The sequence below is a fragment of the Daucus carota genome, chromosome 1 (assembly GCF_001625215.2).
Source record: "Daucus carota subsp. sativus chromosome 1, DH1 v3.0, whole genome shotgun sequence".
Classification (NCBI taxonomy): Eukaryota; Viridiplantae; Streptophyta; class Magnoliopsida; order Apiales; family Apiaceae; genus Daucus; species Daucus carota.
The window spans coordinates 20390134-20462222 of NC_030381.2; the positions used below are offsets into that span (position 1 = coordinate 20390134).

Consider the following 72089-nt stretch of genomic DNA (forward strand, 5'->3'; position numbering starts at 1 on the left):
GTCCAGCAAACTTAAAAAACTGATTTCTATCAGGTAATACAACAGAGCCTCTTGGACTAATACTTGGTTCTGATTTAACTGAACTTACTTCCTTAACAACAGCCTTATAAACCTTGGTTTTAGGCTTTGGAACATAATTCTCCTTCCTGACACGAGGAGGACTAGCAGTCTTTGATCTAGCATGCTTATTGTTTGTGTGTTGTCTAGAAGATGTGTTTTCATTTTTAGCATGCAAATTTCTAAAATAAGCAGACATCATATTGAAAGCACAAGTCATGCAATTATCAACACCACAACATTTATGACATGCATCAAAAGCAGGAACAACAGGAGTATCAGTCATAATAGTAGGAACATCAATAGATTTTACTCTAACCTTGTTATCAGATTTAAAGTTCTCAGTAGAATGACATCTATTGTTCTTGTTCTTACTATTCACAAAATTATTAGGCTTGTTGAATTTAGTTCTCTCAGAGTTGACACCTAAACCAGCTTTAGGCGATCTAACATTGCCTTTCACTTTGATTGGTTTCAGTGATGTCAGGATCTCATCTCTCTTCTCATTACTCTCTTTCAATTTAAGGTCTTCCTGTTTGAGTTCATATCTAATGACAACAGGAGTCTCTAAAAGAGGTTCAGCTTCTGAGGTTTTAAACATAGGTTTAAGGGAATCTTTCAAAACAAAAGGAATCCCTCTCTCCTCAGCACTCTTCTTAAAAGGAGTAATGTTACTAGCCTTACCTACAGATTTGTTATAGTCAAAACCTATTCCAACAGTTCTCTTGATCTCTTGTTTATCATTAAGTTCTTTGACTATCATGGAGGCATCCTTAAAGGCTTTACATTTCACTTTCTCTTCGTCTAGCTGAAGTCTTAAAGCAATCTCACCTTTCTCTAGAACTTTGACTTTAGCACATTGTAATCCTAAATCCATAGTCAACTGTTCTATTTTAGGTTTTAATACTTTCATCTCATTCATCTTATAAGCATGAATTTCTAAGACTAAAGTATCAATTTTAAGATTGGCAGCTTTCATCTTTTTAATAGCATCATCTCTTTCAAGTCCTAATTGCATAAACAGTTTAGGGCATGTAGGATCTACCTGAAAGCTTCCAGCAGGAGGAGGTGAAGATGATCCAGCATTAGCCATGAGAGCAACATTCTCAATCTGCTCTTCTTCATCACTATCTGTATCATCCCAGCTTTTCCCTTCTGCTAGATATGATTTGCTCTTGAAGCTTTGACCTCCAGAAGTACCCTGATGCTTTCTAACCAATGCATTATACTTCTGCTTCAGCTCATCGTACGAGTCTTTTCTCTTTCCTTGAACCTTGGGCTGTTTGTATTCAGTTGCAAAGTGTTCAGGTTCACCACAGTTGAAGCATTTGAATTTGTTTCTATCCACCATCCCAGTCTTGTATCCTCCTTTGCTTGTAGAAGATGAGTAACCTCCTTTTTGAAACCTATTGACAGTAGGTTTGTATTTGTAGGAAGGGTTCTTCCGGAATCTCATGTTTCCAAACTTCTTGGCAAACAGTGACAGAGATTGATCTTCTAACAGTTCTAGCTCTTCCATAGTATAGAACTCATCATCACCACTGGAAGAAGCAGTCTGACCCATCTCAGGTACAACAAACTCCTGAGTGGTTTTAGAAGGAACAACAACATCCTTCTTTTCTTCCGGTACAGGTGACTCAACAACTAGAGCTCTCGAATGGTTCAGTGTTTTACCCCAGCCATATCTCTGCTTGCTTTGAACTTGCTCGAGTTCATAAGTTTTCAAAACTCCGTAGAGTCTCTCCAGAGATATCTCATTCAGATCTCTGCTTTCCCTGATGGCAGTGATTCTGTGTTCCAAATGTTCAGGAAGTGTTAAGAGAAACTTCATGTTGACTTCTTTCTTGTCATAGAATTTCCCATTCAGATTTAAATTATTTATCAAATTATTAAGTCTGATAAACACTTCTGAAATCCCTTCTCCGGGATTGGAACCAAACTGTTCATACTGAGCCATCAGTATCTCTTTCTTGTTTTCCCTAACTTCCTATGAGCCTTCATTAATAATCTCTAATGTATCCCAGATTTGCTTGGCGTTCGTACAATTTACAACAGCATTGTACATCACTGGATTTAGAGATTCAACCAAAATTAGTTGAAGAGCGTCATCTAAGTTCATCTGTTCACTCTCTTCATCTGTGTACTCAGAAAGTTCTTTCGGAATGACCTGATGAGGTATTAACACACCATCCTCTTCGTGTGCTAATATGACATTCATCGGAGTAGTAACACCTTTGTCCAAAATCCCGATGTATTTTCTGTTCGCTGTTCGGAGGAATAGGAACATGTGCCTTTTCCATAGGCCAAAGTGTTCCTGACTAAACGGTGGGATTTTAATGCTACTGATCTTTTGCGTACTCATTTTTTAAGAATTTAAAGTGAATAGTGTTTGGAGAGATTTGGATTTTTGAAAGAAAAATATTTTAAATCAAAATTAATTTTTGGAATAAAATTAATTCGAATAAAAAATATTTGGACGTTACAGAGTGTGTATAGCATCTGATACGGAAAATGGTATCAACCGCTCTAATACCAATTGTTAGGTCCTGAAACGATTGTAGAAGGGGGGGTTGAATACAATCGTCACTAAAAATCGCGGCGGAATAATCTGATTTGAATTAAACTTTTAATCAGATTTTAATTAATTAATATAACAATGTTTTAAGTCGTTATATAATTAATAAGGTTCGTTTTAATGTCCACTAAAGTTCGTAGAATAAATTCGACAGGATGTATTTTAGTTTAGTGATTAAAACAACCGAGTGATCAAAGCACAGAAAACTGTGGATATAACAATTGCAAGTTACAAACAACTTGAAAGTTTACAATGCAATGAACAACTTGGAAATGAAGAAGTGAAGCCATATTTATAGGCAAATCACTTGGATCTCGGTATGACATTGAAAGGAATGACTTTCTAGCTTAGGAATGACATTACAATGGAAGATATGACATTATTACACAAAGCCATGCCATAAAACAAAGAAGGAATGACTTTTAAATGGAATGTCATACTGCCAGGGGCGGTATGACTTTATTCCTTGGTCACTACTCTTCATTTGGCATGACTTAACCAAAGAAAGCCATTCGGTTGAGCCTTATATGACATTTTAAGTCATTTATAAGCAAGTCATACACACAATCAGGGAATGCCTGAATCAGAGACACGGTATGACTTTTTAAAGTCATACCAGACAAAGTCTGGATTAAGCAAACGGTATGACTTATGAAACAAAGCCATACGAGTCCATTCGGTATGACTTTCCTAAGTCATACACACATAACGCGTGTGACAGAAGGAAAAGTCTGCCAAATGGACACGGTATAACTTTGTTGAATAAAGTCATACCGAAGTCATATGTCAACTGGAAGAGCACGGTATGACTTTCTTTGATAAAGTCATACCGAGCTATAAATGTATATAAAACAGATCTATTATATATATAAATATTCAATAATTACTCACTCAATTTATATTAATCATATAAATTCATAAATTAAATTAATTCGAATGTGAATCAATTTAATAAATAAATTATACAACTAATTTAATTATTTTGATAAGTGAAATAATTAAAGGAATATTTATAAAATAATATTTCTTCAGCAGCAGGGACTTCAGGCTTTGTAAAACTTTGTAGATCTCTGTCTTGATCGAACGGCCACTTGTAGTTGATGCAGAACACTTAATCTGAGTAGCTGACACACAAATGTACTGTCTGGTTCATCTGTATCTAGCTGAATTAAATATTCTTTATCAAATAAACATTTGAAAAGAGGCTTGTTCGTCGAGTCTATGTCTTCGTAGATCTTCTTCATAAGTAACAATAGTATGGAATCTTCTGAATAAATAAAGTATTAAAACTTTATATCTTCTGGACTTCTGGATGTGCTACAAAAGATTATTTGTACACTGAGGCTTGAACATATTAATGAACTTCTTCCAGTGGCTTGTAGTAGCATCCTGAAATTCTTCAGACATATAATTTCAATAAATCACTTGACGTTCTTCGTACGGATTCCTTCAACAGTACTTGCTATTTACCTTGCTTTCTTATCAGAGTTGAGTTGGTACCTCTTTAATTACAAATAGGCTAAACATATGCCTTTCAGGTGTGCCTCTCCTTAAAGCTCCGAAAACCCAAAACCCTAGCTGTCTCCTTGAGAAAAACGTCTGCCTCTCTCAAACTCTAGGATGAATTCGTTTTGGTGTGTCTTTCAGCTTTAGGAGAACGAGAATATATATAGGCTACAGTAGGGATCATGGACCATTAGGTCAGGCCTTCTAATGACATTCCGGGCCAGGCCCAATGTCATTAAATATTAATTCAATCCACTAAAGAATTAATATTTGCACTACCTTTCCTAATTCCGTAAATTAATTATTTAATTCGGCTCCCATATTAATTGCTTATAAATTCCCCATGTTTAAGATATTGTATGTCCATTAATTAAATTAATTTCTGACAATTAATTTAATCAATATCTTTTATCCTTGATCATCCACTCAACCTTATAATTATGCAAGAACAAATCTGCCTGCAGGACTAAAGCATAATTATCTTTATGAGTTTTCAAGAGGACATCATCACCCGAATATATTTTTCGGACACGGTTTCCTTCTATAGTCAATATCCCACTCTGTATATAATGTCATTGCTCAATACATAAATTCGTAATTTAAAATAAATTACTTAACTTATGAGTCAAGGCATGTGCATTAAATACAAGTGTCAATCACTATATCCGAGTAAAGAACTTAAGCATTAATAACATCATAGAATCTTAGTTCTTTATTGTCAGAATTAAAGAAACAATTATTCTACTATTTTGATCCCGTTCAATATACACAAAGTATATAAGTATTATTCAATAGTCAAGATAAACTATTTCCAAATAATACTTCAGTCGTTCCAATGGTTTGTCTAACACCATTTAGACTGTGAACCTTTATTATATTATATAAGGAACTCGACAATCTAATCTTCTGCTATCCCATTTGATACTAGATTGTCTACAATATATAATATACAGACATTGTGAAAACATGCATTCAAGATTCTCAAATAATTGTTATATACTTCAAACGAATATTTCAGTATAACCCTAACAGTATGAAGATCTGAAGCATGAGTATGATGGTCAGACTACTGGACTTATATCCATAACATGTTGGGCAATCTGGCGGGCCCGAATGAATTGGTATGGAGGCAACATAATCCGGTGACTACAAGAGTGGTAAATAATGCAATCACTTTTCCTGATACATGGAATCTTGCTCGGGTATATTATTCTAATCATCCGGATACTGCTACAAATCATGTTGAAGTAATAGAGTGGTGGTCTTAACCTGAAACTGGTAATATTAAGTTTAATTGTGATGGCTCTATCTTTGGCTCTGAGAACAAGTGTGGATTCGATTGGCTGGCTAGTGATCATGATGGTGTGTTGTTAGAGACTACTGCTAATGTTCTATTAGGGATAGTGAAATTGCAGCTTGCTGGGGTAATTAGTTTAAAGGGGTTGTGAGTTGAATCTAAGATCAAGATTAATACTTACAATACTTTGAAGTCTCCATTGGTGTACATACTGATTGTTATCTGCTGGTGCAAGCAGTAAATAGCACACATTCCTTGCTCTCTGCTCAGGTCTTGTTGCGGGATTGCAACGAATTGCTTCAAATATTGTCAAATGCTTCTAGATAGAATACTTCCCTAAAACAACTCGGGAACAGGGCAACCATTTGATCAGCCTATGTTTCCTTATTTCTGTATAATTACACCTGCCTTGTATCCACTGTACAATGTACATGACATATGGCCATTAATCTTGCATTTGCAGTTTGCACACAGTCGAAACTATTATATATGGCATTGATGATCTGAAAAATAAGGTTGGTCCATTTATAGTTTTCCCCAAAAGGAAAAAACTTATACTATTAATATTAAATTACCATATAAGCACATACCAACAAGTGAGAGCACACACCACGTCATCTAAACAAAAACTTTTATATAAATATAACATAAACCTTGGGTGTGTCTAATATCAAGGTGAACATTGATAGGAAAGGAGAAAGTTAAAAATAAAAATAAAAATGTCATTATCAGACACGTAACTTCAATCACTTCAAGTTCTTAGTAAATCCTTCATATACATTTTTTCCTTTTGAACATATTATGGTTGATTACAAAATGACCGGTTCTTGCTTGTCTAGCATCTTCTTATGTGGACATGGAGCATTGTTCTCTGCATATTTTCTTGTGCCTCTATTGAAACTGCAATGAAAAAAATGAGCATGAGATAAAATAATTAGAAGTAGTTTTTCTAGAATCCTACAGAAAGATAATTCATATTCTGCTGACAAAACTTGAATAATAATAACAAAGATGGGTTTAGGTGTTTTTATTGTCACTTGAAAGTTTGCTAAATAAACATGTTCATTGAATTTATAATATAATCATATATGTTTTTTTAAAAGTAATCAAAAAATCAAATAAAAATATAGTATAACAAATTAATATGAGTTTTAAACTTTTAATACGAGGCCCGTGCCTTCACGGGCACTAATGCTAGTTTAAAATCATTTTCGACCAAATATATTTTTGATTTAATTCAAAAATCTTGTTTGTATTAATAACTAACGAATCATCTTCATCCTTCAAACAAATAAACTTTTGATCTAATTTTAAAATCTTATTTATATTAATGACTAAAGTTTGTATTGCAAAATTGAAAGGCATATGTTCAGCCTATTTGTATTTAAAGAGGTACATCTCAACTCAGATAAGAAAGCTCAGTCAATAGCAAGTCATCGGAATCCGTACGACGAATGTCAAATGATTTATGGGAATTATATGTCAGATTAATTCCAGGATGCTGCTGCACACCACTGAAAGAAGTTCATTAATATGTTCAAGCCTCAGTGCACAAATAATCTTTTGTGGCACGTCCAGGAGTTCAGAAGATATAAAGTTTCTATACTTTATTTCATCAGAAGATTCCATTCAATGAAGAAGTATTTACAAGACGAAGACTCGACGAACAAACCTAATTCTTATTGTTAATTTGACGAAGAATATTTGATTTAACTAGATACAGATGAACCAGATAGTACATCTGTGTATCAGTTATTCAAATTAAATATTTGAAGTCAAGCAGAAGTGGTAGTTCGATCGATCGACAAATCAAGAAGAAATTATTAAAGTTTAAAGAAGACCGGAAGCAGTTCTACTGATGATTGGGTGTTTAAATAATTAATGGACTATTATTTCACTTCTTATATAATTATATTAATTATGTAATTTATTTATTAAATTAATTCACTCTCTAATTAATTTAATTTATTAATATATATAATTAACTTAATTAAGTGGATAATTTTCTATTTAATTTAAACTACAATTTACATTTATTTCACCTACACAAACGCAGCAAGACAATTGTAAATTGTCTTGCCGATTTGTTTAATGGAAAAGATGTGAACGCAGCAAGACAATTTAGGATTATCTGGCCGAATCATTGCTTAAAGGAGAATTGATGCTAAGCAAGACAATTCTGGTTTGTCTTACCGAGTGCTCAACAACCTGCCAAGACATTCCTGGATTGTCTGACCGAGTGTTTCATGTAAGCAACCAAGACAATCTTCATTTGTCTTACCGAAAGAAAATGGATGTTAGCAAGACAAAGTAGATTGTCTGACCGAATCATGGATTCCAGCAAGACAATTGATTGTCTGGCCGAATGATTTCTGCCAAGACAAATAATTGTCCTACCGAAATTCTTAATGGTGGACAAGACAATTTGATTGTCTTACTGCCGTATAAATGGCCTTGTAAGACATTTAAATTGTCTTCCCTTGCTTATGAATTGTCTTGCCCTTGCTAGATTGTCTTTTCTACTTGTATTTGTCTTGTCTTTCCTTTGTCTTACAAGTACAAAGTTTTGTCTATATATATGGCTTAGTTTCTTCATTTCTAAGTGTTCATCACTTTGTAATTCAAAGCATTTGTAAAGCTTTCAAGTTGTTCGTAACTTGCTTGATCGTTATATCCACAGTATTCTGTGCTTTGATAACCCGGTTGTTTTAATCACTAAATCTAGAATATACCTTGTCGAATTTATTCTACGAACTTTAGTGGACATTAAAACTGAACCATATTAATTATATAACGACTTAAAACATTGTTATATTAATTAATTATAATCTGATTAACAAGTCATATTCCAATCAGATTCACTTCCGCGATTATTTGGTATCGATTGTATTCAACCCCCCTTCTACAATCGTATCTGGACCTAACAAAAATATAAATATAGTACGTAATTGTAAAATTTTATTTAACTAAATAGTTTTAAACAGTTGTATGCAATATTGTCTATACTTTAGGAACATGATTTTTTTTTATAATATATAATATAAATCCTGTATTATTATTAATAATTTGTTGTATAAAATTTCAATGCATTATTTTTAAAAAATGCTTAAAAAATACAGTAGTTTAAGTGCAAATTGAAATTTCTTGTTTTCCTTGTATCTTCCATTGTAATGGGAACATTGTTATTATATTCTTAATTTGATAAAGTTTATATTTAAAATGAGTATAATATATTGAAATATATTATCTTCGTTCAAAATTATACAAACATGTAACTAATTAAGATATATTATTTTCATACCTGTATCATGGTACTAATTATTACCAAGCGACGGTAATTCAATTTGTATAGCAATTTTTAAAAGAAAATAATATACTTACAATTTCTTCCAAATTTCTAATTATTGTGAACTCACAATTTGATTATATGATTCCACTAATCTCAAACCCCTTATATTTGCTATATATAAAAAGATAAATAGGACATTAATTCAAAATTTATGGATTTCAAAAGAAATTAATTTGTTCAACCAACTTTGGTGCTAGTTCAAGAAATCTAAGTGCAGTGCAGTCACTAAAAATCTTATAAAAAATAGGCGGGATAAGCTCATTATCTGAGTTATAAAAACTATATTCATGATAACTAAGTTTTGAGAGTACATCTACAGGTAGTTACTTGTTGCAAACATAAATGACTTATCGATTTCTATAGAAGGCAGATGGAAGGCATCCTTTGGGTGTTAGTAAGAAGTGTCGAGCTGTCAACCAGTATCTCAAAGTTCCTTTCTTGCACGGTGATTCAAATTTTGCAGAGACAAAAAAAAAACTCATTTTTAGCAATTCTGTGAAATGCTAATTTATAATATTATCAAAAGAGCATTTATTACATGAATAAGATCAGACGAAAACTTCACACTAACTTCTGACAGTATCACTACCAAACCCCAAGCATATTACACCAATCATCCAGCTGTGACCTGACTTTTTGGACAGTTGCTCCAGACCGGCAGACTTGATTGTAGAACAGCACCTGAAGTTCCCTCTACTACAACTTATAATTTATGATACCTCCAATCCTAGCTTTGTTATTCAATCCCTCATCAAAATTAAAAGTAGGATCTGCAGTGCAAATTCAGTCGAAGGCCTCCTAATTCTTTTAGAATTCATCTTTAATACGATCGAATCACTTATTAATGCAGCTTTTAAGAGCAAGTCCAATGCAAGATGCAAAATAGCTATAGCTATTGTTATAATTTAGTACTAAAAAGTGTATTTTATTGCTAAAATAGAACTTCAACTCCAATGCTAGATGCATTTTGCATCCAAATAATTCCAAATTTAAGTAACTTTAGTCCCTCTCTCCTAAACTTTATTTAAAGTTCACCACTATACATACCAATTATAGTTAGTTGATGATGTGGCATGGATGCATAAATGTATCATTGGTTTCAAATTTAGAACCAATGATGCATATATACATATTTGCATCCAAATATAGAACCCCATTGGAGTTGAGATTTAAGCATTTGATTTCAAATTATAGAAATGGCACCACTTATAACATTACATTGGACATGCTCTAACCAAAAAAAGGGCCTATATATATATAAATATATAATCCCTTCCACCATACAATTTATTCCACTATTGTAGCTGTCATCTTGTTTTGAGACTCTGATGGAACACTTCCACAAAGCTATGACAAACAAAAGAAAAGTTGTTGTCTTGGGATTCAATCAAAACCCAGATACTAATTTGTCGTACTCTTTTCAGTTCATGGACATCAGCTATATGACCAATGTCAGTAGTAAAATGTAGCTGGACTATAGTCCTTTAGTTAATCAGAAATGTTTCGAGATGGCTATGTAGACATTTGAACATACACTCCTTTTCCGTACTCATAGAAGTTTCAGTTTATAGATAATTATAAGCTTCAACACATATCTTTCTCTACTTCTCCAGAATTTCTCTAGTCGGGCGATATGCAGCAGTCACACAAAATTCTGCAATACATGATTGATAATATAGTCAATCTTTGAATACAAATACCAGCATAATAATGGTTATTATATGCAAAAGAACAAAAAGACATTTCTACAATTACTGATGGTCATATCAGCCACTCTGCACACATGTCTTCTTTTATAATCATTCATAAGTCACAAATACAAATAGAGAGAATCAATATATGAAAAAGAGAGGATATGAGTAAAGAAAGGAGAGTGTTCATAACAAACCTGTGCAACACCTGTATCATTGAATTACATTGTAGCACTGTAGCAGCTTGATCATCTGTACTATGCCACACTTGCATCATTAAATTACATGGTAGAAAAAGCTTTGCAATATACCTGAAATGGCTTGTGGCTTATATTTCCTGGTTCACAATCAAATCTCTGAAGTTTATCAAACCAGAATTATGGGCTTCTAGGCCTATGGCCTATTTCAAAGATAGACTAGGGCTTTACGGACATGTCCAAGCCCTAACCCAGCTGTAAGTTGACTTGTTACCCAAAAGGCTCCGCGAGGCTTAATCTCTATAAATAGCGTACATAATCACCTTGTATGGGAGAGGATTGACTGCTTACCAGAATAGGAGAAGTGTGGATACATTCTGCATTTCTTTAGATGCATTTCTTCATGTCATTATACAAGTTCAGCCACCACGCAACCACCAATAACAACCATCTTTCACCACCTCAGATCTTTTTCTGGCAAGTTAGCCTGTGGATTACTATTAATCAATTTCTCATGTTAACATTTGGTGCTAGAATGAGGAGTTCAAGGCTGACATCTTAGGGAGAAGAATGTCTCATAATCGAAGTAGTGAAGATGGAAGTAGGGGAGCGAGCAGAGATAATGTGGGCTCGAATCAGGATACAGTCATGACGTACTTGCAAAATATCGAGGCTCAGATGACTCGAATGCAACGTAATTCTGCCTGCAATGCTAAGCGGGCTGCTAGAAGATCACAACTTGCTAAGCGAAGGTGGCCAAAAGTGAAGCCAAGACATCTTGCAAATAAATTTGATGATTGTCAGAACAATAAGGAAGACCAGAGAGAACCTCCAAAAGTTAGAAGAGGCAAGGCGGTCAGACATCTTCAGAGTTGCGACATACACCGGCCTATTGTAAGATAAGGTCGACTAATGTCTTTGATAGATTGGGAAAAAAATTTTCTAAACATGACCTGAGGCTAAAGTTAGAACCGAAAGGTATAAAGAACATTGAAAAAGAGCCTAATTTGAATAGGAGAAAAGTGAGCATATGAGACGCTCGCCCCGCCGGTTAGAAGACTAGATGAACAAGCTTCAAGCCATCCTGAAAGGAAAAGACCCCCTCGTAGGCAGAGGGAGAATAATGAGAGGAAAATGATACCCTGCCCAAATATCGTGTGAGGGACCATCACAGTAATGATAAAGATAATAAGCATGAAGAAGAATCTCAAGTACGAGGGAGAGCGAAGTTAGAGAAGAACCCATAGTTAGGCCCCGTCCCATGCTAGCAACATAAATAAAGGAGATGACAAGGTCGAAAAAATGGGCAATCTCAATCTTGAAGAGTTGATAAAGTTGTTGGAACAAATGGATGGAGAAAAATAAAGACTACGCCTCCCTCCAACACTGCCCTTCACCATTTTCACAACCCATAAAGGATGTATTATTGCCTGTGGCATATTGGCTAAATGCTAGCCTAATATTTATTGTTATACAAACCCGATCGATTATACTACCTATTCTAACACAAAAGTGGATGCTTATCAGGTTCCAAATTTGGCTAGATGCTAAGTTTTTACGGCCTCAATGAGAAGGACTGCTCGTAAAATATTTTCTTAGGTCACTAGGTCCTCTTGAAAGGCATATGTTCAGCCTATTTGTATTTAAAGAGGTACAACTCAACTCAGATAAGAAAGCTCAGTAAATAGCAAGTCATCAGAATCCGTACGAAGAACGTCAAATGATTTATGGGAAATATATGTCAGATAAATTCCAGGATGCTGCTGCACACCACTGAAAGAAGTTCATTAATATGTTCAAGCCTCAGTGCACAAATAATCCTTTGTGGCACGTCTAGGAGTTCAGAAGATATAAAGTTTCTATACTTTATTTTATCAGAAGATTCCATTTAATGAAGAAGTACTTACAAGACGAAGACTCGACGAACAAATCAAATTCTTAATGTTTATTTGACAAAGAATATTTGATTTAACTAGATATAGATGAACCAGACAGTACATCTGTGTATCAGTTATTCAAATTAATATTTGAAGTCAAGCAGATTTGGTGGTTCGTTCGTTCGACAGATCAAGACGAAGTTATTAATGTTTAAAGAAGACGGGAAGCAGTTCTACTGAAGAATGGGTGATTAAATATTTAATAGATTATTATTTCACTTCTCAAATAATTATATTAATTATGTAATTTATTTGTTAAATTAATTCACTCTCGAATTAATTTAATTTATGAATTTATATGATTAAATTAATTAAGTGGATAATTTTCTATTTAATATAATCAACAAATCATCTAAATCAGCTCAGCAAGACAATTTGTATTGTCTTATCGATTTTCTACTAAAGGAAATGAGTGGCAGCAAGACAATTAAAATTGTCTTACCGAAGTGTGTTGATCTTCTGCCAAGACAATTAGGGATTGTCTGACAGAGGTAATTGTCAACAAGACAATGTCTGTGGCTTCCCAGACAATCTTGGATTGTCTGACCGAATGAAGCTTCCAAGACAATCCTTGATTGTCTGGACAAATGGTTCCCGCAGACAATTCCAATTGTCCTACCGAAGGTGGATTGTCTTGCCCTTTCTGTGGATTGTCTTTCTGCTTTGTCTTGTGCTTTCAAGGCAATCTGCATTTGTCTTGCCCTTGCCAATTTGTCTTTGCTACTTATAATTGTCTTGTCTTTCAATTGTCTTACAAGTACAAATGCTTTGCCTATATATATGGCTTAGTATTCTTCATTTCAAGTGTTCATCACTTTGTAAATCAAAGCATTTGTAAAGCTTTCAAGTTGTTCGTAACTTGCTTGATCGTTATATCCACAGTTTTCTGTGCTTTGATAACTTAATCACTAAATCTAGAATATACCCTGTCGAATTTATTCTACGAACTTTAGTGGACATTAAAATTGAACCATTTTAATTATATAACGACTTCAAACATTGTTATATTAATTAATTATAAATCTGATTAACAAGTTATATTCAATCAGATTCACTTCCGCGATTATTTTGTATCGATTGTATTCAACCCCCCCCCCCCCCTTCTACAATCGTATCTGGACCTAACAATTGGCATCAGAGCGGTTGATACCATTTTTCCGTATCAGATCCTATACACGCTCTGTAACGTTCAAATATTTTTTATTCGAATTAATTTTATTCCAAAAATTAATTTTGATTAAAAATATTTTTCTTTCAGTAATCCAAATCTCATCCAAACACTATTCATTTTAAACCTTTAAAAAAAAATGAGTACACAAAAGATTAGTAGCATTAAAATCCCACCGTTCAGCAAAGAACACTTCGGCCTATGGAAGAGGCACATGTTACTATTCCTCCGCACAGCGAACAGGAAATACATCGGGATTTTGAACAAGGGTGTTTCAACTCCGATGAAGCTTATAATAGCACACGAAAAGGATGGTGTGTTAATGCCTCATAAAACTGTTCCGAAAGAACTTTCTGAGTACACGGATGAAGAGAGTGAACAGATGAACCTTGATGACACTCTCCATCTGATCTTAGTTGAATCCCTAGATCCTGTCATGTACAATGCTGTTGTTAATTATACGAATGCGAAGCAAATCTGGGATACGCTAGAAATCATCAATGAAGGCTCAGAAGAAGTAAGAGAGAACAAGAAAGAAATACTGATGGCTCAGTATGAACAGTTTGGTTCCAATTCCGGTGAAGGGATTTCAGATGTATTTATCAGACTTAATAATATGATTAACAACTTAAATCTGAATGGAAAATACTATGACAATAAAGAGGTCAACATGAAGTTTCTCTTAACCCTTCCTGAACATCTGGAACACAGGATCACTGCTATCAGGGAAAGCAGAGATCTGAATGAGATATCTCTGGAAAGACTCTACGGAGTACTGAAGACTTATGAACTGGAACAAGCTCAGACAAAGCAGAGATATGGATGGGGTAAAACACAGAACCACTCAAGAGCTCTAGTTGTTGAATCACCTACACCAGAAGAAAAGAAGGATATTGTTGTTCCTTCTAAAACCACTCAGGAGTTTGTTGTACCTGAGATGGGTCAGACTGCTTCTTCCAGTGGTGATGAAGAGTTCTATACAATGGAAGAGCTAGAACAGTTAGAAGATCAATCTCTATCACTGTTTGCCAAGAAGTTTGGAAACATGAGATTCCGGAAGAACCCTTCCTACAAATACAAACCTACTGTTAGTAAGTTCCAGAAGGGAGGTTATTCATCTTCTACAAGCAAAGGAGGATACAAGACTGGGATGGTGGATAGAAGTAAATTTAAATGTTTCAACTGTGGTGAACCTGGACACTTTGCAACTGAGTGCAAGCAGCCCAAGGTTCAAGGAAAGAGAAAGGATTCATATGACGAGCTGAAGCAGAAGTATGATGCCTTAGTGAGAAAGCATCAGGGAACTTCTGGAGGTCATAACTTCAAAAGCAAATCTTATCTGGCAGAAGGCAAAAGCTGGGATGATACAGATAGTGATGAAGAGGAGCAGCTAGGGAATGTTGCTTTCATGGCTAATACTGGATCATCTTCACCTCCTTCTGCTGGAAGCTTTCAGGTAGATCCTACATGCCCCAAACTGTTTATGCAATTAGGACTTGAAAGAGATGATGCTATTAAAAAGTTGAAAGCTGCCAATCTTAAAATTGATACGTTAGTCTTAGATATTCATGCTTATAAGATGAATGAGATGAATGTATTGAAACCTAAAATTGAACAACTGACTATGGATTTAGGATTACAAGTTGCTAAAGTCAGAGTTCTAGAAAAAGGTGAGATTGCTTTAAGACTTCAGCTAGACGAAGAGAAAGTGAAATGTAAAGCCTTTAAGGATGCCTCCATGATAGTCAAAGAACTTAATGATAAACAAGAGATCAAGAGAACTGTTGGAATAGGTTTTGACTATAACAAATCTGTAGGTAAGGCTAGTAACATTACTCCTTTTAAGAAGAGTGCTGAGGAAAGAGGGATTCCTTTTGTTTTAAAAGATTCCCCTAAACCTTTGTTTAAAACCTCAGAGGTTGAACCTCTTTTAGAGACTCCTGTTGTCATTAGATATGAACTCAAACAGGAAGATCTTAAATTGAAAGAGAGTAATGAGAAGAGAGATGAGATCCTAACATCACTAAAACCAATAAAAGTGAAAGGCAATGTTAGGTTGCCTAAAGCTGGTTTAGGTGTCAACTCTGAAAGAACTAAGTTCAACAAGCCTAATAACTTTGTGAATAGTAAGAACAGAAACAATAGATGCCATTCTACTGAGAACTTTAAAACTGTTAACAATGTTAGAATAGAATCTGTTGATGTTCCTGCTATTATGACTGATACTCCTGTTGTTCCTGCTTTTGATGCATGTCATAAATCTTGTAGTGTTGATAATTGTATGACTTGTGCTTTCAATTTGATGTCTGCTTATTTTAAAAATTTGTATGCTAAAAATGAAAACACATCACCTAGACAACACACAAACAGCAAGCATGCTAGATCAAAGACTGCCAATCCTACTCGTGTTAGGAAGGAGACTTATGTTCCAAAGCCTAAAACTAAGGTTTATAAGGCTGTTGTTAAGGAAGTAAGTTCAGTCAAGTCTGAACCAAGTATCAGTCCAAGAGGCTCTGTTGTATTACCTGATAGAAATCAGTTCTTTAAGTTTGCTGGACCCAATCAAGTGTGGGTCCCAAAGAATGTTTAATCTAGTTGTCTTTTGCAGGGTGCCAGTGGAGTTGTTCGAGTTGTTTGGGTGCTTGACAGTGGAGGGTCAAGGCATATGACTGGCAATAGATCCCTGCTGACAGAAGTTAGAGAGGCAACTGGACCTACAGTAACTTTTGCTGATAATAGCAAGGGTCGTACTGTTGGATATGGCAAGTGTAAAGTTGGAAGGATCATCATAGAAGAAATTGCACTAGTTGAAGGACTACAACATAATCTCCTGAGTGTCAGCTAGTTTTGTGACAAGGGTTATTATGTTCACTTTGAAAAGGAAATATGTATAATCAAACATACCAAGGATAAACGTCCTTCACTATGTGGCATCAGGAAAGGCAATATATTTGTAGCTGATCTATCTACTGGACCAGGAAATGAATATCACTGTTTCTATGCAAAAACATCTTCTGAAGATAGTCAGTTATGGCATAAGAAACTCTCACACCTCAACTTCAAAACTATAAACTCTCTGGTCAAGAGAGATTTAGTGAGAGGTTTGCCTTCCCTGGAATTTACTTCTGATGATCTCTGTGAAGCTTGTCAGAAAGGAAAAGCAAAGAGAGCATCTCACAAAAGCAAGACCATCAATAGTATCACTGAACCATTGCATCTGTTGCACATGGATTTATTTGGCCCAGTGAATATTGCTTCAATTGATGGAGGAAGATATGCTTTGGTCATTGTGGATGACTTCTCAAAGTTTACTTGGGTTTACTTCCTAGCTTCCAAGGATGAAACTTCCCTGACAGTAATTGATCATATCAAGTTGGTTGAGTTGGAAAAGGGTGTTCCTGTAAAAGCTGTAAGATCAGATAATGGAACTGAGTTCAAGAATCAAACCTTAATCAACTTTTACTCTGACAAGGGAATCAACAGACAGTACTCAGCACCAAGAACTCCTCAACAAAATGGAGTCGTCGAAAGAAAGAATCGTACACTGATTGAAGCTGCTAGAACAATGATTGCTGAAGCAAAGCTTCCTCTGTACTTTTGGGCTGAAGCTGTGAGCACTGCCTGCTACACCCAGAACAGAACCTTGATCAATAAGGATCACATGAAAACTCCCTTTCATCTGTATAACAACAAGAAACCATATGTCAAACATCTTCATGTCTTTGGAGCCAAGTGCTTTGTTCTTAAAGATGGTGAAGAGAACTTAAGTAAGTTTGAGCCAAAGGCATATGAAGCAATCTTTGTTGGTTATACCAAAATTGCTTATAGAGTTTTTGTGATTGATACTCTGTCAGTGAAAGTTAGTGTCAATGTTACATTTGATGACACTAAACTTCCAAGTCTACAATCTGCTGATCCATCTGAGTCTCTGAAGTTTGACAACTATCCAGACTCTGATTCAGATGATGATATACCACCTGAGGTTGCAACAGGAGATGACAACAATGATAATGATCCAGGCAATGGTGGAGGAAATGGCAATAATGCTGGAGATTCCACTGATGCTAGTGGTGGATCATCAAGTCAACCTGGCAACAACTCAGGGGGAGCTGATGGATCAACTAATCACACATTTCAGCTCAATGATAATACTGCTGAATTATCAAGGACACATCTTCCAAGGGAAAGGATTTGGAGCAGAGATCATCCCTTTGATTTAATTATTGGTGATCCTGATGTTGGTGTCAAGACTAGAAGTGCTACTACAAATGAATGCCTATTCTCTGGGTTTTTATCTCAACTAGAACCAAAGAAAATAGAAGAAGCACTTGCTGATCCTGATTGGGTTCTTGCCATGCAAGAAGAACTCAATCAATTTGAGAGACAAGAAGTCTGGGCCCTGGTTCCAAGAGCAAAAGGAAAATCTACAATTGGAGCTAGATGGGTCTTCCGTAACAAGTTAGATGGTGATGGCATTGTTGTAAGAAACAAAGCCAGACTGGTTGCAAAAGGTTATTCTCAGGAAGAAGGAATTGATTACGATGAAACCTATGCTCCAGTTGCTCGTCTTGAAGCCATCAGAATATTCCTTGCATTTGCTGCACACTCCAACTTCAAGGTTTATCAAATGCATGTGAAAAGTGCATTTCTGAATGGAAAGCTAGAAGAAGAAGTTTATCTGGAACAACCCTCTGGCTTTGAAAATCCCGAGTTTGCTGATTTTGTATACTTCCTATTCAAAGCTGTCTATGGACTCAAGCAGTCACCAAGGACATGGTATGACACTCTCTCTGAATTTTTAATTGAAAACAATTTTACTAGAGGTGTCATAGACAAAACTCTCTTTTACAAATTGCATGATAAGGATATGATATTTGTACAAATATATGTTGATGATATTATATTTGGTTCTACTAACGATAACTTGTGCAAGAGATTTGCTAAGTTGATGCAGAGTAACTATGAGATGAGTATGATGGGTGAGCTGTCCTACTTCCTTAGTCTTCAAGTAAGCCAAAAGGAAGATGGAATATTCATATGCCAATCCAAGTATGTCAGAGATCTTCTTCGAAAGTTCAATCTAGAAGACTCTTCACCGGCAAAGACACCCATGGCCACTGCCACAAAGCTTGACCAGGATAAATCTGGTAAGAAAGTTGATATCACAAGCTATCGAGGTATGATTGGCTCTTTACTCTATCTTACTGCAAGTAGACCAGATATCATGTTTGCAACATGTTTGTGTGCTAGGTTCCAAGCTGATCCTAAGGAATCACATCTTATAGCCGTCAAAAGAATCTTTAGATATCTTAAGGGTACACCTGGATTAGGTATTTGGTACCCTAAGAATACTGGTTTTGACTTAACCGGCTATACAGATTCTGATTATGCAGGATGCAGGATTGATAGGAATTTAGTGAGAGGTTTGCCTTCCCTGGAATTTACTTTTGATGATCTCTGTGAAGCTTGTCAGAAAGGAAAAGCAAAGAGAGCATCTCACAAAAGCAAGACCATCAATAGTATCACTGAACCATTGCACCTGTTGCACATGGATTTATTTGGCCCAGTGAATATTGCTTCAATTGATGGAGGAAGATATGCTTTGGTCATTGTGGATGACTTCTCAAAGTTTACTTGGGTTTACTTCCTAGCTTTCAAGGATGAAACTTCCCTGACAGTAATTGATCATATCAAGTTGGTTGAGTTGGAAAAGGGTGTTCCTGTAAAAGCTGTAAGATCAGATAATGGAACTGAGTTCAAGAATCAAACCTTAATCAACTTTTACTCTGACAACTTTTACTTTTGCGAGGTCGCAACGCCAACAAACTTTTATAAACAAGCATGTCTTATTTGAAGAATAAGGAGATGGGTCCTAGCCGGCAAAAGAAGGGAAAACTCTCACAAATGTTAATTATCTTTCAAAGATGCATTCTTGTTCAAGAGGAAGGCAGATAATTTCAAATTACATATAACATAATTTCTCATCATCAATCAAGCTAGCAGTAAATATTACTCCCTCTGTCTCGACCGGTTTTTTATGTTACTTTTTGACACGCATTTTGAAACTCCTGTAAAATATAGTTACATAACATTTTTAATTTGTTGTTCCTGAGTAAAAATTTGACATTTAAATTTTATTCAAAAATAATTATTGAAAAAATATTATGAAATTAAATTTTATAAATGTATCAAAATACATACAAAAAATTGAACGAAAAAACCGTCGATACATAGGGAATATATTCTAATACATTTTCTATTAAGGGGCAGTTCGGAGAAATTTAAAAAAAGTGACTTCTTGATTAAAACAAAGAAGTGGATGAGAAGTGAGAAGTAAATAAGTTAATAAAGTGTTTTGAATAGAAATAAAAGCTCTGACAGAGAAGTTAATATTCTCATCTTCTTAAAAATGTTTTTCGGTTTTTCTAGTGTGTGCCCATGAGCACATGCTAAGCACTAAAAATTATAAGTTTGACTCATTTTGATTGACTCTTTTCTTAATAATGGTGGACCCCCGCAAATACAAAAACCACACTAATTAAAATATCTCAAACTTATAAAATTTATTATTTAGTATGTGTACATGGACACACACATCAGACAAATTCAATATTTGTACTTAATTATAAAAACAGGTCTACAAAAGCACCCGCCTCTGTCATCGTCAATACATTCTCCTTCAAAACAAACGGACACTAAAATTATTTATAAATCTTCGGCAAAAAAAAAATCATCAATCATCAATATACTTATATAAAAGAGAAGCGAGGGGCGTGTATGTGGCGCCTCTCACATCGCTCTGTTCTATTTTTCTAATTTTCTGGAATTTTTGGATGAAAAATATCAAAAATTAGAACTACCTTTTTTAGTTTTAGGTATATTAGAAGCAAGTTTTATAATCTGATTTTGTTTCAAATTATTTATGGAATATAATTTGTTTTAAGTATATTAGAAGCAAGTTTTATAATCTGATTTTGTTTCAAATTATTTATGGAATATAATAGTTTGAAAATTTTAATCTGATTTTGTTTCAGATTATTTAATTATGGGTAAGAGTAACACACAAGTCTCTCTGCACCTATAAATACCCAAACACAACCTCCTCTATCTCAATGCCACAACCCTACCTCTCGATTTCTAACTCGGTGATTTGAAAAATATCAAAAATTAGAACTATCTTTTTTAGTTTTGGGTATATTTGAAGCAAGTTTCAGAATCTGATTTTGTTTCAGATTATTTATGGAATATAATAGTTTGAAAATTTTAATCTTATTTTGCTTCAGATTATTTAGTTATGGGAAAGAGTAGCACACAAGTCTCTCTGCACCTAAAAATACCCAAACACAACCTACTCTCTCTCAATACCACAACCCTACCTCTCTCTGTTGATAGTTCTCTTGCTCGATTTCTAACTCGGTGATTTGAAAATTTTCAAAAATTAGAACTACTTTTTTTAGTTTTGGGTATATTAGAAGTAAGTCAAAGGTTGTTTATACCGTATTAAAAAATTATAGGTTGTTGCAAGCAAAGATAGTTATACACCGCTACGTGGGAGTCGAAAAATCCAAAGACGGGAAAAGAATATAGTGTTGACATGATATTGATGGATGATATCAATAAATTAACTATTAATGATGTATGTTTGTTGGTTATTCTTTTATCCGTGAGACCACTATCTCAAGGATTAAGTTAGATGTTTTTGTGCACACTCAATTCAAAAAAATTGGAGGAATGCGATAATGTAAGAACATGATTACTTTTAAAAAAAAATACAAATAAAATTAAAATTCGTCGTACACTTTAAATTGTTAATTACGTGTATAAATTTATTTTTATTTTTTCTCTATACAAATATTAATATTAAATAATTAATATAATTTTTATAGATCGGGTGTGCGGCTTCTCAACTAGTTATTTATAAATCAATTTCCAATTTCTCCGGCTCCTTGGTTAGCCCATTAATCTTTACTTTTTCCCGCACTGTCGCGTATTGACCTTCATCTCTCGACACAGTATATACCCTTTTTTAAACCCTCATTCCTTAGTTATCAACAAAACATCATATTACTCTGTAGCATAGCTTTGTATGTATCAATGGGGTTTACAATATCCAACAAGTTCTCATTTTACACTCCCACACATCTTCAAAAAATCACTTCTTTAAACCCCCACACACAACACACACTCACACACCCATCAATTTTTCTCACCCCCAAGATCAAACCCACAAAAAGTTTCAAACTTTATCAACAAATTTCGATAAAGCACCCAATTTCTGTACCTATAAGCTGCTCATTTTCAGCCCAGAGAGAAATCTTGAAGTCTTTTAGTGAAAAGATTGGATTTTTACTTGTTGGGTCATTTTTGTTTTTGGGGGTTCTTGGAGCTAAGCCTGTTTTAGCTCAGCAAGTTAGTTATAGTGAGAGTACAGAGCAAAAGGAATTGAACCATGTTAATGAAGATGAGGATGAGGAGATGTATTTGAAGTTGTTGGAGAAAGAGCCAAGGAATGTTGGGGCTTTGAAAGTGTTGGTTAGTGGGAACATGAAGAGAGGAAATCCGAAAGAGGCGGTGAAGTATGTCGAGAGGTTGATCGATGTCGAGCCTAGAGAAGTTGAGTGGAGGCTTTTGCAGGCTCTTTGTTATGAGATGACTGGGGAGCTGAGTAAGGCTAAGAAGCTTTTTAAGGAGATTTTGAAGACTAGGCCCCTCTTGCTTAGAGCTTTACATGTATGATTCTTGACTCATTTGGCCATTTCTAATTTTTTACGCTTTTTCGGAAAATGATATCTTATAAGTGGCTAATCTCATAACATATTATATTTAAAAAGAAAGGAACTATATGTCTGGGACTAAAGATACAGCTTTGTAGTTTATACTGATTGAATATTAACATTAACAATTATTGGAAACCTTTAAGTAGTTCATAGTTCACTTATATGCATTGAGCATAGGATCATTTCCTAATTTACATTAAAGTTTAACAAATATTGGAAACCTTTTAGTAGTTCACAGTTCACTTATATTCCTCGATGCATATGATCATTCTTTAATTTACATTTGGAATTAAGTTTTTTCAAGGACTGTTACGAAGGCAGGTAACATCTGAAGTTAGTTTTGAGTGTGGTATTTTAAAGGATACGGTTCTGTTCTTCTGCATCAATATATGAGAAATTTTATAATAGCATATGCCAGTTCACATTTCATATCATTCTTCAATTTACGTTTAAAAATCAAGCTTTGCAAGGGCTATTATGAATAAGGTTCCATTCTTATTGCATCAATGTTTGACAACATTTTTATATTGTTTTGTACTTGTAAGATATCTTTTACTAACAAAAGGGTAAGAAACAAACCTAGTTGTCTCTTCTTGTTTCTTTATCCTTTCGCCAACTGCATATGCAACTGAATCCATATTTTTGATTGCCCTTTTTCTTCAGGGTTTAGCTATGGTAATGCACAAGAATCTTGAAGGACCGGCTGTTTTTGAGATGCTGAATAAAGCTCTGGGGACTGCTCGTCGCCGCAAAAGAGTAATCGAGGAGAGAAACATTAGAATACTGATAGCTCAGATGCATGTTGTCAAGGTTAAAGCTTAGAATGTGCTAATTATTCTTTTGTATAAAGTTGACCTAGTTTGCTTTATAGCAATATGAGATGCACTTGTATATTAGTTATAACACCACGGTCCATGGTTGCTATACAATCAACACTTAACAGTAGCAACCAGCTTTAAGTATACACAAAAATTTCTGAAGTCGTTGCATCAAGAGAACATGGCGAGATACAAAAGTAGGAAATATAATGATTTTGGATTGAAATTAGTTTTCTTCTACATAAGTGACAGTAGCTCTTAGTTTTGCTTATGGCTTCGTCTGTGTCTTGCAGGGAGAGTTGGAGGAAGGTTTGAAAGTATATAAAGATCTTATTGATGAGAACCCTACAGATTTTCGGCCTTATCTTTGCCAGGCAAGTTACTTGCAGGTTTTTTTATGTGATACTTTAACATTACTTCGTATTTGGAAGAAGTAGACCCACAAGAGCAACTGCACACATAAAAAGGGAAGCCTAGGTTATTACCCATTCAAGATCCTGGACTATTTTCCTCAACACTTAAGACTAATTATTAACATTAAACATATTTAAACTATCCTATATACTTTCATTCTCCATCAGTTTGTCATTGCATTAAGTAAAAAAGGATGAATAATTTCCTGCTGTCCCTTCAATTTAAGAATATATTACTGTTACTTCTAAATACCATATTAATATTGAAAGAGCTATGTTAATGCTGACAAATTTACAAGAAAATGGCGAGATGTGAAATAAAGATTTGTCTTAAGAAGCAGTTAGCATTAGTAACTTGGGAGGAGCTATATTATTGCAAAGTAATGTTCTTGTGACTCCTGGAATGGAACACTTCAGAGTGGAATATTTGCTCCTGGTGTTTTTGCTTTTGAACACATGGCTGTAGTAAAAATGAGGTTAAGATGTGGAGGTAGTGATGTATAACATTGGTCTATTCAGAATCCAGATTATGATATGCTGTTTACTTGAGAAAAATTGCTATCGGTTTCTTTTTTTTTATAACAAATATCGGTTGCTTACTTGCTTGTTTAATATTTGATACTTGTTAGAATCTTGTTCAATGTCCATTTGCATTGAGTATGTTGAGTTGATAGTCCTGGTGGATAGTTGGAAATATTCCATGAACTAGTTTGGTATGTTTGAAGAAGGATCTGGTGTTAGTGGTTTTCTTATTGCCAGTTTTTACTTTTTAGTGGTTTGTTCTCCTCTCTTAGCAACCGGTGTTTTGATCTCTGATCACTGAAACTAAAACTATCCAACTTCCCTGATCATCACTCCATCAAAAGTTCAGAACTTATATAGGTTACGACTAGTGATTTACTAACTTTTACCCGCCTAACTCACCGATGGTCTGAGTTTTTAACACCGAATGTCAAGGCCAATTAAACCTCTACTAAAGGTTCTTGTAGTTATAACACGATTGAAGTAAGTAATTAGCAGACAGTATACATGATAGGGAAACGCGTCTTTTACTTGGAAATTATAGTTAGGAATTCTATATTTGTTTATTAGAACATACATTTTGTGACCGATTATTTGTCATCATGTCTGGCAGGGAATTGTGTACAGCTTGCTTGACAAAAAGAAGGAAGCTGAAGAGCAATTTGAAATATATCGAAGTCTTGTACCCGAAGAATTTCCTCAAAGAGGGTTCCTTGATGATGTAGTAGTAGCAGCAAAAACAGAATCAAGGCAACAGTTGGAGAAGGAATTTGGAGCTGAATACGTGCATAAAAAGTGAAAATCCGAACACACTCAGTAGCTCCTACATCTAACTGGCTTGATTCTTGTTTCTGCCCCTCCCTTTCCTGCACCTAGCTTGTAAAGAATGAATTGAACGTAATATAAATCGAGTTTAATGTGTCAGGTTGTAGTCGGTGTGTCAGGAAATGATGTGGTAAGATGCTTGTCGCGATAGAGGTCTTTAAGTAGTACTGTTCTCATTATGCTGTTCTGTACCACCATAAATCTGGGTGATTTCTTTGTTGTTGCTTGTAAGATAATGCGAAAATGGCTGGTGTGCTCAATATAAAGAACAAATATTTTCTGTCTAGCAGATTTGTCAATTTAGTCTTTCATTTTTCAAGAAGCAAGAAAAAGGTGATGGGCTTTGAAATGGTAATTCTCACCGATGATGCTTAGGACCAACTTATAATAACATCTGTGAAAGTTGAATCACTCGATCCATCCTTAGCTAAAAAAATTATTAATATATCAATATGTATTATAAATAAAAAAAATATAAAGATTATGTAAAAAAGCTTTGCAATCTCTGTCTATAGATATCTGATGTATAAATATCCCGATCCATTCTTCCATGAATTGCTGAAAGCGAAAAGAGGTTTATCAAAATTTAAGCGAAAATTCAAAATGACTCTTCAAATTAATTTTTTTTTTTTGGTTATATTTGTCGAACATGTATAGCCTGAAATCTGGTTTTATTTGCAAAGTTGTACGGTCTAAATCTGAAAGATTTCATATCATTTATTACCATTTCGAAATGATATTATCTATTTATAATCGAAAATATTAATAAAATACTAATTATAAATTGTAATCAATCAATAAAATATCTAAATTGGAGATGCTCTGATATACTTCCTTTTCATTCACGCATTTTATTTGGACACATTCTATGTCAGTTAGATTCATTTTTAACTGTTTCATTTATCTTTTAACATGTTTGAGATGATGTTTTTCTTATAATATTAATTAACAAGTCTTATTATGTTACACTCATTTTTCTAATCCTTCTGAATTTTGTTTTATTTCTTAAATTTTATATCTAAACAACAAAAATATTAACATCATTATTTGGGAACCGGAATGCTACTTGTTCGTTATTTATTAAAGAGTTTGTCTAGTGTGTTCATGAGCACATGTTAAGCATCAAATTCCGTGAGTTTGGAATTTTTATTGAGGTAGTTCGTGAATTTGCAGGAGTTCACCATTATAAAGAAATAGAAGCCAATCAAAATCCAATTTATAAAATTTGGTGCATGTGCCCATGGCACACCCTCGGACCGTTCATTAAAATATCGACAGTTAAAATACATGAGGTGAACTAAAATCTTGTTATCAAAACGTGACAGAAATAAAAATTGGACCCGTACTGTAATTTATGGGCTTTGAGATGGACAGCCCAGTTCTTCTTAATTGCAGCAGAGTTAGCTAATTGATTCTGTGTGTAACTGTGTGCACAGGCTCCAGCACTCTGCAACTGTTTATCCTCTTCCTCACCCACAACCCAAGTGTATCAAAACTACCATATTGGTAATCTCTCTCTCTCTCTCTCTCTCTCTGTGTCCAGACAAGTGTTTGCTTTGTCCAAGGTGGTACAAATACTATAATGTTTTCTTGAATATGAAACACATGTACAGTCACTAGGCTTCTTGGAGTTGGGAGGTGATGGGTCCCCTTACATTATCTGTTGATATGAAAAGCTCTTCTTCAGGTTAACTATACTCTCAATGTTTCATTCAAGCACTGGTTTGACATTTTTTTATGGTTTAATTGTTAATTAGAATTGTAACTCTTGGTAAAGATTGTTGCTTTTTAGTTAGTGAATTATAGTAAAAGCTGTAATTATGTGATTGAATATTATTGGTTTTATATTCCAACATTCATCTGAATTGCATTGCTGTTGTTAACTTGTGTTGATTTCTAAAGCTTGATTACTTTTCGGGAAAAACCAAAGCCATACGTGTATTTTGTGATATATTCTTGAGGATATGAATGCTTTATAGAATATGTTTAGCTTGATCAGATTAATGTGCTTGATGTATAAATTTTTTTATTTAATATAGTAATTTATTATATCAAGTGGAAGCCAACTAGCTTAGTAGAGTATGTGTTTGTGGAATTGTCTCGGTGTTTAACTGATAAAGGAAATAAAGATTTGTATGAAACCTCCTTCATGTACAAGCTTATTTTGTGATGCTTTAGTTTTTATGTTACTGGTTCTTGTTAGAGCAGGTGATATGGTTTTGCAGATGCATCCAGTAGGAAATTGCAGAGCCTGCAGTTGCAAAAGAAGAACTTTTTTGCATCAGTGAGCACAGGAGAGGAAAAGCCATTTGATTTTCTTCGAACTCTATTTGGTATGCTTGTAAGAGTATTCCAAAATTTTATTCATTTGAATTGATCAAGTCTAGTTTTTGACTCAGGGTCCAGGCTTACTGCAAAGGCCGTCACACATATCAAACTTCCCACCTAGTTGTAGATCTAAGTATTTAACATCCGAATTTGTATTTGGATTTGAATATTTATAAGTAAATTTCTAGATTTCTCAAAGCAGAAACCTTTTCGTTGTCAAAATTTAACATGAATATGATAACATTTTACTGTTTGTTAATACCTTGTGGCATTTTTCAGAGGGTTTCATAGCAGGAGGCACAGCTGGAGTAGTTGTTGAGACAGCTCTATATCCGATTGATACAATAAAGACGCGATTACAGGCAAGTGAACTGTTTTTAAATATGACGATGCATATTCTTGTTATGTTTCTTTTTTCTTTATTCAACTAAATGTTCCCTTCAAGAAGAACATTTAGTTGGATAATAAGAGTATAGACGGTCAACTGATTTTATCATAGGTCATGGGGCGACGGTAATGGTTTGCTGTACCTTGCACTAATTAAGTTCTACAAAAAACCGAAAGCATGCTTGTGGTTCTCCAATTAAATATGCTGTACCAACTGCTCGGAACATTTACCTTCATGTATTTGTGTGACAATGTCCTTTATTTTGTCTACACATAACCTTCACATAGACCTTTTTTCTACTATTATAATAAGAACAGTCATACCATGTTTTCCTTTCTTCAAATTCCGGAACTTCCCATTAAAATCTGAGAGGAACTAGGAAGCATCTTATTGTTTGTTAGTTAAAATTCATGTGGCAAGTAATTTAGTATTTGTAAGAAAGATAATGAGTGATAAAACTAGTTTAGCTCTTCAAAAAAGCATTTTTTTTTAAAACAAGCCAAGTCCTTCCTCAAATATTTGATTTTGTCTTTGTAAGAAAGATAAAGAGTGATGAAACTAGCTTAGCTCTTCAAAAGAGCATTTTTTTTTAAAAAGAAGCCAAGTCCTTCCTCGAAGATTTGATTTACTATTTGTAAGAAAGATAAAGAGTGGTGAAACTAGCTGAGCTCTTCAAAAGAGCACTTTTTTAGATGAAGCTATGACGCAGCACAATGACAAGAATAAGGTTATAATAACAAGATTATGATAAGAACAATAAGAACAGTGATTAATACCCTTGGGAGATTGAACCGCAGAACAATCTCTACCCCAAGCTATCCCCAAATTGATACATTATCAATATTCAGAGAAAAGTTTTATATATATAATCAAAGTCTGCCTCCATAAGGAGCTAATACATGCATATAAATAGGCTGTTCACAGACCAACACAGCCAGGTAAAATTAGTAGTTCAACTCCCACCTAACTAGCAATAATATCTAGCTGCAACTACTAACAGCTAGATTGTACACACAGTCAACATACATAGTCACTACCATCATAAGTAGGATACACACTAAACCTGTTTTAAGTTGAAACTAATTTTACATATAACTAAATTAGCTACTAGTAAATAAAATATATCCCTTTTGTTATTATTCCCCATCATTCTCCCCTTGTTAGAAAAAACTCGACCACGAGTTTTGTAGAAGGCAAGAGTCATGTAAGATTGCGACGGAACCAAAAAGACCTTTATGCACTTCTTCAAAAGTATCAACTCTGTTCTCAAATAACGTTGGAAACTGATCTGCCTGTGAAGGATATTTAAACAAATTTCTGGAATGATGAACTCGATGTGTTCAACCTCAATAATATCATCATCGGCCATTTTTTCCTCTTGAACAACTGGAACACTTTCTGCAAAAGATTCCACAAAAATGTCTGTTTTGTGCTCTTTGCAATCCAAAGAATCTGAAACAAGCACATTATCCTCGCGCAACTGATTTTCTGTATTTTTATCTTCAACATGATTGATTTCCAGTGCAATTTCATCTCCTTTGACTATTTCTTCCTTCTCCAAATTGGATTTGTGATTCCCGCTAAGAAGTTGAGGTATAAACATTTCATAAAACCTCTGTTGTCTCTTCTCACTCTTTTCCTCTTCTTCTTTTCTCAATTGAACTTTGTACTTTTGTTTCAAGTTTTCAAGTTCATAATATGATTTATCTAACTCCTTCAATGTAAGCTCATATTCAAATAGCTTGTTTCGATGATAACAGGCATAAATCTCATAGTGTAAGGAATCACATTCATCCTGAAGACAGTGTATATTATCCTTTACTATCTCAATTCCAGACTTTATACGCTTGGACATGATTTAATAGACAGAATTGGGGCTGATTTTCTCAAATTCAGAAGTTTAAGGGTCTGAACAGTCAGTAGATCAGAGGTTACAAAGGCTGCACATATTTGTTTTAAACGCAGCAGCAGTTTAGAAAAGCAGCCGCTTTCAATAAGTTTCTTTTTCTCCTTTTTTCTTTCTTGTCAATTTTCCTCCCTGTTGCTTCTCTCTATGATCTTTCTTGATCTCTTTTCCCAGACCTGTTATCTTTTCTGCTTTGGTGAGTAATTGTGGGTGTGATGCTTGTTTCAATTAGTAAGTGTATGGATTGCGTTGTGAGAACTGAAACCTAGTGTTTAAAGGTTTAAAAAAAAAAAGAGTGGTGCAGCTTTGTAGGTTACTGGGCAGCAAATGGAAGTGGTTGAATCTGGTGGTGCCATGGTAGTGATATGATGGTGTTATATTCCTGATTGTTTGGTAAAGAGGAATGGTATTCAAGGACTGAAATTAGGTTTCTGGATTATATGTAGAATTGGTCAGGTTTGGACAGAAATCAGGGTGAATACAGCAGCTGATGAACAGTAACAGTAGGATGAACTTTAACAATGATAACAACCAGAATTTTAGCTCTGACGCCAATTTGACGCAGCACAATTATAAAGAATAAGATAACAATAACAAGATAATGATAAACACAACAAGAACAGTGATTATAAACCTCGGGAGATTGAACCGCAGGACAATCTCTACCCCAAGCTATCCCCAAATTGATACATTATCAATATTCAGAGAAGAAGTTATATATATAATCAAAGTCCGCCTCCATAAGGAGCTAATACATGCATATAAATAGGCTGTTCACAGACCAACACAGCCAGGTAAAATTAGTAGTTCAACTCCCACCTAACTAGCAATAATATCTAGCTGCAACTACTAACAGCTAGATTGTACACACAGTCAACATACATAGTCACTACCATCATAAGTAGGATACACACTAAACCTGTTTTAAGTTGAAACTAATTTTACATATAACTAAATTAGCTACTAGTAAATAAAAGATATCCCTTTTGTTATTATTCCCCATCAAGCTAAGTACCTTCCTCAAAAATTTGTATGTACATATAAACGTCTCAATGTTCAAAAAAGTTATAATTGTGAAATTGGATGTTTGACAGATTAAAAGCTTATGCATCTGTAATGCTCTTATTAGGCAGTCCGTGGTGGAGGTCAGATAATCCTCAAGGGGCTATATTCTGGGCTAGCTGGAAATCTTGCTGGCGTCCTACCGTAAGTGCAGTTAACTTCATCAGCATTTGTTGCTAATCCATCTTCCAATTCATTTAAGCTGTCTTTTCCTTGAGCTAAATTATATGGTCCTTAGTTCAGTTGTTTGCTCATCTGATGATACGTTTATTCACATCTGTGGGTTGACTATGTTTGCAAATACTGCAATATAAATGCATCTTGGACCCTACATGTCAAAATACAGCAGATTTCAATGTCAATCAGATAATCTGAGCATATTACATCTATCTAGTGATGCTAAAATTCTGTGCATGTTTGTAATTTATTCGGAAACATAACCAATTATTAATTTCATTGGCTGCCCATTGTTTACAAAAGTGGGATCTCACGAGTTTATATATTTTTTTACGGGTTTATCTACTTTTTGTCGCAAGACATCAGTTTTAAGATTACACTTGTTGTTAAGCCAGTACACTCAAGGATGCTATCTGTTTGTATATTTAGTAAGTTAATATGATCCTTTTGTTATGCTTACTGTTGTTGCTGAACTTCAAACAAGGCAACTGATACTGTCAGATGGCTATAAACTGGACAGGGTCTAACACAAAGTTATAAATGAATCTTCTGTTTCTAATGAACTACATGTTGATCCCAGCTTTTTCACTCGGCATTTTCCAAAGGATATAATGTGATACGAAGGGTCACAATTTTTTTTAAGGAATGACACATGAAATAAATCAAATAATTACAATAATCAGCATTCAGCAAGTACAGGGTTCATAAATACAATGTGTAGGTGCCAGTGTATATAATACTCATCTGAAACAAAATATCTGAGAATTAAGGCTCCTAGCTTTATTCTAAAGTCCTATCCTGGACTTCATTGACAAACTAATAAATAAATTCTTTTTACATTTTTATAAGTTTAGTGTTGTGTTTTTAGTGATACAAGTAAACCTCTCCATAAAACAGTACCCACTTATAAGTTAGAAAAAAATACGTTGTTTAAGTATTGAATAAAAGCTGGTCTTAGACTTCTAAAATCGCATGATCAGCTTTTCCTCACTTCAATTTAATTTCTAGTAAAAAATTTGCAAGGAAAAAAGGGTATGGACAATTACCTTTTTTTTTTACTGGAGTAGATGATTTTATGAAAATATTTCTTTATGCAGGGCTTCTGCATTGTTCATTGGTGTCTATGAACCTGCAAAGAAGAAGCTGTTGGAGATGTTTCCTGAAGATCTTAGCGCTCTTGCTCATCTGGTATGCGTTTCTTTACGTACATTCATCTGGTATGCGTCTTTACGTACATTTTTAATAGTCATATTATGCAACAACTTTGTCAAAACAATTATAAAAATTTTGGTTTGTTTCTTTAAAAACACATTTGGTAAATTTGCTTCCTTTTTATGAACAATAATCAGAAGAAAATTATCTACTGTTCTGCAATATTAGTATCCGTGGAGGCTGGAGCCAATCAATAGCTGCAATTGAGCAGTCTATTACTCTACACTGTAGAAGCATTTTGTTTTGTGATTCCAACTATAGCCTGGAATCTGTTACTTAGTAGGAAGACTTTGACAGATAGATAAACTTTGTTTTACTTTCTTCTTATGAACGTATAGCATGGGAAATTATAATACAAGGGTATGAAAGAATTTATTCCTTCAAAAGGATTTTCATTACCATTTCATGTTCCTAGAACTTCCAGAAAACCTCGGAGGCACACGGAAATATATGTGTTTTTTTAGTGTGATACTTAGGCATGAGGATATGTACATTGTTACAACCATGCTGTTGCGGTTCCTTGCTTTTTGTTAAGTATAAAAGTGGGGTTCTAACTATATGAACTGGCGTATCACTAATGTCTTAGTGAATCACAAGCCATTTCTTAATACTTCGAAAGGTGTTGAAAATCATGTAGAGCGCAGGTGCTTGTGGTGGGCTTGCTGCTTCTCTCATCCGTGTTCCCACTGAGGTAGATAACAATATTTAATTTTGATGTAATTGTGCAGGTTCTGCACCACTATTATATTTTGTTTTAAGATTTCTAAGATATGCTTCATATTTCCAGGTTGTTAAGCAAAGGATGCAGACCGGGCAATTTGCTTCAGCCCCTAATGCTGTACGCATTATTCTTTCCAGTGAGGGTTTCAAAGGGTTATATGCGGTATACATTCAGTTCTTTTTGTTGTTTATTTTGAGGCAGCAGTTGTATACTATACTATTTTTCCATCCCGTCCCTTCTCTACTAAAAGACCAACTGTACTGCATTCCTTCAAAATTTTATTTTTATTGTAGTTATTTAGTATATCTCTAATCAGATGTTGTTACTAATAAGCAACTTAAGGTTGATGAAGATAGACATAGTTGCATAATTATAATTGACTGACGAGCTTTCACCTTTATTGATTGTGCAGGGCTATGGATCTTTTTTGCTGCGTGATTTGCCATTCGATGCAATGCAATTTTGCATCTATGAGCAACTTCGAATGGGGTATAAACTGGCGGTAATATCTCTTTTTCATATCTTCACTCCTCTCTTCCAAGGTATATCTTTGTGCGAGGGAAGCTAACTGGTTCATTAAAATAAACAAGTGCACAATCTCTTGAGTGTTAATGGAAAAACAGATTTATATGGTCCATGCCTTGGTGGTTTCACTTCTCATATTTGTCAATACAAATCTGGCACAGTACATAGTCAACAAAAACTTGATATATAGCTTTCTCTTATTGTGTTAAGTAATAAGCAATAATTTGTATAACATTTAGTATTAATATTTTCATGGTCCTTGCATCTTGTAATTACAAATAATAATGTATTCTCTGTGTATGGTAAATGAGATTGGCGCATTAAGCAGCCTGTAACTGTTTCAAATCCAAAAAGTACCTGTTGGAATTCTGACCTATCTAGTCTCCTTAGTCTTTAGTATTGACAGGAAAACTTTACATTACTGAATGGTAAGATTATCTATATGCACCTCTTAAATTATTCTCTATTTTTTTTATTCAGATATATTTGTCATTGCTTCCAACAATTAGAGTGCAGTCTGCTTCTAGTATTATTATGCTATAGTTTGATTTTTGAGCAAGTGAAAGCAACCAATTAGACTACTCACCAGCTTGAAATTTTTAGGACTTGTCAGATCAGGAATATTAATTAATTTATAAATGTCTGGCCTTATAACATTGTAGCACACTTGCATTTCTATAGTTTGATCGCATGTGTATTATTACAATCTTCTTTGCACCACTTTCAGGCGAAGAGAGAACTAAATGATCCTGAAAATGCTATAATTGGTGCTTTTGCTGGTAATTTTTTTATATTTATGAACATAGTCTTTCAGTTCCTATAGGTTAATTGTTTCGTTTTCTTGTTCAATGATATCTTGCTTAATATCAAGCTCTCTGCATACCCTATATTTCTGCTTATACGTAGTAAGCTACCTAGATGTCAAATAAAGTCTGGAAGATGTATAGCGGGCTCGTGTCACTAACATGAAGGCAACATCAATTGTGGCAACTAAGTGATAATTGCTGATTTACTCGTTGTCGGCAGAGCTCCGCCCTTCCAAACTTTCATAAATTCATTAAAAAGTGTAGTCAGCATGTCAACATAGAGAATCTTTTACCACCGAAAACAAAAATGTTTTATTTGCACATCCAACAATTGGTGGATCCCCACATGGCATCAATTGGAAGCCAGCAAAGAGTACACATCCTCTTCCTCTTCCTAGCCTCTGAGAAGTCTTATGATTTCCCCCCCTTGTCAATAACTATAGTCTCTTTTACATTACCTTTGTTAATGAACTTTTAAGGTGCTGGCCATTAATCTTCGACTATTGGAGTCTAAAGATCTAGAGTCGTAAAATTCCATTGGATTTCTGCAGGCTCAAAGTGTGTGACAAGAATATGGAAGAATGTTGGAAGATTCATTGTGCATAGTACCGAGTTTTCCCAATATGAAATGCTAATTGAATTTATGGAGTGTTGTTTATGTTTTAAACATCATGCAAACCTGCAAAGCATTAAATAAAGCACGGTACAGATTATATCTGTACATCTGATAGTTGTTATTGCATGACTTTCAAAATTTAATCAGCACAAATGAAATTCTTTCTCTTTTTTCTTTCTTGAAATTATTTAAATCTTCTTGATTAACTTGTCAGTTTATCAACATTAACTTGCATAAATTTTATTAAGGTAATTGAGACCATGGACAACTGAAAAACCCTTTATTTATAGTTTATATAACATCCAAGTATTGGGCTAATGGCAAAACTCTGTTGAGCTAAATTGTTTAACTTTATTTTACTTGGTTTTCATCAGCACCTTTTGGTTAACAGTGAAGGTCTCACATAACATTAAACGGAAACTCCCAAATGAGTTCACACATGCAATCGATTACTTATGGTATGTGTATGAAATGGTCTATTGCAGGTGCAGTTACTGGAGCTATAACTACACCACTTGATGTGATAAAAACAAGGTTAATGATACAGGTATGTCCTATAGATTATAGTAACCCTTTCATCTCTTTTAAATTCTGCTGCATGGCGTTCAAAAGCATCTGGCTAGGATGCATTTTATTAGTTTTTCCCATTATGCTGGTAAGATATAGCATTTTCTCTGCTATTTTTGCAGGGATCAGGAAACCAGTACAAAGGAATAGTTGATTGCGTTCAAACTATAATCAGAGAGGAAGGTCCTCCTGCCCTCATAAAGGTTCGCTTATAGCTTTACCAAATTTTGTTAATATACATACTAAGCTAGTCCCCTTCACTTTACCACAATCAAGTGGATTTAATTGTAATATATATATATGCTGTGAAAGAAAGAAGATAGAGTACAGTAATAGATTTGATGAAGCTTCTATAATAATTAAGGTATAAGAGGAACTTAAATACTAAGGTATTACGAGATATGCAGAGTTCTTCTCACCTTATATCCGAGTAAAGTGAAATTTGTATAGCATAAATTTGTTGCAACATTGAAGTACTAGCAATCAGTAAAGACAGTCCTAGCGGGAGAGAATCCCGAAATAGAGAAACACACAAGTTTCATAATTATTCTGTGGTTTCAGGGCATTGGGCCAAGAGTGCTGTGGATAGGTATTGGGGGATCAATATTCTTTGGTGTTCTAGAGAGTACAAAGAGGTTGCTGGCAGAGAGGCACTCGACACATCAAAACTTAGACTCAAAGAAAGATTAGGTGGAGAGCTTCATTCTGCATACAAATTAGGTTTCTTGTACAATATTAAATTTTGTAGCATTATAATTCCTGGATATCATTTTTGTATAGGAGATGGGAGTTTCAACAATGGAAAGAAAAAACTTCAGATACCCCTGGAAAGTTTGTTTAGTCACTGTAGTGTATAATGGGCATGGTTTTCCCCTCCATTTTTTGAATAAGTACTTGTGTTTAACATTCGGTGCTTTGGCAACCAATTTTTTTTGATAAAATAAGTTCTTGTATTTTTTTTTAAAACATCAGTATTTTAGAATTTTTTTGAATATAAATGTTAAAGATGTGTTTCACATTTGTTATTTGATAAAAAAATAAGTACTTATTTCAAAAAAAAATAAATTTATGTACTTTTTTTTTTTTATAGAAATTAGTTCTTATTTCTGAAAAATAAGCCCAATTTGCTGAAGCAAATCGTTTTTTCCAGGAAAAAAATACAAGCCAAAGTAGAATAATACGAAATGGTATATTTTGTTTTTTAGCGTCTCGAAATCCATGTACATAGTGTACAAAATGTGCGCATGCACTGAGGTTATATTTGGCGTATTTATGGAGGTGGGCCTGTGGGGCGAGTTGAGGAGTGAGCTGTCTACTGTCATATGGCCGGGCCTGCTGCAGATGGGCTGGAGATGGGCCTTGGCCAGCCTATAATGTTGATAATCATAACAAATAGTAACAGCTGCAGCACAGCGTGTGTTTCGTACATTTTGACAACAATGTGGGATATATGCAATGCATGTCTCCTTTCTTCTTAAACTCTCTGCAGCGTAAGATTGTGAGAGATGATGTGGGGATTTTCATGACGCATTCAACAGTTGTATTGTACTTGCTGCATTTCTACTAAGCTTTGTTTTTTTAGCTTGTAAGCCACCTTTTTTATTTTTTTAATAATTGTTTAACAATATATTAAACCAATCACACTTATCCTGTATTAAGACTTTTTATTATGAATTCACCTCTGCCATGATACCTCTGAATAATATTTTTCTTTTAGAGGAAAGCTCCGGGTACATTGTTTTCAAAATATAATCACCGAGCACACGGTTTATTTTATTTTAAAAGATTTATTATCTGAATATGTGATGTCATTTAAATAATACAATTTTTTTTCTCTAACCTTCACTCTTAAATCCCCTTTCTTAGAAAATACTTGTTTCAGGATAGGATAGATGTCATAGTGAAATTGTCGAGAATGACCTACCACAAGTTCTCCTGAATGATTTATTTGAAGCGGTTCTTATACTTGAAACTTTAGAAGGAGAAGGACATATGCCGAAATTGATTCATTAATTCTGGAGTTGAATGGTAAGGTCCAAGGAATTGCGAGGTAACAAACTCTATTACTTCTTGTGATAAACTCATATGAAGAAACAAGAGCTAAAACCTTTACTACCTAATCTCAGGGGTGGTAATTTCGGGTAATGGATCGTGTTCATGTCAGCAATCAGGTTGATTTCGGGTCAAGTTAAAATCACTTGAAATTAAATAAAACTGAAAATTGAAGTTATTAGAAACGAAATTCTAATTTCGGGTCATATCCGGTCCATTTCGTGTCGATCGGGTGGTTTTTCGGTTACTTTCGGATTTTGTCTCAGTAAATCGGGGTTGCGGGTTCGTGTCGTGTCTGATATTGCCACCCCGGCTAATCTTACGTATATGTTTCTTGATGGCGATGAGTCTTTGTCCTGTGATTATTAGTTTAACACTTGATGATAATCAAACTTTTAAGCTTCTCACTGTGTTGCGTATGAGTAAAAAAGCTATTGGATATTGTATTGATGATTAGATTAGCCTAAACTTTTGAATGCATAGCCTAAGCTTTTGAATGCACAGGATAAATCTTGATGATGATCATAAGCCTTGCGTACAGGGATAATGTCGCTTGAACCCTAACATGCAAGAAGTAGTTCAAAAGAAAGTGATAAAATTACTTGATGCGGGCATCATCTACCCAATTTCTGATTCTAAGGGTAAGCCTGGTTTAAGTATTTCCTGAAAAAGGAGGTAGCACATTAATAAAGAATAATATAGATGAATTAATTCCCAGTAGAGTTATCACATATTGGCAAATGTGCATTGACTACTGCAGGTTAAACACCGCCACAAAAAAAGATTGTTATCCTCTCCCATTCATTGATCAAATGCTTGAAAGACTTGTTAAACATAAGTTCTTTTGCTATTTAGATGGGTATTCAGAGTTATTCCAGATCCCTATACATTTTGATGACCAGGAAAAGACTACATTTACATGTCCATACGGTACTTTCGCATAACGAAAGGTACCTTTTGGATTATACAATGTACCTACTACTTTTCAACTTTGCATGACATCTTTATTTTCTAATTTCATTAAGTCTATTACGAAAGTTTTTAAAGATGATTTCAGTATTTATGATTTTGATTTTGATGTATATTTGCATAACCTTTCTAAAGTGATTAAATAATGTGAAGAGGTAAATCTGATCTTAAACTGGAAAAATGCACTTCATAGTTAATAAATGAGTAGTATTTGGTCATCTTATTTCCGAGCGTGGCATCCAAGTTGACAAAGAAAAAATTGAGGTGATCTAAAAACTTTCTCAACTTGTTGATGTTAAGGGCATCCGGAGTTTCTTAGATCTTGCAGGATTTTATCGATAATTAATTAAAGATTTTTTAAAAATTGCAAAACCCTCACTCATTTGTTGCTTAAGGATGCCACTTTGATGTTTACTAGAGCTGGATTGAAAAGTAAATGAAATCGTCTGAGATTGAGGGAATAACAAAACATATACCTTAATACCATGACATATAGCAAAAAAAATATAGAACTACAAACAACTAATTATTTTCTACATCAAGCAAAGAACCCAAATAGCAAAAACATCAAAAACCAAGACAGTAAACATCTAAAACCCCTAAATTCGACATGCTGGCAAAAAGACTAGCACAATTAGCAAAATCCATAAAATCTGCTTCATATGAATTAAGAGTATAATTTTCTTAAAGATAATTTAATGAGATAGAAAAGATTGAAGGTTTTTTTTTTTGTTTAATTTTAAAAAAATTGTTTATTACTCAGAGCAAGCCCAATGCAATTCCCTATTTTCAACCCCTAAAATATTATATATTAATGGTTACCTAAAATATTGAGGATCAAAAAGCTATTTTACTCCAACGGTGTTCCCTATTTGATTCCCTATATTTTAAATCTATATATACAACTCAATGAGAGAGAAAGATTGCACTAATAAATAACAAAAAAATAAGAGGAGATATGAGCTGGTGATGACATGGAGCATACAGGGAGTTGCTTTTTCATCCCTCAAATAAGAGCATCTCCAGCAGTGTCTTAAAGAAGTTCTCTAAATATATGATAAACAATTCAATTTCTAAAATATAGAGACTCTATGTTGATTGACAACTCCAACAATGATCCTTATTTGTGTTCCATGTTATTATTATAATATTAAACTCAAATTCCTTTAACAAGAAGATAACAAAAAATAATATGGGAAAGAGTGCACAAAAGGTAAGATTTGAATATTTAATCATTAAAAATCAAATGAGGAATGAGTTAGGGATTACCTATTTATGAGGAATGGGAGATAGATCCTAACATTTAGGGAATGAGTAGAGATTCTGCTGGAGTGGTTTATTGTGCATATTCCTTAAAATTATAACTTAGGATCTCATTTAGCTAATCTGCTGGAGATGCTCTAAGGGGTTGAACTTTCTCTCACCTAAAATTAATAGGGGATAGAGAGTTGCGTTGGAGGAGCTCTTTTTGTTCTCAATCCTCAAATCTTGTACATGTAGATCAAATATAGGTAAGGAATGAGTGCATTGGAATTGCTCTCATAAATGAAAAGTTAGTTCTGAATGAGAAGTAAAATTTGATTTTTGTGTTAAGACAAGATTTTTTATGTCTATAAACCAGGTACAAAAAATATTAATACAATACATTTTGTAAAATCAGAATTTTAAAATAAAAACAAGCGACTAGAAAAGTTATGATTTTCAACTTCTCACTTATAAATAAATCAGAAATTCATTTATAAATTATTTACACAAACGACATAAATAAATTATTTCTAATTTATAAATTGAGAAACTAAAAAAAAGTTAAAACAAACATCCCTGATCAAACTTGCCATTTGATACATTAGAGTATTCCCATTTGGCACCTCATCCTCAACCCCGAAAACTTACTAAAAATAGTAATTCCTCAAAATATTTAACAAATTTTCAAAAGTTTCTTCCAACCCATTCCCCATATTCAATCCCTATTCTCATTCTTTTTACTAAACCTTGTTCTCTTTTACTTATAATTTTAATTTTATTTTTTTATATATTTATATGTTTCATTATTTTTATTATATTTAACATTTTTCAAATAATTTTGAATTTTTTTAAAAAAAATTATTTGCAATATTGGAATTTTAATTCAATAATTTAATATTATTAATATAAATGTGAGAACTTGCACAAAATTAAAAAAATTTATAACACAAAACATTAATATCTAATAAATAATAATGAAATGGATGATGAATAGTGTATGGGGATGAACAGTGAAACCTCAAATATGAGGATTTAGTTTGAGTCCCCAAAACTAAGCCCTATTTTGGGGTTCCGGATGTAGTGTGCATTTCCCCCAAAATTAACAAATTTCTTAAAATATAGAGATGGGGTTGGGTTTGAGGGATGGAATATGAATGCTCTTAGAAGTTAGAACCAATATAAACAAGCAAAATTAATTGATTAACCGTGAACATCAATGTATTGTGCTCAGATCACATGCACAAATAAACAAGTGTTGTACAAAATTGAAAAGTAGTATGATTACATTACATGTATTAACATCATCCGGTGCATTTTGATTGACATGATTAAGCAATTGAGCAGATATGAAAATAATTTGAAGATGATAAAGATTTGGTGTATTTATAGGACATGATGGAACGATAGAGGGAGGCAACAAAGGATGGTGTAGCCATCATGACCCCGAAAACAATACAAAAGAAATTACTATTTACGCGTTTATAAAGTTGCTGCAGAATCATATCGATTGTCCCCCGTTTAACTAATAACCGGGAGTAATTTACGATACCCAGTATCAAATTATGGGGGTGCTTGGTTTTCTGATTCAGTTGCAACTTTTTCGTCGGCTAAAACCGTGAAAAGAAAATTGTAAGATAAAAAAAAGTGTAAAAATATAGCTGAGAGCCTGAGACACATGGACTCGTGCAAAGATAATATTAGTGATTATACATAACATAATTGACGAATAAAAATACTCCCGGGTCTCATTGAATTTCTTATATTGGGTTGAACACGGAACTAAAAAATATATATAAAATAGTATAAGATAATAAGAAAAAGTAAATAAAATGGAGAAAGTGGTAAGAGCCATATATATCTGATAAATATATTTGAAAAAGAAGATAGTGAAATATTTTAAAAGAAAATTGTTTAAAAATTCAGTGGGATGAAAGGAGTAAATGTATTATTAACGGTAAGTTTTCTTACGAGCTTAACAAATAGACTTAACTATATTTTATTGTTTTAAAATGGATGGAGGGAAAATTAGAACAAAGAGAGGAAGGAGTAGAAGAAAGTAGCGAAATGATACACTAGTCATCTGCACCTACAAGAAGACAGAGACAAAAAGGAATGATGTTTGTTTGCCAACAACTACATTCTCTCTCCACCTTAGAGAGAGGAACTTAAACAATATTTATCATACTTTAAGCATAAAGTTTTTCTCACAACTACTGTATAATCCATACAAATATGCTTAAGTATATGTTTGTTCCGTAGATGAATCAAATTATTCTTTTTGTACTAGCTCCTTTATGTGACATCATGCAACCGTTAGCACCACGCCAGTTGATTTTGTTTAGATTTAGATACAGTGCTTTTAGTTAAAATTTGTAGTACAATTTTGTGTTTTCTTCTGCTACAGTTGTGCATCAATTAGATTTGTCTACAGTATTCATATCAGCTTATATCCACCTTGGATATTGATGATAAAAAATTAATAACTTGTTGCTACTCTGTATTCATGCAAGATTGTTTATTTATACCAGCTCCGTCTCGTACATATCTTTACACTTTCGTCTTTGATTTTGGAGCTTACTGTTAAAAAATCTATTAATCTCTTCACTATTTTGTTAATCAACCAACGTTGTTTTTTACTAACAAGTTTAACCAACAATCTTTTCAAAATACAGACAAAGATACCTGATTTTCGCCGGTGTAGCTGTATGCTGCATGAATTTACCTGTATATATCTGAAGAATACAGCCATACAGGGGACTAACATAATTGTGGATGATATTTCAGTAAATAAACAAAAATCTACAGGATGACTGCAGGTAGTTGAAACAGGAATCCATGGTTCTTTCTGGGGCCGTGGTGAGCACTGAGCATCCAGGTATTTCTGAAAATTCCATCCTGAAATACATACTCAGGCGGTCAATTTAATTATACATGTATTTTGATTCTTCTATATAATATGGTTATATAACTTATTTTTAAGATTTTTTAATAAAAATTTGATAATTAATTCAAAAAATAAAATTTAAAAAATAATTTATAGAACTATACTTGCAGAGAAGCAATGGTGCCGTGTGTATACAACTTGGGAACTATGCGTGTGTATAATTCATGGGAACTATGCGTGTGTATAATTCATGTATTGAACCCTAATTTTTATGTATTATTTTTCTAATTTTTATGTATTGCTCATTCTGTCTCATTTAATTATATGAGTTTCTTTTTCATTGTTCGACACGCACTTTAATGCTCTTATAAAACATAGTTCTATAACTTATTTTTAAAATTTTCTTTCTGAATAAAAATATAACATTCAAATTTTCATACAGAAAAGAAAAATCATAAGAATAAGTTATAGAGCTATATTTTACGAGAGTATTAAAGTTCGTGCCGCGAAATCGTCCCCCAATGTATACAGGGGACGGAGGGAGTATTTTTCAACATCCGATTCTCAGTCAAGTCTTTCGAAGAATTCAAATTTCCAACACCCGATTATTCAGTCAAGTTCTCTATAAAATATTATTTGATTGACTTGTAATTTTAATTTTAATGAGATTCTAATATATTACTACTGCATAACTAAACATGGTTGTTGTAATCCAGTGAGAGCTCCAATGTTTCTGAAACAGCTGAGTGGAAGAAGCATGTGAGAGTTGGGCTCAATTTCCTATAATTGTGATTCCAAGCCAATCACCTGAAGTTGATGTTCCCATCCAGCTAATTATGTAATTAAACTAAAACAAGGCCAAGCATAATAACATAAGTGTATAATTGCAAATGAAAAATGGCTTCATCAGTGGCTCCTATTAAGCAATCACATAACCCAAAGACCCACAAGAAGAATAATATGTGAAAATATTATTAATATGTGCAAATGAAGAGATCATCATAATAATAAACTGAATGGGTTGGTTTGGGACTTGAAAAATGGTGGGTAGAGGTGGGGTTTGGAGGAGGGGGATGTAGAGAAAAGTGAGATTTATATTATGAAGGAATTAAGAAAAGTGAATGAGTGGAAAGGTAATTAACTTTATTTTCTGTCAAAAGTCAAATAAAGACCTATTTCTTCAACTTAAAATGATGATGTGAATACCTTCACTGTCAAAGGGCAGGGACAAGAGATTTTCACCCAAGATTCATCATCATTGCTCTTGATATTTCTCTATCTTTTAGGTGCTCAAAAGACAACCTAGAGAAAATACTAGTACATCACAGTAATTATACTCCCTGCAAAAGAAACCCTAGACAAATGGGATGATATGATTCCTACTGTACTCTCTCAGGCCCCTTCCTTTTTGCATCTGATTATATAGCTACTGTGTCTGTGTACATGATACATTCTTGTTTCTGATAAACGGTTGATATAATTATTTATAAATATTTTTATTAGTGTAAGACTGTAAGGTATTTATTCTAAATTGTTTATGCATTATATCATCTATTGATGTTTTAACTATTTATTTTATTGTAGTAGTTTTTTTTAAAAAGGTAGATGATTGCAGATAATCATTAATTTCTTTAATATACTAAGCGGACAGGATAGTAGGATGTCACTGTATAGCTACTGTACTCTCCTATTCCAACTTCAAAATTTGCGAGAATGAATGATTTTAAAAAATCTTCTGCCCCATAATTGTGTACTCACCGTTTTGCTTTAACCCTTGGATCCATATCCACTCAATACATCAAGTAGTTCACAAATCATATTCCCTCCCCGCTAATTGTTTACTCATTTGATTATTTTTTATCAGTTTTAAAATTTAAAAAATTGGATGAGACCACGGGGAAAAAATGTAAAAAAATGATTAGGAGAAAGGGAGTAATTATTAGTGGGATTATATTAACTTGATTGCACCCTAAACAAAATGAAAGAGGCATGCAGTGAAGCTGAGTTGGTTACACATCTCCAAATACTATACGACACATTTATCTTAACGAGCAATAATATAATAAAGTAAAATTGAATTTACTGATAGAGGTTGTGTTGTTTCAAGAATGATACAACTAGAAACACTGAAAGAATGTTGTACACTACTGTTTCAACCAACAGCAAAAGAATTAGGAAAACCCAGTGCCATTGACGTGCGAATCACTTTATCATTTTACCCTTGAAACATTGACTTCATTTCGAATTCCACCAGTAAGTCTCCAGCAGGTAAAAAGGAAAAAAAAAAGCTGCATTCACTGTTTCCAAACAATAATACCAACACAAACTAAACATCAAGTTTAGTTGGTATATGATGTTCTAGTGCGAGTAAAACTAAACCAAACAAGAATACTGGTGTAAAACAAGACAAAGTGGCTGCTTTCTTGGGTATCTATTTTGCTTGCCTTGTTCTATTATCCTATCTTTCATGTTTCTTCCTTTTCTTTCTTTTATCTTCATATCCCCATATGTAAACTATTATATTATCCTAGATCTTCTATATTAACATAAATATTATCCTGATCGAAATATACTTGCTTATAACCCGTGCCAGAGACGGATCTTACAATAATAGTTTCTTCTTGTTTTGCTTCAGAAAGTTATAAGATGCTGAACCAGGGAGGATTGTATGAGGATCGGCATAGCCATTTAGAGATGGGATCATCAAATATAGGGTTGATGTATGATCCTCCGAGTTTTACTACCAACTCACTTTCTCAGATTCCGTTTGGATGCAACAATAATATTCAGAGCCCAAGGAGTAATCACAGCAACTTCACAACAACTACAGTGCCTTCTTCCTCATCTCTTGCACCACCACCATCAGATTCTCCCAAGCAAGATCACTTTGATATGAATACCACCAACCATCTTCTCTCCTTGCAAAGATCAAGTCACATAAATCTTTGGTAAGCCTTATTTTCATTTCATTCCTAGTTTCTTTAGGCTAGTGGAATCAGGATTTTGAAACAGTCGGGAATAAAATTTGTACGTTAATTTTTGATAGTCAGTCAGAGACTGGAAAAGTATTTTCCCTACTATTATTTACCTCAAAATTAGTTGAAATTTTCTTCCCTCACTGCATACATGTATATATCATCACATAATATATAGTTATATGCTTTTTGTATTGAATCTTTTACAGGGCATGGGGGGAAGAGAATGATTGCATAATAAGCAGCAGCAATGGCAAGAGAAGTAGGACTAACATAAATGGTGGGGAGATAGATAACCATAGTCATCACAACAACAATAGCACTCTAGGGATCTCAGCAATAAAGATGAAGAAGATAAAAGCAGCAAGAAGGAAGGTTAGAGAGCCTAGGTTTTGCTTCAAGACTCTTAGTGATGTGGATGTTCTTGATGATGGTTACAAATGGAGAAAGTATGGCCAGAAAGTTGTTAAAAACACACAGCATCCCAGGTACATTCTTCTCTTCTTCTTTCTTCATTCACTCTCTTTCTTGTGTGTCTACTACACTACAAGAAAACAGGTCAAAACCGACCGCACAAAACCGACCGCCGCATATAAAACCGACCGACGGTCGCGTGGTCGGTTTTAACCCGTCGAAATCACAAAACGACGTCGACCTGGGTGACGTGGCAACAAATAAAACCGACCGTTCCCTGTGGTCGGTTTTATGTATGACATGGCACTGTTATAACCGACCGTTCCCTGTGGTCGGTTTTGTGTTCCCCGGAAAAATAATTAAAAATCAATTTAAATAAAAATATCTGTGCGTCAGCCCCTTAAAACGACGTCGTTTTTTTTGTGTAAATTGGTAAGATTTCTCCCTTCCCAAAATGGTGTCTGTCTCTGTGCATGTCTGTAAATCTTTAATCTCTCTCCATGTTAATCATTAATCCCTACAAGCTTACTTAAATGATTAGTTAAGGGGTGATTTTCTTGGGCGCATATGTCATTTGAACAACTAATCATTGCAAATTTACTATGATCAATGATGTGCCTGATAATTAATAGTACCATTTGGTTCTGAGAAATCATGTTTAAATTTACATTTCATCATAAAAAATCTAGTGAGTACTGGAGTATGCATGCAAATCAATGTTTTAACTAATCTAGCAAGCTGCAAAAGATATAAGGAGTGGGCCTTGATTGCCCTAAAGGGGTAGGGTTTTGTGCAATGATGATGATGAGCACAGGAATTTAAAATATTGCAAACCTTTCAGCAGTACAAGATGTTTTTGTTGTTTGTCATGTTTGTGAACTTTGATTCACTCATAAAAAAGAATGATTTTCTTGTCACAAGTTTGTCAGTAAATAAGCCATGCGCGCGCCATCTTTTTAAGTTGTACTAGATGGGGATCAGTACACCTTGCTCACTGAACCCGGATCATCTTAATTCGGGTCGGTTCGAGTTTGGGTTTAAGAGTTTAAAATCACATTGGTGAAGATTTATTAGTACATGTATTTAAATTATTTTAGAAGAATATTAATAATCATCAATCTATTCGGGTCGGAGTAATTATATACTCAAAATATGTTTGGCAAAAAAAATATATTTTGCTAATTAACATGGTATATAATTGGATTATAGATTCTATGAAAATTGATAACGGTTCTTGCATCATGTTATTGACATGAAGATCCCCAATGGGGAAGACTTTTAGAAAGTTTTAGCTTTTTAGGTTGAAAAGGCAAATCAAACTTTTATTGTTTCATAATTATTAATTATTACTAGATTTTTAACTCTATTGTTGTTTTAAAAGCCAGGTATAGTCTCAATCTCCAAGTGAAAAGTTTTACCTCAAAAGAATTCACTCTGTTTAAAGGTCATTTCTGAACATAATGACATCCAGCAATTGCCAGTTTGCAATGTTATGATCATAATTTCATCGTTTTTGTCCTACTTTTCTAAAATCGTACTACAATATATGTGCATGTACCATATACTTTTCTTCAGATTCGTTGAATTAATGCAAGTGTAAGTGAGATTTCCCATGCGAAGTAATATTACTGCACTTATTTATTTTTTTTGGTATTCTTTTCTGGTAGTATATTTTTTTCTTCAAATCTGTGCAAATATATATATCGGAGTCGTTTGGGTGAGCTTAAAATAAGTGCTTATTGCTTAAAGTAAAAAAGTGAAGTAGAAGTTAGAAGCAAGTTAAAACTTATAAGTGATAAAAGTGTTTGGGATAGAAGCCGTGAGACAAAAGCTAGTAATCGTAGCTTTTTTTAAGTACTTCTTGACTTCTTACACAAACGGTATAAATAAATGCTTCTAACTTATAATTCAGAAGCTGGACTTATAAACCCGTGCCAAACACCCACGTTGTAGGGCTTTCTAGTTAACCCAGTCAAGTCCTATATTTTCTGCTCATCTGGTGACAAGACTGTTTTGGACAGAAGAAACTTATTCAGAAAAACACCCCCCACCACAAACGCACATTTTGAGTGATCATTGATCAAAGATACATAGGTATATAGATATGTAAACAGATTTATTTATGACAGTTGTCCAGAACTTTTTTTCACTTCTGCTGATTCTAAATTAATTTCTGAAGCATGATGCCCATACAAACCGGTTAACTAAATCCTGATTAACATTTCATGTAACTAACCAATATACATAATTCCCTTCTCCGAACCCACTCAATAGGCAATAAAATTTTAGTTAACCTCACTTAGACTTATATGTTTGTTAAGCATTATTCATTCCCATTATTTATAAATGTCTATTTCATCTCCCTCCAGTTTTGTATTAATAATTTACATTTATTACATGTCTGATTCATCTCCCTCCATTAATTATATTATTAAGATATTATTTTTGATATATAACTAACAATTATAGTTAACAGTGTAGGAGCAAAATCACTTTTTTATTATTTATAATATAGCTAATTATATTATATAATATTTTAGCTAACCAATTTAGCTGATAGGATATGAGATGCTCTAATCCTCCTTTCTTGGTTTGGCTACATCACGACATTATGCTACATTATGCATACTCTCACTTGCAACGTAACATGTGTATACATATACACAATAGTGTAATTATTACTCACAAAACATCGAAGCTAAAATTTATTTTTTGTTAGTTTAATTTTGGAATCTAGCTAGACGAGGCTAGAAATATTGTAATAACATATTTATTTAGGTTAGGCTCTTAGTTTTGTCCTTGTATATATATGCATTGCCGCCTTGCCCGATACAATTGTAACCGATGAGTCGGTAAAATATGGTGGTGCACTCAAAGCCTTTGTCATCATTCAAAACTTTTTTTTACATTTGATGATGGATTGATGATTCGTTTTAACTGGTTCAAGTGCATCCACACTCACACCATTAGTGGTTATAGTGTATGAAAGTTGTGCAGCAAATCATTACTCAATGCAATCTATTATCTGTACTTCTGTGACATAATAATTATGAAACCAAGATAACTTCACCAACTAGGAGCCAAACTAATCAAATCTAGTCCACACTCATTTGCAGTATCATCAAGTTGTAACAATATGTATATAATTTTGTGCAATGAATTTCTTTAGCAATAATATATATATTTTTTTCTGGAGTTGTTTTAGCCATAATTTTTGTGTGGGATTTGGCATGGAAGCAGGAGCTACTATCGTTGCACGCAGGACAATTGTCGGGTGAAGAAACGCGTAGAGCGATTAGCAGAGGATCCAAGAATGGTGATAACAACGTACGAAGGGAGACACGTTCATACTCCATCGCAAGATGAAGATGATTCATCATCTTCTCAACTCAACAATTTCTTCTGGTGATTGTACGTGAGTCATTTGCATGCATTCATGTTTTATAATGTGGTCACATATGTAATGTTGTAGGCAGTGAATAATAATGTAATTGTAGCACCTATGTGATGATTCTTTGTCTTATTTTAAAATGCTGGGAATTCAACAAACCTACAAAACATATATCAAGGAACTTTGTGCTTGTAACATTTATTCCCTAGCTACTATCCTTGTTTTCTTAGTTTTACGTTTGTTTGCAGTCTGCCGGTTGCTAATAATTTTGAAGCTTTAGAATCATTACGTACGTGCAGTGATGCATTATACTGCGGATCTCGTATTCTTTCAAGGTATTATTAGTATATAGAAAAATGACAAGTAGAAATGATAATTGCACATTTCCATGCATGCAGACGAGGCGACTGGAATTCTTTTTAAAAATAGACATGTTATTCAAGCAAGAGTAAAAAAGAGGAGGGACGGGGATACCGTAACTTCGAGGCTTGGGAGTGATATCCCCCTCCCAAACCCCCAGTCCAGAACCGGTTCTTGAAAGAGGATTTCTTTGCTCCCTCGTCCCGAGCAGGGGAAGGAAGAAATTTAGATTTTTAAGATTAATATTATTTTAATATTTTATAATACACTTTTCAATCAAAATTAATTTAATATATATATATATATATATATATATATATATATATATATATATATATATATATATATATATAGGGTTGCACTCCACACAGAACACTTTAAAAAAAGAACACCACAGAACACTATCATAACACTTTTTCTTTCATAAAAAATGATTTGTTATGATTATAATTACATAGTTAAGCACTAACTAAACTTAATATATGAAATCTAACATCCAAATCTATCCAAATTATTAATATGAAATATTATAGAATCCAGAACAGAATCCAAAATAGAATCCAGAATAGAATCATGTATATATTCTTTACATGATTAATATCACATAGAATCATGTTATTTTTAATCCATAATTGTTGTTAAACATGCTAGATACTATTATTATTCATAATAAATGGTTAATTAGCTTAAAGTTAGAATTTAATTCAAATTTTATATGAGATTCTATGTTCGATTCATCTTCTTTGTTCTTTTTTTAAGGGTGTTCTGTTTTGAACAATGCCCCATATATATATCAATTAGCGTGAAAAGATAAGAAAAATGAGTAAAATAAAAAAAATAGAATAATATTTAATTGATAGCTTAGAAATAGACATGTCAATCGTACCGTGTGATATATTTTCATGTCGTGTACTTCAAAGTAAAAATCATATCCGACCAGTTTATGGTTTATGTACCTAATTTCAAACCATTATCCGTTCTGAAACGTGCTTCATGTACATTTAATAAAAGTTTAATAATTAATTTTAATGAAACTATATTTTAATATTTCGTTTTTATACCCTTAGTCTAAGAACTCTTAGAACTCTCTGCCATTAATTAGGGTTCTACAGCAGGATTGCACATGCAACAAGTGTTATGTTTATGTATTATATTTTAAAACTATTTTTGAACGCATAGAATGATGCAAAAAATATGTATTCAGATTTAGATTCCAAAATTCTATTTAAAATTTAGGGTTCTGCAGCGGAACTTTAGTGATTCTAAAGTTCTATTACAATAATGAGTTTTCTCTTAAGCGCGACCCAAATTAAATATATATTGAATCTTTATATTTGGAGTACAACTCCGTAGAAGTATATATCTTATATATATGAAAATATATATTTTTATAAAGAAATATACTTTTTATTTATAAATATATTTATATCGTGTACTTTCGTCTATAAAAAGGGAAAATTCATAGCCAATTCTAAATTAACCCTGTATTTTTGTGATCCCGTATTAAAACAAATATTCAAACACTAATTTTTCATGTTGTGTATGTGTCTTGTGCTCGTGTCATGTATAAAATTATCAGGTCCAATTAAAAAGTGGATGAAAGTGGGGGACAAGATTATTATATTAACTTAATAACTAAGAATGGGGTTGGCTTCTTTAGCCTTTTAAAAAATAAAACAAAAAAAAGGATTTTGTTATGGATTAAAAAACAAGGGGTGAGTTTCGTGCTTTATGACTGCTCTCCTGAGTCGGAATGCCTACATATCAAAAGGATTTTATATCCACTTGGAAGCCTTCCTTTTGACTTAAATTGATGATTTGGCCTCAAGTATTTGGTATGTTTGATGTGTTTTTGTGTTGATGTGCGTAGAGCCTCTAGATGGAGGAAGAATGGAAGTTTCTAGGCATAAACCGTGGTTGGAAGGTGAGAAAACAAGCAAGAAGCGAAGAAAAATACGCAGGCGACGCCAGGCCAGGAGGCAGCGCGCCCGTGCCTTGGGGGAGCCCTGGGAGCGCCCCAGCGCCTGCCCTTGGAGTGCGCCCGCGCTCCAGGGGAGCGCGCCCGCGCTCTCCCGCTGATGGGAAAATCCTTTTTCGAAGCCCGTTTGGATTAGTTGTTGACCCGGCCAACTAGGGTACTTAAATATAAAATATTCTCAGAAGGAAAGGCCCTAACAAGTTCGGAGAGCATGATGACTACAAGGGAGAAGACCTAGATCTACATAGTTTTCTTTGTCTTTTTTTAATTAGGCGATACTTTTGGATGCTTGTTTTCGAATTTGTGTTCTAAACTTTGATCTCGTTTCTTTTGTATTGGTTTAGACATATTCCTATCATGTTTACATTCGAACCCATGACGACAAGTCGTTCGATTATGAACTAATCGTTGTCATGAGATTCTAGTGGATTTATCTATGGATTTCAGTAGTTGATTTGCCTTAACTATATATGTGATGAACAATTGATTTCCTCGTGTGGTTGTGCTTATTCTTCTTGAACGTGTAGCTAACATCTAAGTTGTTTGTTAATCTCTATTGAATGCGAAAGTGGATATAGGGATTTAGAACTTGCCATGCGAGCATAGGTTCATGTACTCGACATACATGATTCGTGGTGTAATTTTAACCATCTTACGCTGCCCTATGTAATCTCAATTGATAACTTGTTCGTAAATCGTTATGTTTTCAAATCTTATAGACATATAGGGTCTAAGCATAATCGGTGTCTGCTCAATTTCTATCTGAATTGTGGATGTGGAGGAGTAGGGTACACGTATATCGAAAGATAGCGTGTATCAGTTTCGTGTTATCTGATTAGTTATCAACCATCACATATAATGAATAAAGGCATAGCTCTGAATAAAGTAGTTAATGAAGTTAGGATCCCATATTTTATTTCTCATTAGTAATTTGAAGTTTAATCCCATAGTTAATTAATAATTTTGAGTTCAGCGATTTGATTCTATTTAGTTAAGTTAGATAAACAACCTCCAATTTGATACTTGTCTTAGCAGTGAATAATAATCATACATTGTTGCATAAGTGCATAATTCTTGATTAAAACAGTCTCTGTAGGAACGAACTTAATTTGATTATATATTACTTGTGACCGCGTACGCATGCGTGATTTTGTGCGAACAAGTTTTTGGTGCCGCTGCCGGGGACTTGGTGTTATATTTTATTTTATGTGCTTGTCATCAATGGTCATTAAAGTTCAATGAATCAGATTTTTTTCTCACTATTTTATCTTGTTTGTGTGTGTTTCAGGTGCTTGAGCGACGTGTATGCGTACACGTTCTCAAACTCATAAGGAAGCATTGGAAAAAAATAGAAACGACAGTGAGTATTACAATGGGGGAACCAGTCACGGAAACTAAGGCATTGAAGGACTTCTCTCAACCGAAAATCAATGACATCCAATCTAGCATTGTCAGGCCAGCCATCGCGGCGAATACGTTAGAAATCAAGCCGGGTACGATTCAAATGGTTCAGAACTTAGTTCAGGTTGGGGATGCTCCAACGGAAGATCCTAATATGCATATTAGGGATTTCATCGAGATTTGTGATACTTTCAAGTTCAATGGTGTTTCTGAAGATGCTGTGAAATTGAGGCTTTTCCCATTCTCTCTGAGGGATAAAGCTAAGAGTTGGTTACATTCTCTACCAGCAGGTTCTATTACAACATGGGAGGATCTGGCTTAGAAATTTCTCACTAAATTTTTCCCTATGGCCAAAACAGCTGCAATCAGGAATGCTCTTACTCAATTTTCTTAGCAGTCATGTGAATCTTTATGTGAAGCTTGGGAGCGTTACAAGGAGATGCTTAGGAAGTTTCCTCACTATGGAATGCCTAATTAGATTGTTATCAATTGTTTCTACAATGGGTTGGGAGCCCAGTCCAGACCAATGCTAGATGCAGCATCAGGTGGAGCCTTATGGGCTAAAAGCTATGATGAAGCTTATGAGTTGATTGAGATGATGGCTGCGTATGAATATCAGAACCCAACTCAGCGTCTACAGCAAGGCAAGGTAGCAGGAGTTCTGGATGTGGATGCTACTACAACTATAGTTGATCAGCTTAAAGCTATGACTATGAAGGTGGATTCTCTAGCTAACTTGGGAGTTTATCAGCCACCTACTGTTTGTGAGCTTTGTGCAGGTACACATTCTACGAATCAGTGTGCCATATCTAGTGAATCAGCTCAGTTTGTGAGCAATTTTCAGAGGTCACAACAACCAGCTCTTGCTACTTATCATCCTAATAATCGGAATCATCCGAATTTCAGCTGGAGCAATAATTAGAATATGATGCAACAACCACAAGAGCAACTTGCTCTGTTCCTAATTTCAAACATCCCTGCAGTTGTGAAAAAGAAGATGCCACCAAGGAAAAAGGCAAAATTTATTCAGGTGAAAAGTATTAAGTGTCAAGGTGAGCCATCTTTAGTAAATGAGTTCAAGCCATGCCTTGTTGATCCTCTATCTCCAGTGAAGCCACATGGCAATAATAAGTATGTAGAAGACTTTCCAATGCCAAAATCTGATAAGTACAAACTGCTTGGTCTTGCCATTCATATGGGTAAATTTTGCAAGAAGTGGGAAGACGATGAGAAGGAGAAGATTGAAAGAGAGAAGGCTGAGAAAGAAAGGGCTGAGCAAGGAAAGAGAGATTTTGCAGAAGGAAAGCCAATTAAGCCAAAGCTGGTCATTGGAAAGTTAACTCAAGATACAACATGGAGGTTTGAATTTGTTAAAATTACAAGGAACAATGAAACTATCTGCGTTCCACCTGGACACCCCTTGTATTCTAAGGCGAAAGAAGAAGAAGAAAGGCTGAAAGGACCCTCCATGATTGATGATGCTGAACTTGAAAGATTTGCTGCCAAATTCAAGATGAACTTGATGAAGAACTTTTTTGTTCCATTGGTGATGAGTCTAACATTGCTATTCAGCAACAAATTCTTGATGAGGCAAAGAAGAATTTGGAGAAGAAGAAGAAAAAGACTCCAAAGAAAGTGAGAGCTGGTGTGAAACATATAAAGACTAACTTGACTGTTGAGAATCAAGATGATGAAGCTCAGAATGCTCAAAGTCAAAATCCACCTCCTCGTGCCTCTATTGTTCCAATTGAAAATCTATTCAATATTGAAGAAATCAAAGCAGAGCTTGTAGATCTTGATTTATCAAACTTGATTTTTCCAAAGATTTCTATTACCAAAGAAGATGAACTGGTTGATTCTCTAAGGCCATGGAAAAGTAAGTCTGGTAGGAGGATAAAGCATATGCTTGAGAATATCAAAAAGAAGAGTGGAAATCCAAAGAGGTTTGATCCAGTTGGTCCAGTTCAAGTCAAGTCTCCAACTAGAGAAGTAGTGATTCCTCCTGTACCAGAGATTGTCAAGGTCCCTAAGTCAACATATGCATATGCTTTTCATATTAGTGAACAACCTCCAATTGAGTTGTACCTAGATGAATTGTTATATGTAAAGGCCTTGACAAAGACCAAAAGATATCAAAGAGGTTAGAGTTTCACTATTCCTCTGGATCAAGAATCCCATGGCCACTGCAAAGAATTCTAGATCGAGACTACCATATTCTGAGGACTGTGTATGTGAAGCTAAACAACAAGAACTCATTCTCTCAAGGGATCAGAAGTGAAATTCTCAAGAAAATTGAAGACATCAGAAAGCAATGGAATGAATCTTCTGATCTACCTCTAAGGTTGTCTCTTCCTAACACTGGAAGTTCCATCTTCAATCATCCCTCAAGGCTAATGACTTTTAGAGATGATCAAGGCATTAAGAGATTCTTCAGATTAAGGGATCATGCTAAAAATGCAGACAATGACACCTTAAGGGCAATGCAGAAGAAGCTTGATAACAAGATCATAGAAGAAGCCAAATTCATTGAAGACATGGAAAGGGAAATCAACAAAAAGTTAGCTAAGCAAAGGAGGAAATAGTCATGAGGAATATGAAATTAAATCTGCTCAGTCTAGAGGAGCAAAACAATTCTAATTGTAATATTTCCTATCTTTTTGTACTTTAACTTTCTTTTTCAATTCAAATCATTTATTTTACTTAGTGTTTTGTTATCATCAAGCACTTCATATTTATATCTAAAACTCTTACAGATATAAATAGGGAGAGATTGTTAGGAATATGTGATGTTTGATGATACAAAGCTATTTTATTCTTACTTAGAATAAAATTAAACGTAGCTGATCAATGGCTAGCATGCTAAGGCAGTAACAATTGATCAAATTCACCCATCAACGGCTGATGTGGTGCTGTAACAAAGCTGGAGCATCTTAGCGATTGATAGATTAATAATACTTACTTTTAGATTAGCAGTTGATCTATTAATGGATGAGTAGATAGGGTGACATAATTGTAAATTTTTGAAGTCATGTAATCTATCCAAGTGAAGTGAAGATCAATCGCTAGCCAAGAAGTATCAATGGCTAAATAATCATTTTATCAATCATTACATCAAACTCATTGAAAGACACATGTTTAGCCTATTTGTATTTAAGAGCATTAACTCAACTCTGATAAGAAAGAAAGTAAATTAGCAAGCTCTACTGAAGGAATCCGTACGAAGAACGTCAAGTGATTTATTAAAATCATATGTCTGAAGAATTTCAGGATGCTGCTGCACACCACTGAAAGAAGTTCATTAATATGTTCAAGCCTCAGTATACAAATAATATTTTGTAGCACGTCCAGAAGTCCAGAAGGTATAAGGTTTTAATACTTTATTTATTCAGAAGATTCCAAACTATTTCGACTTATGAAGAAGAACTACGAAGACAAAGACTCGACGAACAAGCCACTTCTCAAATGTTTATTTGATAAAGAATATTTGATTCAGCTAGATACAGATGAATCAGACAGTACATTTGTGTGTCAGCTACTCAGATTAAATATTCTACATCAACAATAGGTGGTCGTTCAATCAAGACAAAGAATCAGATCTTTTAAAGGAAGTCAGAAGATCTGCCGCTGAAGAAGTGCTCAATATAATTATTCTTTTAATTTATTCACATCTCAAAATAATTATATAAGTCATGTAATTTATTTATTAAATTGATTCACACTTGAATTAATTTAATTTATGAATTTACATAATTAATATGATTAAGTGAATAATTACTGGATTAATTATGTAAAAGAAATTAACATTTATATTGTTTTTGAGCACGGTATGACAATCATACAGATTGTCATACCGCACTCAGTTGAAAGCTTATCACAGATGGCATGACAAACACTTTGTTTGTCATACTGATGGAGTAAGGCATGACATAGACTTAGTTTGTCATACCGTTTGAAGAAGGCATGACAATCTCCTTGATTGTCATACCGAATTCGATTGGTATGACAATCCTAGAGATTGTCATACCGCCTCAACACTTAGGCTCCAAGGTTCATTGTCATATCAGTTTGTCATACCGAAATTTGTATGGTATGACAATGCTTCTGATTGTCATACCGATCCATTTGTAGCATGACAATAGCTTAGATTGTCATACTGATCCATGTAATTGTCATAGCACTTTGTGTGATTGTCATAGCACTTTGTAGGATTGTCATGCCTACCTTTGTCATACTAGTTCAAGTGGTTTGCCTATAAATAGGCCTTCACTTCTTCATTTGTAAATGTTCATTGCCTTGTAAACTTTCAAGTTGCTTGTAACTTGCTATTGTTATATCCACAGTTTTCTGTGCTTTGATCACTCGGTTGTTTTATTCCACTAAGTTAGAATACTTCCTGTCAAATTTATTCTACGATCTAGTGGACATTAAAACGAACCATATTAATTATATAAGGACTTAAAAATTGTTATATTAATTAATTTAAATCTGATTAACAAGTTAAACTCCAATCAGATTATTCCGCCGCGATTTTTTTGTGACGATTGTATTCAACCCCCCTTCTACAATCGTATCTGGACCTAACAATTGGCATCAGAGCGGTTGATACCATTTTCCGTATCAGATCCTATACACACTCTGTAACGTCCAAATATTTTTTATTCGAATTAATTTTATTCCAAAAATTAATTCTGATTTAAAATATTTTTCTTTCAAAAATCCAAATCTCATGCAAACACTATTCACTTCAAATCCTTAAACATGAGTACACAAAAGATCAGTAGCTTCAAAATCCCACCGTTCAGCAAGGAACACTTTAGCCTATGGAAGAGGCACATGTTATTATTCCTCCGCACAGCCAACAGAAAATATATCGGGATATTAAACAAAGGTGTTTCTATTCCGATGAAAGTCATATTAGCACACGAAGAAGAAGGTGTGTTAATACCTCATCAGACCATTCCGAAAGAACTTCATGGGTACACAGATGAAGAGGGTGAACAGATGAACTTAGATGACGCTCTTCAACTGATTTTGGTAGAATCTCTAGATCCAGTAATGTACAATGCTGTTGTTAATTGTACGAACGCCAAGCAAATCTGGGATACGTTAGAGATTATCAATGAAGGCTCAGATGAAGTCAGAGAAAACAAGAAAGAGATACTGATGGCTCAGTATGAACAGTTTGGTTCCAATCCCGGAGAAGGGATTTCAGAAGTGTTTATCAGACTTAATAATCTGTTTAATAATCTAAATTTAAATGGGAAATACTACGACAAGAAAGAAGTCAACATGAAATTTCTCTTAACACTTCCTGAACATCTGGAACACAGAATCACTGCCATCAGGGAAAGCAGAGATCTGAATGAGATATCTCTGGAGAGACTCTACGGAGTGTTGAAAACTTTTGAACTTGAGCAAGTTCAAAGTAAGCAGAGATATGGCTGGGGTAAAACACAGAACCATTCAAGAGCTCTAGTTGTTGAGTCACCTGTACCGGAAGAAAAGAAGGATGTTGTTGTTCCTTCTAAGACTACTCAGGAATTTGTTGTACCTGAGATGGGTCAGACTGCTTCTTCCAGTGGTGGCGAAGAGTTCTATACAATGGAAGAACTTGAACAGTTAGAAGATCAATCTCTATCACTATTTGCCAAGAAGTTTGGAAACATGAGATTCAGGAAGAACCCCTCCTACAAGTACAAACCTACTGTCAACAGGTTTCAAAAAGGAGGTTACTCATCTTCTACAAGCAAAGGAGGATACAAGACTGGGATGGTGGATAGAAGCAAGTTCAAATGCTTCAACTGTGGTGAACCTGGACACTTTGCGACTGAATGCAAACAGCCCAAGGTTCAAGGAAAGAGAAAAGATTCGTACGATGAGCTGAAGCAGAAGTATGATGCACTAGTAAGAAAGCATCAGGGTACTTCTGGAGGTCAAAGCTTCAAGAGCAAATCATATCTGGCAGAAGGGAAAAGCTGGGATGATACAGATAGTGATGAAGAAGAGCAGATTGGGAATGTTGCTCTTATGGCTAATGCTGGATCATCTTCACCTCCTCCTGCTGGAAGCTTTCAGGTAGATCCTACATGCCCTAAACTTTTTATGCAATTAGGACTTGAAAGAGATGATGCTATTAAAAAGTTGAAAGCTGCCAATCTTAAAATTGATACACTAGTCTTAGATATTCATGCTTATAAAATGAATGAGATGAACGTATTAAAACCTAAAATTGAACAACTGACTATGGATTTAGGATTACAAGTTGCTAAAGTCAGAGTTCTAGAGAAAGGTGAGATTGCTTTAAGACTTCAGCTAGACGAAGAGAAAGTGAAATGTAAAGCCTTTAAGGATGCCTCCACTATAGTCAAAGAACTTAATGATAAACAAGAGATCAAGAGAACTGTTGGAATAGGTTTTGACTATAACAAATCTGTAGGTAAGGCTAGTAACATTACTCCCTTTAAGAAGAGTGCTGAGGAGAGAGGAATTCCTTTTGTTTTGAAAGATTCCCCTCAACCCCTATTTAAATCCTCAGAAGCTGAACCTCTATTAGAAACTCCTGTTGTCATCAGATATGAACTCAAACAGGAAGACATTAAAATGAAAGAGAGTAATGGTAAGAGAGATGAGATCCTGACATCACTGAAACCAATCAAAGTGAAAGGCAATGTTAGATTGCCTAAAGCTGGTTTAGGTGTCAACTCTGAGAGTACTAAATTCAACAAGCCTAATAATTTTGTGAACAGTAAGAACAGAGATAATAGATGTCATTCTACTGAGAACTTTAAATCTGTTAACAATATTAGAGTAGAATCTATTGGTGTTCGTACTACTGTGACTGATATGCCTGTTGCTCCTGTTTTTGATGCATGTCATAAATCTTGTGGTGTTGATAACTGTATGCTTTGTGCTTTCAATACAATGTCTGCTTATTTTAGAAATTTGCATGCTAAAAATGAAAACACATCACCTAGACAACACACAAACAATAAGCATGCTAGATCAAAGACTGCTAGTCCTCCTCGTGTTAGGAAGGAGACTTATGTTCCAAAGCCTAAAACCAAGGTTTATAAGGTTGTTGTTAAGGAAGTAAGTTCAGTCAAGAGTGAGCCAAGTATCAGTCCAAGAGGCTCTGTTGTATTACCTGATAGAAATCAATTCTTTAAGTTTGCTGGACCCAATCAAGTGTGGGTCCCAAAGAAGGTTTAATCAAGTTGTCTTTTGCAGGGTGCCAGTGGAGTTGTTCGAGTTACTTGGGTGCTTGACAGTGGAGCGTCAATGCACATGACTGGTAATAGATCCCTGCTGGAAGACATAAGAGAAGGAGCTGGCCCAACAGTCAGTTTTGCTGATAATAGCAAAGGTCGTACTATGGGATATGACAAGTACAAAATTGGATCATCATAGAAGATATTGCTATAGTTGAAGGACTTCAACATAATCTCCTGAGTGTCAGTCAGTTTTGTGACAAAGGATATTATGTTCATTTTGAAAAGGAGATATGTATCATTAAACATAACAAGGATAAGCGTCCTTCACTATGTGGCATAAGGAAAGGCAATATATTCGTAGCTGATTTGTCTTCAGGACCAGGAAACGAAGTTTACTGTTTCTACGCCAAAGTGTCTGCTGAAGATAGTTGGTTATGGCATAAGAAACTCTCGCACCTCAACTTCAAAACCATGAACTCTCTAGTCAAGAGAGATCTAGTGAGATGTTTGCCTTCCCTGGAATTCTCAACTGATGATCTCTGTGAAGCTTGTCAGAAAGGAAAAGCGAAGAGAGCATCTCACAAAGGCAAGACCAGTAATACCATTACAAATCCACTTCATTTACTGCATATGGATTTGTTTGGCCCCGTGAATGTTGCATCTATTGATGGAGGAAGATATGCCTTAGTCATTGTGGATGACTTCTCGAAGTTTACTTGGGTTTACTTCCTGGCTTCTAAGGATGAAACCCCGATGATAGTGATTGATCATATAAAGTTAGTTGAATTGGATAAAGGTGTGCCAGTGAAAGCTGTAAGGTCAGACAATGGCACGGAATTCAAGAATCAAACTCTAATCAACTTTTACTCTGAAAAGGGAATTCGAAGGCAGTATTCAGCACCAAGGACTCCTCAGCAGAATGGAGTCGTCGAAAGAAAGAATCGTACATTGATTGAAGCTGCAAGGACTATGATTGCTGAAGCAAAGCTTCCACTGTACTTTTGGGCTGAAGCTGTGTCTACCGCCTGCTATACCCAGAATAGAACTTTGATCAATAAGGATCATATGAAAACTCCATTTCATCTGTATGACAACAAGAAACCATATGTCAAACACCTTCATGTTTTTGGAGCTAAGTGCTATGTTCTCAAAGATGGTGAAGAGAACTTGAACAAATTTGAGCCAAAGGCATCTGAAGGAATTTTTGTTGGTTATACTAATAATGCTTATAGAGTTTTGTAATTGATACTCTGTTAGTGAAAGTTAGTGTCAATGTTACATTTGATGACACTAAACTCCCAAGTTTACAATCTGCTGATCCATCTGAATCTCTGAAGTTTGACAACTATCCAGATTCTGATTCAGATGATGATGTGCCACCTGAGGTTGCAACAGGTGATGACAACAATGATAATGATCCTGGCAATGGTGGAGGAAATGGCAATAATGCTGGAGATTCCACTGATGCTAGTGGTGGATCATCAAGTCAACCTGGCAACAACTCAGGGGGAGCTGGTGGATCAACTAGTCATACACATTAGCCTAATGATAATACTGCTGAATCATCAAGGACACAACTTCCAAGGGAAAGGATTTGGAGCAGAGATCATCCCTTTGATCTGATTATTGGTGATCCTGATGTTGGTGTAAGGACTAGAAGTGCTACGACAAATGAATGTCTATTCTCTGGTTTTCTATCACAATTAGAACCAAAGAAAGTTGATGAAGCACTTGCTGATCCTGTTTGGGTTCTTGCCATGCAAGAAGAACTCAATCAATTTGAGAGACAAGAAGTCTGGGCCCTTGTTCCAAGACCAAAGGGAAAGTCTACTATTGGAATTAGATGAGTCTTCTGTAACAAGTTAGATGGTGATGGCATTGTTGTAAGAAACAAAGCCAGACTGGTTGCAAAAGGTTATTCACAAGAAGAAGGAATTGATTACGATGAAACCTATGCTCTAGTTGCTCGTCTTGAAGCCATCAGAATATTTCTTGCATTTGCTGCACACTCCAACTTCAAGGTTTATCAGATGGATGTGAAAAGTGCATTTCTGAATGGAAAGCTAGAAGAAGAAGTATATCTGGAACAGCCCCTGGCTTTGAAAATCCAGAGTTTGCTGATTTTGTGTACTTCCTATTTAAAGCTGTCTATGGGCTCAAGCAGTCACCAAGGACATGGTATGACACCCTCTCTGAGTTTTTAATTGAAAACAATTTTACTAGAGGTGTCATAGACAAAACTCTCTTTTACAAATTGCATGATAATAATATGATATTTGTTCAAATATATGTTGATGATATTATATTTGGTTTTACTAACGATAACATGTGCAAGAGGTTTGCTAAGTTAATGCAGAGCAATTATGAGATGAGTATGATGGGTGAGCTGTCCTACTTCCTTGGTCTTCAAGTAAGCCAAAAGGAAGATGGAATATTCATTTGCCAATCAAAATATGTCAGAGATCTTCTGCGAAAGTACAATCTAGAAGACTCTTTTCCGGCAAAAACACCCATGGCCACTACCACAAAGCTTGACTAGGATAAATCTGGTAAGAAAGTTGATATCTCAAGCTATCGAGGTATGATTGGCTCATTACTCTATCTCACTGCTAGTAGACCAGATATTATGTTTGCAACATGTTTGTGTGCTAGGTTTCAGGCTGATCCTAAAGAATCACATCTTATAGCCGTCAAAAGAATCTTTAGATATCTTAAAGGTACACCTGGTTTAGATATTTGGTACCCTAAGAATACTGGTTTTGACTTAACCGGCTATACAGATTCTGATTATGCAGGTTGCAGGATTGATAAAAAGAGTACGTCTGGAAGTTGTCAATTTCTAGGACGTCGGTTGGTTTCCTGGTACAGCAAGAAGCAACACTCAGTGTCCACTTCTACTGCTGAAGCTGAGTACATAGCTGCTGGCAGTTGCTGTGCTCAGATTCTTTGGATCAGAAACCAATTAAATGATTATGGTATTTCTGTCGACAAAATTCCAATATTTTGTGACAACACCAGTGCCATAGCCATTTCAAACAATCCAGTGCAACACTCCAGGACCAAGCACATAGATATCAGGTATCATTTCATTCGAGAACATGTCATGAATGGAACTGTGGTGTTACATTTTGTACCCACGGCTGATCAAATTGCAGACATCTTCACTAAACCACTTGATGAATCCACTTTCTCTAAGTTGGTTTGTGAGCTAGGGATGCTAAATATGCCATGATTCTCTTTGTATATATTATATATTTGTTTTATATATTATTATATATTTTTGTGAATTTTCTGTGTAATTATATCTATTTTATTAGATTTTATATAATTGTTTGTAAATTATCTTATAATTTTATGTATAATTATGCATGTTCATATATGTCTCTGTAATTTTCTAAGCGCTGCACACTCCCCTGTATTATTTGTCAAGCATTTAGATAATTATTTGTGTCTATTTTGTATTTTTCAAAATTAATTAAGCATAAATATTAGATTTTAAGTTAATTCATTTTAATGAATTAAAGTTAAATTCATAAATATTTATATTTAATTAAAGTTGAATTTTATAAAATATTTGTGTAATATATTATATATTATTTGTATTAGGTTTTTGATTTTATGTGTAAAAAGTTTTATTTCAAAAGAAAATCAAAAATCATAATATTTATATGTATATTTCTGTTTTTATTTATATTTAACTCGACATGACAATCCAAAAGATTGTCATACCGAGTCAGTATGGCTGGTTTAAGTATCTCGGTATGACAATTTGTCATTTGTCATAGCAGGGTAATGTTGTGTGTTTTATACGCGTTATAAAACTTGGCATGACAATCTAATCGATTGTCATACCGAGTTCTATTGTCTCTCACCAACCTCCGTTCAAAACCTCGGTATAACAATCACAGAGATTGTCATACCGAAGTCAAAAACCAATATGACATATCCCTCATTTGTCATACCGACGTTTTAATGACCCCGTATGACATATCTTTCCATTGTCATACATATATATATACACGGCGATTACACACACACCTCCATTGTTACTCACTTCGAATTTTTTTCAAGTTTTTGTGTAAAAACTTGCTAGAAACTTGAATCAAGCATCCAATCGCTTGCTAGTTACTGTTATTTTCAAGAAATCAAGCCGTTACTCCGCCCGATTTTCGTGTTTTTCAAACCTTCATTCACGTTTTTGTGGACTGTTTTCGCACGGATTTTGCTCAAGTTTGAACGATTATTCATTGCTGTGATCTTCTCCGTGGGTTCCCAATCACATTTCGAAGCTTTTGCATGATTTGGAAGTTTGGGGTTTTTCAAATTTATTCGATTTGAAGTTCGAATTTTGAGGGGGTTTTGGTGGATTTTGGGACTTGTTTGGATTCTTGGAGATTATTGGGACTTAGTGGATTTTTCTGTGGAATTAATTGGCCATTTACAATTTAATTAATTTTTAATTCGAGTTTAATCAATTAATTCGAATTATTAATTAATTGGTTAATTGTTAATTAATTATTAATTGAAATTTGCGAGATATTTGAGAATTAACATTTTATTTGAAAAAAAAATTCTCGCTTAATTCAATTTTTAATTATAAAAATGGCTGGCCAATTTGTGATCGGAGAGACGAACTACAACGGGTATTTGGACCCTGATCTCAGCTTGGAGAGATTCAGACCTTGGGTGAGATTCCTGAACAGTCAAAGCTTAGTCAGCACGGCGATCACTGCAACTGCTGACTTGCAGATTAGACCAGTCCAAGACTTCTACTCCTCTGCCATCAACACTATTCTGCTGGATAGCTACAGAGTCTCGGGAAATATTGCAGGTGGATGAAGTATCACTGTATCTGTTGATGATATAAATAGGATTCTTGGATTTCCATGTAACAACCTTGCTGAGATTCCTACAGATGATGAAATAATCCAATTCTTTCAGACCATTCACTATCAAGGAGAGATTCATCTTCCAAGAATGCTGAAAGGAAATCTTAAACCTGAGTGGGACTTGTTCTTCGATACTCTGGCCAAAGTCTTTTCACCTACCACTCGAAGCAACTACAACATAATATCCTCCCTTCTTCAAATCATTGGATTCTGCATTGTTCACAATCGACCAATCAACTTTGGCAAGTTGCTTCTTCAGTCGATTCTAAAGAAGTTGGGACCACTCAGCAGTCGATCTGTTGCACAGAATGCCAGGGTAGTATGTTTTTACCCTCGGTTCCTAATGCTCTTTCTGAATGATAAGATGACAGACGCGGAGAAGAACTCATATTTCAATTCTCCAATTGCACCAACTCCGCGTGTCTGTACAAAACTGATGAAATCTCTGACCAACAAGAGAAAACATGAAAATGTTCCCCTTGTCGTGACTCCATACTTGTTGGAACAGTTCAATGCTCAGCCTCAACTGCATCAGTTTCAAGTGGCACAACAACAACAACAACAACAAGATCAACAGCAGCAACAGCAACCACAACTAGAACAACTACAACCTCAACAACCAGAACCACACCAATCACCACACCAATCACCATACCAATCACCACATCATTCCCCTCTACATCAAACACATTCATTTGAAGATGAACCTCAGGAATATAACTTCTTCGAAGCTCAACCGTCTTCATCTGAACCTCTACCACAACAACAACACAACCAATATATACCACAAACACAATCAACCTCACAACCACTGCCTGCTGACTCAACTTCAAATCCAGAGTTGCAGTCCTTTAGACAGGACCTACAGGTAGCTCAGGTACTTTCTAACCTCTCATCTAATTTTGATATTGATATGTCTGATTATGTTTGTGACCTCGATTTTGTTTTCCAGACTACCAGCAATGAACCTGACAACACACAGGTTCATAACCAAGCTAATGACCTTATTCAAACAACTCCTTCTTCTGCAAACACAACAATTAACACTACTACTCAACCTATTCGTAAGATTGCCAGGAAAAGGAGTACGAGCAGTTTGACGAGTCAACCCGCGGCTCTGTCTTCCATTAAGAAGCCAAGGTTGGAATCCCTGGAGACATCTGCAGCCTCATCCTTGCCTTCCCAAAAAGGCTTGGACATGGAACAGGCACTAAAACAGTCTCTGGACTCATTCTCTCCACAGAATGAAGCCATTGAAATTGACCGCTCTGCCACGGTACCCTGTACAGAGTCAAGCACTGCGCTAGCACTCACGCTAGTGCAAGACCAAACAGATACACAGGTTTCTATGTTTACTGATTGCACAGTTTTTCAAAACCAAGTTAATATGTATGAAAACTATGCTGATCGCACTTTCTTTTATGATCAGGAGGTACTTGGCAGCGTGCAAGTAAATCTGCCTTCACAGGCATCCGAAGGACAATTTGTTCCTCCACTACCTTTGAACCCATCTCAGGGGACATTGGTAGTTTATACAGGTTCAGCTGGAAGAGTGGATACAATGAGTGAAGAAAGGCATACACCGAGCGATACACATGCACGTGAGGCTAGTGAAACAGCTATGAGTGTACGTGAGGTGAGTGCACACACTAACCCGGCTCTGTTTGAGGAACAAATGGCTAAGCTGAAAGGTGAATTAGCCCGGATGATTGCTGAGAATGAAAGGCTAAAGGGTGCACAGCTGGTGACCCTAGAGAAGAAAGCTGATGAAAGGCCATCCAGTTCTTCCAGGGACGAGCTTAAGGAAGAAATTCATGAGTTGACTGTCGAAATGAGATCTAACCATGCTCTTTATATGGCAAAATTTGATGATATCGACAGAAAACTGGATCAACTCCTACAGAACTCAAAGTCAGATGCTGATACCTCCAGAGAGGATCCCTCAACTAAGGGGGAGAATAGAGGAGATAGAGAAGATGGAGGAGATGGAGACAAAGGTGACAGGGGAAATAGTTCAAATCAAAGCAATAAAGGGAATACTTCTGAATCTGCTCCTGACAATTCTGGAAAGTCAAAAGGCAAAGAGCCGTTACATCAATCTGAGAATGTCTTCAATTCTGATAATTATGATGATTTTCCACAAGACATGGATGATGATGACGTCTTCGATGCTACTTACCGTCAAGCAGAGGAAGAAGGCAAATTTGAGGAGAGCTATTTATTCCAGGATGAAGAACCTGTTGATCCTGAACACGAAGAAAATGTCCGGAAGTTTAAAGCTGAGATGAAGCTAGGAAGCGTAAGCTTCGTGATTACCAGACACTTCTAGAGGACAAGCTGATCACTGAGGATCAAATCAAGAAAGAGAAGCAGAAAATATATGATGCTGCGTGCAAGCAGAAGAATCTTGATATAAAAAGGAAAGTTGGAAAAAGCTGGGACATCGCAAAGAGGATTTTCAATGGACCTCAAAGGGAGCCTTTCAATGACAGAAAGTTTTTATCTCTGATCTACGATCTTCGAGAGGTAAACCCTGACGAGGATATCTTTATGCATGCCTTCGCTTTAGAAATTGATTACTTGACTGTTGGAGTCAATAACTTGCTAGAACAGTGGGAGCTGATTGTATATACACGGAGAAATGGTTCATTTAGGTTATCTGTAGAATTTCTTAAATCATTCTCTGTGTCTGAGCTCTGGGTACTTCGCAATAAGGTAAAGCGATGCTCCAACCTGAACGAACTTCTTCATGACAAGCTGTTGGATTGTGCTGTCTTCAATAGTCCACAGGTTGTCAAAAATCCATATAGTATAAAGTTCGTTCACAAGGAGCTCTTAAGCACTGTATATCTGAATGAAGAAGCTTTACCTGAGTATCCTGCTAAGCAACTGGCTCTAGCATCCACTCTACTTCGAACCAAGGGCTTCGCTTCTAAAGCCAAGTCTGATGCTGATGATGTGATCTATTCTTACTGCACCCGAAGGAACATTTCTCAATACTTTCGAAGGATGAAGGGTGTTACTAAATCTCAGCCATCAGACTTCCAGGAAGACCCTGTGGAGATGGAAGTGTTACATCAACTGGCTCTGGCAAGGGAACGTAAGAAGCGTGGTGAGTCCACTACATCAGAAGTGCCAACCAGAGAAGAACCGTCAACTCCTATTCTTCATGATTCTGATATCGAAGAAGGAGAAGTTGATCTTTAGATTTGATAAGGAATTTGTAATATATGTTCAGTAAGAACATCCTTATGTAATCTAATGTACTTGTTTGAATTCTGGTCAATGTTTAATGAAATACCAGAAACTTTTTGCTATTTACAATTCATGTTTTAATCCTTTGTCTTATCAGTTAGTTGAGTTATCCTCTCGATAATTTGCATGTTATGTTAACAAACAAATAGGGGCAGATTGAAAGGTACATGTTTAGCCTATTTGTATTTAAGAGCATTAACTCAACTCTGATAAGAAAGAAAGTAAATTAGCAAGCTCTACTGAAGGAATCCGTACGAAGAACGTCAAGTGATTTATTAAAATCATATGTCTGAAGAATTTCAGGATGCTGCTGCACACCACTGAAAGAAGTTTATTAATATGTTCAAGCCTCAGTGTACAAATAATATTTTGTAGCACGTCCAGAAGTCTAGAAGGTATAAGGTTTTAATACTTTATTTATTCAGAAGATTCCAAACTATTTCGACTTATGAAGAAGAACTACGAAGACAAAGACTCGACGAACAAGCCACTTCTCAAATGTTTATTTGATAAAGAATATTAGATTCAGCTAGATACAGATGAACCAGACAGTACATTTGTGTGTCAGTTACTCAGATTAAATATTCTGCATCAACAATAGGTGGTCGTTCAATCAAGACAAAGAATCAGATCTTTTAAAGGAAGTCAGAAGATCTGCCGCTGAAGAAGTGCTCAATATAATTATTCTTTTAATTTATTCACATCTCAAAATAATTATATAAATCATGTAATTTATTTATTAAATTGATTCACACTTGAATTAATTTAATTTATGAATTTATATGATTAATATGATTAAGTGAATAATTATTGGATTAATTATATAAAAGAAATTAACATTTATATTATTTTTGAGCACGGTATGACAATCATACAGATTGTCATACCGCACTCAGTTGAAAGCTTATCACAGATGGCATGACAAACACTTTGTTTGTCATACTGATGGAGTAAGGCATGACATAGACTTAGTGTGTCATACCGTTTGAAGAAGGCATGACAATCTCCTTGATTGTCATACCGAATTCAATTGGTATGACAATCCTAGAGATTGTCATACCGCCTCAACACTTAGGCTCCAAAGTTCATTGTCATATCAGTTTGTCATACCGAAATTTGTATGGTATGACAATGCTTCTGATTGTCATACCGATCCATTTGTAGCATGACAATAGCTTAGATTGTCATACTGATCCATGTAATTGTCATAGCACTTTGTGTGATTGTCATAGCACTTTGTAGGATTGTCATGCCTACCTTTGTCATACTAGTTCAAGTGGTTTGCCTATAAATAGGCCTTCACTTCTTCATTTGTAAATGTTCATTGCCTTGTAAACTTTCAAGTTGCTTGTAACTTGCTATTGTTATATCCACAGTTTTCTGTGCTTTGATCACTCGGTTGTTTTATTCCGATAAGTTAGAATACTTCCTGTCAAATTTATTCTACGATCTAGTGGACATTAAAACGAACCATATTAATTATATAACGACTTAAAAATTGTTATATTAATTAATTTAAATCTGATTAACAAGTTAAACTCCAATCAGATTATTCCGCCGCGATTATTTTGTGACGATTGTATTCAACCCCCCCTTCTACAATCGTATCTGGACCTAACACTCATCAATGGCTAAACCTGGAAGGCTATCAATCGCTAATTCAAAGAAGCCATCAATTGCTAGATATTTTAGCCGTTGATGGTTTAGCAATTGAGAGCTAGAAGACAAGTATAGGACAGAAAGCACATGGGTTGATGTGACAGATGCTACACCAGTTTTGGAAGCTAAACCAAAAGAAGTTTAGTCAAATATTGAGAACCTCGAAGCCTACCATTTCTAGCAAAGCAACAAGAGTTTCAAGCTTCCAAATGTTCTATCAAGTCCAAGAAATTCGACATTTGTAATAGCTAGAAAGTGAGTAGGAAAATACTTTTGCAGACTAGTTTTGTTTGTAGTATTATATATTCACATTTTAATTTTTCATTTCAATGTATCCAAACACTGAGAACTGAAGAGCAAAGAATTAGGGATAGCAAGCAAGAAATTGTAAGCTTCTGCTCTTCATTCTTTTTGTAAGCAGCCAAGTAATTCATACTTGGAAGGTTCTTAATATAAAAATCTCTCAGGTGGATCAAACAATCTACCTAAAAATTTTAAAGATCCTTTTTATTTTAATTTCTTCTTTAGTAATTATTGTTCTTGTAAGTTTGAATACAATCTGTTATAAAAAAAGTGGATGAAATTTTTGTAGATTGTATTCAACCCCCCCTTCTACAATCTAACTTATTGTTTGTATTGTCTGAATTGCAATTATTATCAGAGCTGGTCTTATAACATACAAGAAGTCAAAGATCTGAACGACAATCAACAATGGGAAGAGGAGATGAAGGAGTCAAAATTCCAATGCTGATTAAGGAACACTACTTTCACTAGAAAGTAAAAATGAGGATGCGTCTTCTCACTCTTGTATCTAGCTACATCAACAGCATTGAGAAAGGACCTCATGTACCAGTCAAAATCAACACTTCTATTGGAGTTGATGGCAATGAAGCTGAAGACATTGAAGTCCCCAAGTCTGTCTTTTAGTTTACTGAAGAAGATGTTATTTTACACCAACTATGAGAAAGATTGTAGAAGGGGGGGGTTGAATACAATCTTTTACAAATTTAAAAGATTCAAGAACAATACACTAAGAACACAATAAACAGGAAAACACCAAGTATTAAAAATACGGGTGGATTGAATGATCCACCCGTGAGATTTTATATAGAAGAATCTGTGGATTGTTTTACAATTCGCACAGCTGCTGGTTCATCACTCAAAACAAGTTCTAACTCTCAGAATTTTTCTCTCAAGTAATTTGAACAAGTTCAACTGATGCTACTAACTTGGTTATATACTCCAAGTTTTACAATGCTTTTAGCTAGATTACAAAATGCACTCTAATCTAAAAACAATGCTGCACAACTTTGTCTTATGCATGCTTTCTGAGATGTCTTCATCTTTGACCATAATCTTGATTTGATCCAGATTGCACTGCATGAGATAAGTATGTTTCTGCTTCTTCTTTATTTTCCTAATTAGGCTTCCATGTCTATTTTAGTGTAATTCGATCCATGTGATTTGTCAGACTTAAGCTCTAGTCACTTTCAACTGCTCTTTGCTTCATCAGTTGAAGGTTCTGGTTGCTTTCAACTGCTATTGACTTTATCAGTTGAATGCCTGGCTCATCAGTTGAATGAATTACAAACTCCATCAGTTGAATGCTGTTCCAGTCTCATCAGTTGAATTCCTCAGCATTATCCGTTGAATACTTTGTCTTCAGTTGAATGCTTGATTTTCATCAGTTGAAACATCATCCAGTCTTTATCAGTTGAACAGTTACATCTCATCAGTTGAATATCCTTCACTTAGATAAAATTACATGGCATTGGATATTTACAATTAGCCATCCTATTCTACCCATCCGTTGATAATTCCCAAAGACAAGAAATGTAACAATTACAACTGAAATTTGATAAAGATTCTAAGTAAGACATGTTACAAAAATGTTTATGTTATCATCAAAAATTATTGATTCCTAACAATCTCCCCCAATTTATGACTGGAGAAGATGCAGACATAA

General features: G+C 34.7%; 3 protein-coding genes and 1 non-coding gene across 7 annotated transcripts; 3 read left to right on the forward strand and 1 right to left on the reverse strand.

Annotated features, from left to right (window-relative positions):
* Positions 1 to 21742: 21742 nt before the first annotated feature.
* LOC108227799 (protein SLOW GREEN 1, chloroplastic) lies at positions 21743 to 25418 on the forward strand. The gene is made up of 4 exons (XM_017403184.2): positions 21743 to 22507; positions 23218 to 23364; positions 23666 to 23746; positions 24921 to 25418. Exons 1-4 carry the CDS (start codon positions 21872 to 21874, stop codon positions 25104 to 25106), a joined length of 1050 nt encoding a protein of 349 aa, XP_017258673.1. The 5' UTR covers positions 21743 to 21871; the 3' UTR covers positions 25107 to 25418.
* A 1052-nt stretch (positions 25419 to 26470) lies between these two features.
* Positions 26471 to 36346, forward strand: LOC108205336 (S-adenosylmethionine carrier 1, chloroplastic/mitochondrial). Of its 2 annotated transcripts, XM_064092773.1 has the most exons (14): positions 26498 to 26638; positions 26746 to 26819; positions 27358 to 27465; positions 27740 to 27826; positions 30888 to 30960; positions 32091 to 32181; positions 32843 to 32896; positions 32993 to 33088; positions 33339 to 33428; positions 34179 to 34230; positions 35359 to 35420; positions 35563 to 35643; positions 36002 to 36130; positions 36221 to 36346. In XM_064092773.1, the coding sequence occupies exons 2-13, from the start codon at positions 26774 to 26776 to the stop codon at positions 36128 to 36130; spliced, it is 969 nt and encodes a 322-aa protein (XP_063948843.1). In that variant the 5' UTR covers positions 26498 to 26638; positions 26746 to 26773; the 3' UTR covers positions 36221 to 36346. The 2 variants fall into 2 exon arrangements, with proteins under 2 accessions (XP_063948842.1, XP_063948843.1); XM_064092772.1 differs by having other exon boundaries at positions 26471 to 26638; positions 36002 to 36346.
* An 8518-nt stretch (positions 36347 to 44864) lies between these two features.
* LOC108210676 (probable WRKY transcription factor 13) lies at positions 44865 to 49617 on the forward strand. 3 transcript variants are annotated; one of them, XM_064092774.1, is made up of 4 exons: positions 44865 to 45017; positions 45226 to 45538; positions 45775 to 46053; positions 49185 to 49617. In XM_064092774.1, exons 2-4 carry the CDS (start codon positions 45237 to 45239, stop codon positions 49255 to 49257), a joined length of 654 nt encoding a protein of 217 aa, XP_063948844.1. In that variant the 5' UTR covers positions 44865 to 45017; positions 45226 to 45236; the 3' UTR covers positions 49258 to 49617. The 3 variants fall into 3 exon arrangements, with proteins under 3 accessions (XP_063948844.1, XP_063948846.1, XP_017237549.1); XM_064092776.1 differs by lacking the exon at positions 49185 to 49617 and adding an exon at positions 47365 to 49178; XM_017382060.2 differs by having other exon boundaries at positions 44866 to 45017; positions 49220 to 49617.
* A 3853-nt stretch (positions 49618 to 53470) lies between these two features.
* On the reverse strand, positions 53471 to 53577 carry LOC135150039 (small nucleolar RNA R71). Its single transcript, XR_010288393.1, has one exon. It is a non-coding gene; the product is annotated as a small nucleolar RNA R71 (small nucleolar RNA).
* Between the last annotated feature and the right edge of the window lie 18512 nt (positions 53578 to 72089).

Excerpts from the sequence above, each read along its gene's own strand:
- LOC108227799 (XM_017403184.2), top strand. The coding sequence starts at position 21,872 with ATGGGGTTTACAATATCCAACAAGTTCTCATTTTACACTCCCACACAT. Across the intron at positions 23,365-23,665 it reads CTCAGATGCATGTTGTCAAG|GGAGAGTTGGAGGAAGGTTT; the intron begins GTTAAAGCTTAG and ends TGTGTCTTGCAG. Across the intron at positions 23,747-24,920 it reads TTCGGCCTTATCTTTGCCAG|GGAATTGTGTACAGCTTGCT; the intron begins GCAAGTTACTTG and ends CATGTCTGGCAG.
- LOC108205336 (XM_064092772.1), top strand. The coding sequence starts at position 26,774 with ATGGGTCCCCTTACATTATCTGTTGATATGAAAAGCTCTTCTTCAG. Across the intron at positions 33,089-33,338 it reads GTTTCAAAGGGTTATATGCG|GGCTATGGATCTTTTTTGCT; the intron begins GTATACATTCAG and ends TTGATTGTGCAG. Across the intron at positions 35,421-35,562 it reads AAACAAGGTTAATGATACAG|GGATCAGGAAACCAGTACAA; the intron begins GTATGTCCTATA and ends CTATTTTTGCAG.
- LOC108210676 (XM_017382060.2), top strand. The coding sequence starts at position 45,237 with ATGCTGAACCAGGGAGGATTGTATGAGGATCGGCATAGCCATTTAGAG. Across the intron at positions 45,539-45,774 it reads TCAAGTCACATAAATCTTTG|GGCATGGGGGGAAGAGAATG; the intron begins GTAAGCCTTATT and ends AATCTTTTACAG. Across the intron at positions 46,054-49,219 it reads AAAAACACACAGCATCCCAG|GAGCTACTATCGTTGCACGC; the intron begins GTACATTCTTCT and ends GCATGGAAGCAG.